This window comes from Triticum urartu, chromosome 3A (genome assembly GCF_056163025.1).
Source record: "Triticum urartu cultivar PI428250 chromosome 3A, HENAU_Tu73, whole genome shotgun sequence".
Taxonomy (NCBI): domain Eukaryota; kingdom Viridiplantae; phylum Streptophyta; class Magnoliopsida; order Poales; family Poaceae; genus Triticum; species Triticum urartu.
Genome location: NC_141875.1, coordinates 473,698,762 through 473,770,850, shown reverse-complemented (window position 1 = coordinate 473,770,850; position 72,089 = coordinate 473,698,762). Strand labels below are relative to the sequence as shown.

The 72,089-nt window shown below is 46.2% G+C and overlaps 2 protein-coding genes and 1 pseudogene across 2 annotated transcripts; 1 reads left to right on the top strand and 2 right to left on the bottom strand.

The window, feature by feature from the left end:
* Positions 1 to 36,030: 36,030 nt before the first annotated feature.
* LOC125546884 (mitogen-activated protein kinase kinase kinase 17-like) lies at positions 36,031 to 37,567 on the bottom strand. Its single transcript, XM_048710984.2, has one exon. The coding sequence runs from the start codon at positions 37,417 to 37,419 to the stop codon at positions 36,046 to 36,048; it is 1,374 nt and encodes a 457-aa protein (XP_048566941.2). The 5' UTR covers positions 37,420 to 37,567; the 3' UTR covers positions 36,031 to 36,045.
* Positions 37,568 to 39,846: 2,279 nt separating this feature from the next.
* LOC125546883 (mitogen-activated protein kinase kinase kinase 18 pseudogene) lies at positions 39,847 to 41,332 on the bottom strand (annotated as a pseudogene).
* A 9,946-nt stretch (positions 41,333 to 51,278) lies between these two features.
* LOC125548519 (membrane protein PM19L) lies at positions 51,279 to 52,547 on the top strand. The gene is made up of 4 exons (XM_048712102.2): positions 51,279 to 51,525; positions 51,661 to 51,880; positions 51,997 to 52,042; positions 52,178 to 52,547. The coding sequence occupies exons 1-4, from the start codon at positions 51,399 to 51,401 to the stop codon at positions 52,253 to 52,255; spliced, it is 471 nt and encodes a 156-aa protein (XP_048568059.1). The 5' UTR covers positions 51,279 to 51,398; the 3' UTR covers positions 52,256 to 52,547.
* Positions 52,548 to 72,089: the final 19,542 nt, after the last annotated feature.

The following is a 72,089-nucleotide window of genomic DNA, read 5'->3' as shown; positions in this document are numbered from 1 at the left end:
CATAGGGTGACACAGAACTAGCTCCAATTCATCAATGTAATGTAGGCATGTATTCTGAATATAGTCATGCATGCTTATGGAAAAGAACTTGCATGACATCTTTTGTCCTACCCTCCCGTGGCAGCGGGGTCCTATTGGAAACTAAGGGATATTAAGGCCTCCTTTTAATAGAGTACCGGACCAAAGCATTAACACTTAGTGAATACATGAACTCCTCAAACTACGGTCATCACCGGGAGTGGTCCTGATTATTGTCACTTCGGGGTTGCCGGATCATAACACATAGTAGGTGACTATAGACTTGCAAGATAGGATCAAGAACTCACATATATTCATGAAAACATAATAGGTTCAGACCTGAAATCATGGCACTCGGGCCCTAGTGACAAGCATTAAGCATAGCAAAGTCATAGCAACATCAATCCTAGAACATAGTGGATACAAGGGATCAAACCCTAACAAAACTAACTCGATTACATGGTAAATCTCATCCAATCCATCACCGTCCAGCAAGCCTATGATGGAATTACTCACGCACGACAATGAGCATCATGAAATTGGTGATGGAGGAAGGTTGATGATGATGATGGCGACGGATTCCCCTCTCCGGAGCCCCGAACGGACTCCAGATCAGCCCTCCCGAGAGAGATTAGGGCTTGGCGGCGGCTCCGTATCGTAAAACGCGATGAATCCTTATCTCTGATTTTTTTTTCTCCCTGAACGTGAATATATAGAGTTGGGGTTGAGGTCGGTGGAGCATCAGGGGGCCCATGAGGCAGGGGGCGCGCCCAGGGGGTAGGCGCGCCCCCCACCCTCGTGGACAGGGTGTGGGCCCCCTGGTGTTGATTCTTTCGCTAGTATTTTTTATTAATTCCAAAAATATTCTCCGTGGAGTTTCAGGTCATTCCGAGAACTTTTATTTCTGCACAAAAATAACACCATGGCAATTCTGCTGAAAACAGCGTCTGTCCGGGTTAGTTCCATTCAAATCATGCAAGTTAGGGTCAAAACAAGGGCAAAAGTGTTTGGAAAAGTAGATACTATGGAGACGTATCATCGACTTGCGTGTAGTCTCCTACTGGATTGATACCTTGGTTCTCAAAAATTGAGGGAAATACTTACGCTACTTTGCTGCATCACCCTTTCCTCTTCAAGGGAAAACCAACGCATGCTCAAGAGTTAGCAAGAAGGATCTCTGGCACCGTTGCCAGGGGGATTTACGCCAAGTCAAGACACACCAAGTACCTATCACAAACTCATATCTCTAGCATTACACTATTTACCATTTGCCTCTCGTTTTGCTCTCCCCCACTTCACCTTTACTGTTTTATTCGCCCTTTTTCATCCGCCTCTTTCCGCTTGCTTCTTGTGTGCCCTTTACCCTGATGGATCTGCCAAAAAACGTCGATCCTCACCTTAGAAGGTTGGAAGAAACTGAAAACAACGTTAGAAGCTTTATGTCTTTGCAATTTGAGCACAATTATTTCTCCAAAAACGAGCTTAAGAACAAAAAGGTTTTATGGAGTACATGAATAAAGAGCTCGATGACATTTCTAAGGAATTTTATGGTTTTAAATCTTAGTTTGCTCATCTTGAAAACTTAAAAGCTCAAATTTCAGATAAGTAGGCCACCTTAGTTAATAAGATGGCCGCCAAACCGGAAGATCTAGAAGGTAATAATGATGAAGATATAAAAGTAATCGATGTGTCCCCTATTAAATATTTGTTTTCCAATATGAATCTTGATGAAGATGGGACTGGAGATGAGTTAAATTTAGTTAAAAGGCGTCCCAATGATTCGGAGTTTTCAGATCTTCATGCAAAAATTGGTAAAAGTGGGATTGAAGAGGTCAAAACTTTAGATAGCAATGAACCCACTATTTTGGATTTCAAGGAATTTAATTATGATAATTGTTCTTTGATAGATTGTATTTCCTTGTTGCAATCCGTGTTAAATTCTCCTCATGCTTATAGTCAAAATAAAGCTTTTACCAAACATATCGTTGATGCTTTAATGCAATCCTATGAATAAATCTTGAATTATAAGTTTCTATCCCTAGAAAACTTTATGATGAGTGGGAACCTACTATTAAAATTAAGATTAAAAAATCATGAATGCTATGCTTTATGTGATTTGGGTGCTAGTGTTTCCACACTTCCAAAAACTTTGTGTGATGTGTTAGGTTTCCATGAATTTGATGATCGTTCTTTAAATTTGCATCTTGCGGATTCCACCATTAAGAAACCTACGGGAAGGATTAATGATGTTATTATTGTTGCAAATAGGAATTATGTGCCCGTAGATTTTATTGTTCTTGATATAGATTGCAATCCTACATGTCCTATTATTCTTGGTAGACCTTTCCTTAGAACGATTGGTGCAATTATTGATATGAAAGAAGGAAATATTAGATTCCAATTTAGATTAAGGAAAGGCATGGAACAATTTCCTAGGAATAAAATTAAATTACCTTATGAATCTATTATGAGAGCCACCTATGGATTGCATACCAAAGATGACAATACCTAGATCTTTTCTTGTTTTTATGCCTAGCTAGGGGCGTTAAACGATAGCGCTTGTTGGGAGGCAATCCAATTTTATTTTTTACCTTTATTTTTGGTTATATTTAGTAATAAATAATTCATCTAGATTCTGTTTAGATGTGGTTTTATGTTTTAATTAGTGTTTGTGCCAAGTAGAACCTTTGGGAAGACTTGAGTGAAGTTTTTGCGATCTTGCTGTAAAAAACAGAAACTATAGTGCTCACGAGATTGGCTGCCATTTTTTACTGGAGAGCGATTTTAGGTTGATTATTTTTGCAGATGATTAATATAGAAATTCCTCACGTCCACCAATTTATTTCAGAATTTTTGGAGTTAAAGAAGTATATGTTTGATATAGATTTCTACAGACTGTTGTGTTTTTGACAGATTCTGTTTTTCGTGTGTTGTTTGCTTATTTTGATGAATCTATGGCTAGTATCAGGGGGTATGAACCATAGAGAAGTTGGAATATAGTAGGTTTAACACCAATATAAATAATTAATGAGTTCATTACAGTACCTTATGGTGGTGATTTGTTTTCTTATACTAACGGAGCTCATGAGATTTTCTGTTGAGTTTTGTGTTGTGAAGTTTTCAAGTTTTGGGTAAAGATTTAATGGATTATGGAATAAGGAGTGGCAAGAGCCTAAGCTTGGGGATGCCCAAGGAACCCCAAGGTAAAATTCAAGGACAACCAAAAGCCTAAGCTCCGGGGGATCCCCTCTTTCGTCTTCGTCTATCGGTAAGTTTACTTGAGGCTATATTCTTATTCGCCACATGATATGTGTTTTGCTTGGAGAATCTTGTATGATTTGAGTCTTTGCTTTTTAGTTTACCACAATCATCCTTGCTGTACATACCTTTTGGGAGAGACACACATGAATTAGAATTTATTTGAATACTCTATGTGCTTCACTTATATCTTTTGAGCTAGATAATTTTGCTCTAGTGCTTCACTTATATCTTTTAGAGCACGGTGGTGGTTTTATTTTATAGAAATTATTGATCTCTCATGCTTCACTTATATTATTTTGATAGTATTTTAGAACAGCATGGTATTTTTCTTTGGCTATAAAATTAGTCCTAATATGATAGGCATCCAAGATAGGTATGATAAAAACTTTCATATAGAGTGCATTGAATACTATGGTACTTGATAGTTGTTTTGAGATATAAAGGTGGTAATGTTAGAGTCATGCTGGTTGGGCAATTGTGGAATTGATGAATACTTGTGTTGAGGATTGCAAGTCCCGTAGCATGCACGTATGGTAAACGTTGTGTGACAAATTTGAAGCATGAGGTGTTCTTTTATTGCTTTCCTTATGAGTGGTGGCCGGGGACGGCCGATGGTCTTTTCCTACCAATCTATCCCTTTAGGGGCATGCATAATAGTACTTTGCTTCGAGGGCTAATAGACTGTTGCAATAAGTATATGAGTTCTTTATGACTAACGTGAGTCCATGGATTATACGCACTCTTACCTTTCAAAAATTTGCTAGCCTCTACAGTACCGTGCATTGCCCTTTCTCACCTCGAGAGTTGGTGCAAACTTCACCGGTGCATCCAAACCACGTGATATGATATGCTCTATCACACATAAGCCTCCTTATATCTTCCTCAAAATAGCCACCATACCTACCTATTATGGCATTTCCATAGCCATTCCGAGATATATTGCCATGCAACTTTCCACCGTTCCATTTATTATGCCACGCTCCATCATTGTCATATTGCTTTGCATGATCATGTAGTTGACATCGTATTTGTGGCAAAGCCACTTTCATAATTCTTTCATACATGTCGCTCTTGATTCATCGCATATCCCGGTACACCGCCGGAGGCATTCACATAGAGTCATATTTTTGTTCTAGTATCGAGTTGTAATATTGAGTTATGAGTAAATAAAAGTGTGATGATCGTCATTATTAGAGCATTGTCCCATGTGAGGAAAGGATGATGGAGACTATGAAATAAAAAAATAAAAAAGAGAGGCCAAAGAAGCCCAAATAAAAAAGAAGAGGCCAAAGAAGCCCAAACAAAAAAATGAGAGAAAAAGAGAAAAGGGACAATGTTACTATCCTTTTTCCACACTTGTGCTTCAAAATAGCACCATGATCTTCATGATAGAGAGTGTCTTATTTTGTCACTTTCATATACTAGTGGGAATTTTTCATTATAGAACTTGGCTTGTATATTCCAATGATGGGCTTCCTCAAAATGCCCTAGGTCTTTGTGAGCAAGCAAGTTGGATGCACACCCACTTAGTTTCTTTTGATGAGCTTTCATACACTTATAGCTCTAGTGTATCCGTTGCATGGCAATCCCTACTCCTCTCATTGACATCAATTGATGCGCATCTCCATAGCCCATTGATTAGCCGCATCAATGTGAGACTTTCTCCTTTTTTGTCTTCTCGCATAACCCCCATCATCATATGCTATTCCACCTATAGTGCTATATCCATGGCTTGCGCTCATGTATTGCATGAGGGTTGAAAAGGCTGAAGTGCGTTAAAAAGTATGAACCAATTGCTTGGCTTGTCATCGGGGTTATGTATGATGGGAGCATTTTGTGTGACGAAAATGAAGCATGGCCAAACTATATGATTTTGTAGGGATGAGCTTTATTTAGCTATGTTATTTTGATAAGACATAATTGCTTGGTTAGCATGCTTGAAGTATTACTATTTTTATGTCAATATTAAAACTTTGTCTAGAATCTTTCGGATCTAAACATTCATGCCACAATAAAGAGAATTACATTGGAAAAAAAATTATGTTAGGTAGCATTCCACATCAAAAATTCTGTTTTTATCATTTACCTACTCGAGGACGACCAGGAATTAAGCTTGGGGATGCTTGATACGTCTCCAACGTATCTATAATTTTGATTGTTCCATGCTATTATATTATCTGTTTTGGATGTTTAATGGGCTTTAATATACATTTTTATATTATTTTTGGGACTAACCTATTAACCGAAGGCCCCGTGCAATTTGCTATTTTTTCCTATTTCAGTGTTTCGCAGAAAAGGAATATCAAACGGAATCCAAACGGAATGAAACCTTTGCGAGGATCTTTTTTTGGAACAAACGCAATCCAGGAGACTTGGAGTGGAGGTCAAGAAAGCCACGAGGCGGCCACGAGGCAGGAGGGCACGCCCCAGGGGGTGGGCGCGCCCCCCACCCTCATGGGCCCCTCATAGCTCCACTGACCTACTTCTTCGCCTATATAAACTCTTATACCCTGAAACCTTCGGGGAGAGAACCAAAACACTTTTTCCACTGCCGCAACCTTCTGTACCCGTGAGATCCCATCTTGGGGCCTTTTCCGGCGCTCCTCCAGAGGGGGAATCGATCACAGAGGGCTTCTACATCAACACCATAACCTCTCCGATGATGTGTGAGTAGTTTACCGTAGACCTTCGGGTCCATAGTTATTAGCTAGATGGCTTCTTCTCTCTCTTTGGATCTCCATACAAAGTTCTCCTCGATCTTCTTGGAGATCTATTCGATGTAACTCTTTTTGCGGTGTGTTTGTCGAGATCCGATGAATTGTGGGTTTATGACCAAGATTATCTATGAACAATATTTGATTCTTCTCTAAATTCTTTCATGCATGATTTAAATATCTTTGCAAGTCTCTTCAAATTATCAGTTTGATTTGGCCTACTAGATTGATCTTTCTTGCAACGGGAGAAGTGCTTAGCTTTGGGTTCAATCTTGCGGTGCTCGATCCCAGTGACAGAAAGGGAAACGACACCTATTGTATTGTTGCCATCAAGGATAAAAAGATGGGGTTTATATCATATTGCTTGAGTTTATCCCTCTACATCATGTCATCTTGCCTAATGCGTTACTCTATTCTTATGAACTTAATACTCTAGATGCATGCTGGATAGCGGTCGATGTGTGGAGTAATAGTAGTAGATGCAGAATCGTTTCAGTCTACTTGTCACGGACGTGATGCCTATGTTCATGATCATGACTAGATATTCTCATAACTATGCGCTTTTCTATCAATTGCTCGGCAGTAATTTGTTCACCCACCATAATACTTATGCTATCTTGAGAGATGCCACTAGTGAAACCTATGGCCCCCGGGTCTACTTTACATCATATAAGTTTCGAATCTACAATTCTACTTTACTATTTATTTTGCAATCTTTACTTTTCAATCTATACAACAAAAATACCAAAAATATTTATCTTATTATCTTTATCATATCTCACTTTTGCAAGTGGCCGTGAAGGGATTGACTACCCCTTTATCGCGTTGGTTGCAAGTTTCTTGATTGTTTGTGCAGGTACTAGGCGACTTGCGTGTAGTCTCCTACTAGATTGATACCTTGGTTCTCAAAAACTGAGGGAAATACTTACGCTACTTTGCTGCATCACCCATTCCTCTTCAAGGGAAAACCAACGCATGCTCAAGAGGTAGCACACCCGGTCTTTTTCTACCACGACTGAAGCACCTCGAGCTCGTCGTCGTCCGCATCCCAAAGGATGACATGGAGCGCCTGCTCTGTGGTTGTACTACACTCGAGTTCCTTCGTCTCCAGGCGATGAATTGGTCGAGTACCTTGCACATCACCTCCAGGACTCTCCGCACTATTTATGTGTGTTGCTGGTGCTGCAACGAGAGATCACAAAAGGTGGACCACAATATGGTCATCCAGGACACACCTTCACTTGAGAGATTACTTGTAGTTGATCAACAAGGTCCAACAAGAATCAATGTCATTTCTGCGCCGAAATTGAAAGTGGTGGGCCACTCGTCTGTCAAATACTACAACTTTCAGGTACAACGGTCGCCTTATATACCTCTCCTTCTTAATATCAACGTTATTTCTAGTTTTGAAGATGTATGTTCATCTGTCATCCAGCGAAGCTTCACCCAGACTCTGGGCACAGTGAAGGTCTTGGCACTAGAATCTGTCGTCCCCAACCTGGACCAAGTTTTCAGTTACCTGAGATGCTTTCCGTGCCTGAAGAAGCTGTATATCGAGGTGATGTTCCTTTCCTGTTAAATGTTAACCATAAGGGAGTTCAATTTTTTGCACCTTTTCCCAAGTTTACAATGACTATGTACTACGATTTCTAAAGGAATTTTGGAGGATTTTAGGACATACACCCCCACCCCATATTGGTTGCTTCATTCATATGGTTACAATCGTCCATAAGCATTTCTCCTTTGGATACATATGTACTAGTTTTCTTAGGGAATTTTTCATCCAATCCAACCTCTTGTGAAGAAGGCTACATGTTTCTAGATTGTAATCAAATTAATGCCCATGTTAATCATGGCAGATCGAAGATGGCACGTTGGTGCATTTTACAAATCCTGCAAACCAAATGGGCAATGTAGTGCTACCTCTTGAGCATGCGTTGGTTTTCCCTTGAAGAGGAAAGGGTGATCTAGCAAAGTAGCGTAAGTATTTCCCTCAGTTTTTGAGAACCAAGGTATCAATCTAGTAGGAGACTACAGGCAAATCCCTCGTACCTGCACAAACAATCAAGAACCTTGCAACCAACGCGATAAGGGGGTTGTCAATCCCTTCACAGCCACTTGCAAAAGTGAGATCTGATAAAGATAATAAGATAACCATTTTTGGTATTTTTGTTGTATAGATTGGAAAGTAAAGATTGCAAAATAAAGAGCAGCAGAAATAGCAAATTGATAGGAAAATAATATGCTGGAAGATAGACCCGGGGGCCATAGGTTTCACTAGTGGCTTCTCTCAAGATAGCATATTCTACGGTGGGTAAACAAATTACTGTCGAGCAATTGATAGGAAAGCGCATAGTTATGAGAATATCTAGGCATGATCATGTATATAGGCATCACGTCCGTGACAAGTAGACCGAAACGATTCTGCATCTACTACTATTACTCCACACATCGACCGCTATCCAGCATACATCTAGAGTATTAAGTTCATAAGAACAGAGTAACGCATTAAGCAAGATGACATGATGTAGAGGGATAAACTCAAGCAATATGATATAAATCCCATCTTTTTATCCTTGATGGCAACAATAAAAAACATGCCTCGCTGCCCCTGCTGTCACTGGGAAAGGACACCGCAAGATTGAACCCAAAGCTAAGCACTTCTCCCATTGCAAGAAAGATCAATCTAGTAGGCCAAACCAAACTCATAATTCGAAGAGACTTGCAAAGATATTTAAATCATGCATAAAAGAATGCAGAGAAGAATCAAATATTGTTCATAGATAATCTTGATCATAAACCCAGAATTCATCGGATCTCGACAAACACACCGCAAAAAGAATTACATCGAATAGATCTCCAAGAAGATCAAGGAGAACTTTGTATTGAGATCCAAAGAGAGAGAAGAATCCATCTAGCTAATAACTATGGACCCGAAGGTCTATGGTAAACTACTCACACATCATCAGAGGGGCTATGGTGTTGATGTAGAAGCCCTCTGAGAGAGTCCTGGATTAGGGGGTGTTCGGGTAGCCGGACTATGCCTTCAGCCGGACTCCAGGACTATGAAGATACAAGATTGGCGATGCGGATATTCAAGATCTCCTACCATTGTAACCGACTCTATGTAACCCTAACCCTCTCCGGTGTCTATATAAACCGGAGGGTTTTAGTCCGTAGGACAAGAATCTCATCATACAACAATCATACCATAGGCTAGCTTCTAGGGTTTAGCCTCCTTGATCTCGTGGTAGATCTACTCTTGTACTACCCATATCATCAATATTAATCAAGCAGGACGTAGGGTTTTACCTCCATCAAGAGGGCCCGAACCTGGGTAAAACTTCGTGTCCCTTGTCTCCTGTTACCATCCGGCCTAGACGCACAGTTTGGGACCCCCTACCCGAGATCTGCCGGTTTTGACACCGACATTGGTGCTTTCATTGAGAGTTCCACTGTGCCGTCGCAATCAGGAAGGATGCCTCCTCCCGTCTTTAAAGACAGCGCTGTTGCTAAGGGAGCCTTGGCTTTCGGCCAAACTCTCCGGCTAGGTGGTTTTCTCATGACCGCATGTTCGGTCGTTGCGCCGACGGTGACCTCTCGGGTCATCAAAAGCAACCTTCACGTCAGCTCGGAACTCGTCGAGTAGCTAGATCCAATGGAGCTCTCTTCCGTAAACGAGCTCTTGGATCGCATCGCCGCCCTGGGGGTCGCTACGGATTACGACCAGGTTGGGCTTAAACCCGATCTAAGAGAAATTAACTCTCCCCAAGTCACCCACCACGTCGCCGTGGTAGAGGCGCAGTGCGGCGACCCTTCATCTATTTTAAGGACTAGCTACATCCGAATTCCCGATCCCTCCAAGCCGGATACCCGCGGAGGGGAGGATGTAACTCAAGACCTGAGCTTAGAATCAGGCAACGGGCTAGATTCATTGGACAACATCCAAGAATCCGAACTTCAGAGTTCGGAAGCTCTTTGGCCTCTGAGTCTTAGATTGGGTGAGGTTTCAGATTCAACGCCACCCGCCCACCCGAACATAAGCGATCTTTCCCAAATCAAGCAAAAGCCCGAGGAAACAGTACATCATTACTGGGCCAGATTCCTCCTGGTTATGAACAGGATAAAGGATTGCCGCGAGGGAGACGCAATCTCAATCTTCTGCAGTAATTGCACGGACAAGGGAATCCTCAACGCCATAAGTCGTCATGATATTACAAGATTCGCTGACTTAGCATCCATAGTACAAAAGTACCATGCGATGGAAAGCGCCTGGAAATCCGAAATAAAATTTTGGGATAATCCGGCCTTGAATAGCAATCCCGTCCGAAATAAAAGGGTGCATCATCGTCAGACACCCGAGTTAAACACCAAAAAACCAAAACCCTCTACAGGGCATGGAACCGTACTGGAAAGATGGCTTAATGGACCCTGTAAAATTCATAGTACAGAGGACGCCACACCAACTCACAGCCTTAGAGCATGTTGGATACTCCGACAGGTGGCCAAAATTGGCGAGGACCTCTTAATTTTGGAGGCCGCAGAAAGCCACCCCGGGGACACCAGTACCGTTCTCACAGTCTTCGAGACTTTCGCATCAAACAATATGTGAAAAAGAACACTCCGCAGCCTCGCCGAAGTCTATCAAGTAGCAACAATAAACCCATGGAGCGACACTGCTATTACCTTCAATGCAAGTGATGAACCTAAATTCCGAACAGCCCGAGCACCAGCCGCATTGGTCCTCAGTCCAATAGTGGACGGCTTTCGCCTCACCAAGGTACTCATGGATGGAGGCAGCGGATTGAACCTCATTTATGAGGAAACCCTTCAAAAAATGGGAATAGACTGGAACCGCATCGAGCGAAGCAGCACAACCTTTAGAGGAATAATCCCCAGTCGGGAAGCGCGCTGCACAGGAAAAATCACACTAGATGTGGTGTTCGGCACGCCGGATAATTACAGGTCTGAAGAGGTCACGTTTCAGGTGGCCCCGTTCAGTAGCGGATATCACACTCTACTAGGGCGGGAAGCATTTATAATCTTCCAAGCAATACCCCATTACGGGTACATGAAGCTCAAGATGCCCAGGCCAAACGGAATTATCACTCTCGCTACTGATCCGGACATAGCGCTCTGCGCCGAAAACAAGACAGCCGCATTGGCCCTTGAGGCACTATCCGAAGCCTTAGCGGCTGAGGAACTGACTGCGCTGCGCTCCACGGTTAACAGGGATGATCTGATACTCGACAAGAGATCCAAGTCCACATCCTTCAAGCCAGCGGACAAAATAGTCAAATTCCAGGTCCATCCAATGGACCCTAACAAAACAGCTTCCATCGGGGCACAATTAAACCCTGGTGTAGATGCCGCACTGTGAGAATTTCTACGTGAAAATTGGGACATCTTCGCCTAGCACCCTTCAGACATGCCAGGAATCCCACGCAGGCTGGCCGAACACAGCTTAAATATCCTAAAAGGATTCAAGCCTGTCAAACAAGCCCTTCGGCGTTTTTCCGAACCCAAGAGACAGGCCATGGGAGAGGAACTAGCCAAGCTACTTGAGGCCGGATTCATCAGAGATATAAAACATCCGGACTGGCTAGCAAACCTGGTGATGGTACCAAAGAAGGACAAATCCTGGCGCCTGTGCGTCGATTTTAAAGACCTTAACAAGGCTTGCCCAAAGGATCCCTTCCCCCTCCCCCGCATCGATCAAATTATCGATGCCACCGCAGGACACGATTCGTTGTGTTTCCTCGACGCATACTCCGGTTACCATCAAATCAAGATGGCAGAATCAGACCAAGCTGCAACGGCACTCATCACACCATACGGCCCATTCTGCTTCAACACAATGCCCTTCGGGCTGAAAAACGCCGGCGCAACATATCAGCGCATGATTCAGACATGTCTGGCAAACCAGATCGGCAAAACAGTGGAGGCGTACGTGGATGATGTGGTCGTCAAAACAAGACATGTCGAATCTCTAGTAGACGACTTGAGGCTTACATTCGATAACCTCCGAAAATACGACATCAAGCTCAACCCGGAAAAATGCGTTTTCGGCGTTCCAGCCGGAAAGCTCTTGGGCTTCATTGTATCCGATAGAGGAATTGAAGCAAATCCAGCCAAGATTCGAGCCTTGTCACAATTGGATATCCCAAAGGACCTCAAACAAATACAAAAATTAACCGGATGCGTGGCGGCTCTAAGCCGCTTTATCTCCCGCTTGGGAGAAAAGGCACTGCCCCTCTATCGCCTCCTTCGGCACACCGAACACTTCGAGTGGACGGATGCTGCCACGGCCGGACTCGATGAAATAAAAGCCATATTGGCAACAAACCCAGTCCTGGCCGCGCCAAACACCGGCGAACCAATGCTATTGTACATTGCAGCAACCCATCAAGTTGTCAGCGCAGTGCTCGTCGTCGAGCAGGAAACGGACGGACACAAATTCCCCCTTCAAAGGCCGGTCTACTACGTGTCCACTGTCCTCACTCCATGCAAATCACGGTACCCGCATTACCAAAAGATTGCATACGCGGTATTCATGGCATCCCGGAAGCTACGACACTGCTTTCAAGAGTGTTCGATAACAGTAGCCTCGGAAGTACCACTCAACGATATTATCAACAACCGCGACGCAACGGGCCGGATCGCAAAATGGGCCATTGAGCTCCTCCTGTTCGATATAACCTATAAGCCACGGCGAGCTATTAAATCGCAAGTTTTGGCCGACTTCATCACAGAATGGACGGAGGCCGAGCTCCCTAAAGAGTACGGCACATATTCAAACTGGATCATGCATTTCGACGGCTCCAAAATGTTGGTCGGACTAGGGGCTGGCGTCGTCTTGACGTCCCCCACAAGAGACACGGTCCAATATGTGCTCCAGATCATGTACATGGACTCCAACAATGCAGTCGAATATGAGGCCCTCCTACATGGTCTCCGGGTGGCAGTATCCATGGGCATTCAACGCCTAGAGGTACGCGGGGATTCGAACCTTGCAATATCCCAAATAAATGGAGACTTCGACGCCAAGGATCCAAAAATGGCAGCTTACCGCAACGCCGTCCTAAAAATGTCAGCTCGGTTCGAAGGGCTGGAGTTTCACCATATAGCCCAAGAAAACAATCAGGCAGTGGATGTCCTGGCACGCATTGGAGCAAAACGCGATGCAGTCCCCCCCAACATCTTTTTGGAAGGGCTGTTCAAGCCATCCGTAGTATGGGAGGGGGAACCCGCAAATAACAGCCCGGACCTAACCGCACCACTCGACGCCGAACAATCTGACATAATTGGAGGCTCTGCCAATGAAATTACACCTTCAGCCCACGTAATAATGGCGGTCATCGCCCCGTGGACAGAACCATTCCTAGCCTACCTTACTAGGCAGAAACTCCCAGAGGACCAAAACGAGGCGCGCTGCATAGTGCGGCGATCTAAAGCCTATAAAGTCCATGAGGGAGAGCTTTATAAGAAAAGCACTACCGGAGTCCTTCAAAGGTGCATCTCCGAAGAGGAAGGGCGGAACCTTCTGGCTGAAATTCATGCCGGACTCGGTGGTCATCACGTCGTTGCTCGGTCCCTTGTTAGCAAGGCTTTCCGTACAGGCTTTTATTGGCCGACGACCCGGGCAGACGCTCAGGACCTAGTCCAACGATGCGTTGGTTGCCAACTTTTTGCCAACCAAAGCCATATGCCACCCACCGCACTCCAAACTATCCCCATCACCTGGCCTTTTGCGGTCTGGGGGCTTGACATGGTTGGACCCCTTAAAGGCGGAACCCATAAGAAAAAATACCTACTGGTCATGGTGGATAAGTTCACCAAGTGGATAGAAGCCAAGCCTGTTAAGACGGCCGAATCTGGACCGGTGATAGACTTCATATCCGGGGTCGTACACCGTTATGGCGTCCCCCACAGCATCATCACTGATAACGGCACGAACTTCATGGCCGACGAGGTAAAACTCTGGTGTAAAAACATGGGCATCAAGCTCAATTACGCTTCCGTCTATCACCCACAAACTAACGGTCAGGTCGAGCATGCAAATGGTCTTATCATGAGCGGCATCAAACCCAGGTTAGTGCGGTCCCTTAAGGAATCTAATACGCACTGGGTAGAGGATCTAGACTCCGTACTCTGGGGGCTGCGGGCCACGCCAAATCGCACCACCGGATACACACCATTTTTTATGGTGTACGGCGCAGAGGCAGTCCTGCCCTGCGACATAATTCATGACTCACCTCGAGTGCGCATGTACGAAGAAAGAGAAGCCGAACTCGATTGGCAGGATAGTTTGGACGCCTTGGAGGAGGAGGGTGACGTGGCAAAAGCCCGTTCCGCATTCTATCAACAGCAGGCTCGCAGATATCAAAGCGAAGAAGCGCGGGCCAAAAATTACAACGTTGGCGAATTAGTTCTACGCCTGCCGGACAAGAAAAAGGACAAACTCAAGCCCAAGTGGGAAGGTCCCTTCATAATTGACCAAGTCCTGACTGGTGGAGCGTATCGCCTGCGAGATGCCTTGGATAACCGACTCGAGCCGAACCCATGGAACGCAGCCCGTCTCCGAAGATTCTACGCCTAGCGCCGGACTCTGTGTTCGTCTCCTTCCTCTGTCCATTTTTTACATTTTCTGTCTTATATTTCTCTCCTTCCCCTCTTTTCGATTATAGCCCTTAAACGGCTCATCAAGTGACGCGCTACCCGCGCTCATCACACTTGGGGGCTTCTTTATACAGAAGCTTATTTAAACGGGCTTCACGCCCCACACATGTGTCACACTTCCACATGTACCGTTTATTCACCATTATATGCATCGATATGACTTAAGTTTTGGCCAAGCTGGGTTGCCTGGCTCCTGTGCTTACCCCTACGTTCCCGATTGTTCGGCTAGGCGGTAAAGGGAGCACCTCTGCGATTGTTACTGTTGGGTCAGCCGGATGTGTACCTCAGACTGGGTGAAGCCGAAAGCTAGCGTTCTTAAGGGAATATTCGGTCGGTGAATTAAAGATGATCTTTGTACTTATTTTATGCGCCCCCATATGCTTTTTTCTGCATCTTTTCACGCAGTCCGGACATGCACTTTAGGGCATGCCTCCCAGCGAAAGGAACCCCTAACGGAACTATTCTCTCTGGAAGATGTTTCTTACTAACCATGTAATATAACATAACTAGTTGGGCACTTTTCTGATAAAGCACTAATGACCCCTACGCCTGGTCTCCATGCATACCCGGTTCTTATATAACCGCCACGGTATTCGGACACACTCCGGACCGTCAGGTCCCGAGGTCAAAGCGAAAAGGTCGGCAACGACAAACGATCTACAATCCGGCTAGAAGGCATTACACATGTCAATTGAAATTACATAGTCATTATGACTGATTGTATTCCTCTTTAATACCATCTAACAGGCTGTCTAATTTACAGTCCTGCTGGGAATACTTCGCGGCCAATTCTACTTGGCCGTACACTAAGCTTACAGGGATCTCCTTCCCATCGGGGCCCACAGGTCCGACCTCGGCCATGTGGTTTGAGTCAGACTTCGTGTACCGCGTCTTCACCATGGCCCAGGCCTCCCTAGCACCTTGACGGCAGGATGATATCTTCCACAACTGGAAGCGCCGCCGAGCCCCTTTAGCTTCTCTGCAATCTCTCCAAGACCCTCGGGCATGGAATGGGAGGGCCATAAGGCTTGGGCAACGCCTCGCATCGCCTGTCGAACTCGCTCGTGCAGTTGCGAAAGCTCGGGAAGAAGGTCACCCGTAGAACCGGGCATCTCCTCTGTAGGACGACCTGTTAGCATACCTACAGACATAACTCTGTTAGCCGGCTCCCACGCCGAACTCCTTTTTCAAGAGTTTGTTTAAAGCACTTACTAAATATGCCGCGTCGCAGCCGTTGATTCTCCTTAGTGGAGTCCGAAAACTAGGCACGGACATCCTTTAGTTTGACGTCCAGCTTGGTGTTGGCATCCTGAAGATCATTCTTCTCCCGCCTCACTTTTGTAAGCACGTTCTCGCCAGCTTCTAACTGGCGTAGGAGTTGTTGCTTCTCCGGATCTAATCCGGCACCATCTGCAATTTTATTTGTCAGATTTGCATGTACACCGCATAATACTTATCTTTTTGAAGTATGTATTACCAGAGGGGGTCTTCTTGGGCTCCCCTGTTGCGGCTAGTGCGGCCTCAAGTTTGGCTTTGCACTCTTCCAGCCCCTGGGACAGTAGGGTATTTCTTTCTGTAAGAACCTGCATAACAAATGATCCTTAAATCAGTTACTCTAACTGTTTCAAGTCTCGGGGGCTACTGATATATATAACCATTAAATTTTTACCCGTATGTCTTTTACATATTGCTCCGTGGCTCTGGCTAGACCATTTTGAGCGGCACGGAGATATGCATCTCCCGAATTAAAGGCATCTAACGCCTCTTAGGAGAAACAAGCGTCGCGGAGAACTGTCCGGCGGCGCCGGTGATTCATGGCGCTCTCCACCTCGGAATGGGTGGCGGACAGCCTGTCCGCATCCTCTGTCGGAGGAGCATCCGTCGCGTGCCTCATGCTTGCCTCTGCTTCCGGATCAGGCGGTGGAGCCTGGCTGGTGGATGCACGATTGGCAACCTCTCCGGATATAGTCCAGTGAGGTCTCTTTGTCCTGCACAAGAACACGAGTATTAACACGCCTTACGTGAACAGCACCTGGGAATAGGAAGGCGCTCTATACCTTTGCGCCGGTGCCTTAGTCCGGACTACGTTTCTTTTTACCCCACGGGTCCCTACAGCCCCTCGTTGGCTAGTCGCTGCAGGCGTGGCCTCCCGCCTTTGGAACCTCCCCTGCAGAACACGGTCGTCAGGAAACTGAACACACGTGAGGACGGATCCCTTTTCGAGGTCCTGGGACTTCGGTCTCGATCACCTGGGAGGCCGGGATTAACCCTGGGTAATCAGCCATAATGGCCACCAAGGTATTGTCCTTGCTTAGCTGATGAAACACCCCGTCAATCAGCTCCACCGTTATGTCCGGGTCCTCTTCGGAGTCCGGATCGAGGGAACGTTCTGGATCCTCGGGCTGTGGAGGACGGCTGTTTATATCCTTTACTTCCTGACGCAGTTCCTGCGTTGAAGTCGTTAAGACTACGTATTTTATCATGGGAATATAAAACGGATGGGCGAGCAAAATTGTCCGCTTACCCAACTCGGAGGGTTGTACATGGTAAATCCGCCCTGCGGGTTGACGCGGAGGAATTCCTCCTCTTCTCCCTTGTACAAAGAGGATAAGATCTTTATTAGAGCGGCAGCTGAGGCTGTCCCCTTACGACCGTAACGGGTGGCGTCATCCTCCCCGTTAAAATCCCACATGGGGTGGCCTCTGTACTGAAGCGACTGCACCCCCCGCATGATGCATGCGGCCATGACTCCGATCATGGTTAATCCGAAATGAGCCAATAGTCTTATCCGGCCCATCAGGTAAAGGACGTCCCTGTCGCTTTATCTCTGAGAGCTCCGTGGACGCCAGCTTAAGCGTTTCTTTACGGGAGCGCTGTTGAATTCGGGGAGACCGACTCGGATAGGATCCGGCAGCGGGACATCATCTATATAAAACCATTCCGAAGGCCAGTCCTCGGACGCCTTCTTTGGGGTTCCGGATAGATATCCGGTCCCGGCGATGTGCCATACTTCGGCTCCGACCACTTGATATATGGACCCCTCTTGAGAACGGGGCACCAGGCAGAATATCCTCTTCCACAGCGCAAAATGAGCCTCAACACCCAAGAATAGCTCACAAAGGGCAACGAAGCCCGCGATATGCAGTATGGAGGCGGGCGTGAGATTGTGCAGCTGGAGGCCGTATAACTCCAGGAGCCCTCGGAAAAACAGATGAATTGGAAATCCAAGTCCTCTTATTAGATAAGGGACGAGGCATACCCGCTCTCCTTTGGAGGGATTGGGGGTGCTCTCCGTTTGCTCTCCGCCATTATAGGTGGCGAGTCCGGCTCGGACCGGGACCATATAGGCCTGAGGGAGAAATCCCTTGGCCTGGAGCGATACTAGCTCGCTGTGAGGGATGGAGCACCTCTCCCAGTCTCCAGGCTTAGGACTGGAAGGGCGAGAGGAGGAGCTGCGACGGCTGGCCATGGTGGAATGGACCTTTGCGGGAGGCGCTCTGATGATTACTCGCGGAGAGGGGAAGGTGCGGTTTGGATCTGAATCCCCGTCCCTTTAAATAGGCGGCTCGTTTATACGGCTAGGGGTGTGAATGTAAAAACACTCAGACTTTTCATATTCGTTGGACACGTGGAAGACGGCCATTATTAGGCGCAGAAGCCGAAAAGCGCCATATTACAAAAAACGGACATTATTCAACAGGTGCACAGGATTTGGAGGAGAACCCGCCTTGCAATGCCGAAGACAATCAGCGCGCCGGACTCGTCGTCATTGAAGCCCGGTTCGGGGGCTACTGAGGGAGTCCTGGATTAGGGGGTGTTCAGGTAGCCGGACTATGCCTTCAGCCGGACTCCAGGACTATGAAGATACAAGATTGAAGACTTCGTCCCGTGTCCGGATGAGACTTTCCTTGGCGTGGAAGGCAAGCTTGGCGATGCGGATATTCAAGATCTCCTACCATTGTAACCAACTCTATGTAACCCTAACCCTCTCCGGTGTCTATATAAACCGGAGGGTTTTAGTCCGTAGGACAAGAATCTCATCATACAACAATCATACCATAGGCTAGCTTCTAGGGTTTAGCCTCCTTGATCTCGTGGTGGATCTACTCTTGTACTACCCATATCATCAATATTAATCAAGCAGGACGTAGGGTTTTACCTCCATCAAGAGGGCCCGAACCTGGGTAAAACTTCGTGTCCCTTGTCTCCTGTTACCATCCGGCCTAGACGCATAGTTCGGGACCCCCTACCCGAGATCCGCCGGTTTTGACACCGACACCCTCCATGATCGATTCCCCCTCCGGCGGAGCACCGGAAAAGGCCCCAAGATGGGATCTCACGGGTACAGAAGGTTGCGGCGGTGGAAATAGGGTTTCGTGGTGCTCTCGGATGTTTTCAGGGTATATGAGTATATATAGGCGAAAGAAGTAGGTCGGTGGAGCCACGAGGGGCCCATGAGGGTGGGGGCGCACCTACCCCTCTGGGCGCACCCTCCTACCTCGTGGCCTCCTCGTTGCTTCCTTGACGTCCACTCCAAGTCTCCTGGATTGCGTTTCTTCCAAAAACGATCCTCGCGAAGGTTTCATTCCGTTTGGATTCCGTTTGATATTCCTTTTCTATGAAACACTGAAATAGGCAAAAACAACAATTTGCCATGGGCCTTCAGTTAATAGGTTAGTCCCAAAAATAATATAAAGTGTATAATAAAGCCTATTAAACATCCAAAACGGATAATATAATAGCGTGGAACAATAAAAAATTATAGATACGTTGGAGACGTATCATATAGCAGTGTTCAAAACTGCATGTAGGCACTAACACGTTCTCTTCTTTTGCAGTGCATATTAGGCCCAGTGGAAGATGTTGATAACGACAATCACATCAAATGCCTGGATCTGCATCTCTCAAATATTACTTTGAACTCCTATCGAGGGACCCCGCCGGAGATTACACTCGCCATGTTCTTTCTTGCCAGAGCAAAGGTGTTGAGGGTACTGAGGTTGAACACGCATTTAATTAGGAAAGATCAATGGTATGATTATCAGAGGCGGCTGGTGCTGCGGAATGGAAGTGCCTCCAAAAATGCCAAACTTCGTATTGGAAGAGCATATGACAAAGCAATTGGAAGTTATTGTGTCAAACCCATACATGACTTGTCAGCGGCTGATCCCTTTTCAGAAATTATGCAGTTTGCAATGTTTGAATTTGGGCGTTGTTATCTTTGAATTTGAACCTTGCAATATTTATGGTATTTTGTTATATTGAATCGTTTCTGTTCTCTTGTCTCAACGCAAACAGTTCATCCGAGTGAACCGCATGTCGTACATCGCACACACCTTGATCTGGCTGACCGTTTCTTTCATGTTGCCTAATCACAAACAGTTCATCCGAGTGAACTGTATGTTGTACATCGCACAAACCTTGATATGGCTGACCGTTTTTTTGTGTTGGCTAATCACAAACAGTTCATCCGAGTGAACCGTATGTTGTACATCGCACATGCCTTGATCAGGCTGCCCATTTCTTTTGTTCCGCCTCATCGCAAACGGTTCATTGGACTGAACGGTATGCCCTGGATCACACATGCAACTAAAGTCTGAACCGTGTTTGATGCATCTTCCATTGCAAACGTTTTGCACCTTTTTGACGGTTTTTTACATCCTCGTTTGTGATTAATGCATCGCACACAGTTTCGTGAAAGGGTCTCTGATCGTAGTGTCGCGTTAGCAGCATCCTGCAGTAGTGCCCTCTGGTTTAAATAGACACTAGGGATACTAGGGTTACACATGGTCAGCTACAACAAGGGAAATAAACATGTCGAATCTTCTATCTTGACTTGGAGGACACACCAAGACTTCGAGGGTCTCCCGTCCGGACACAGAGTCACCTTATAGCTCGGCCTTGTGGTAGACGTATATCAGCCCACTTGTCCGACCTGTAAGAGATAGGCCAGTAGCCCGAGGACCCCCTAGTCCAGAACTCCCTCAATGGGTAACAGGGAACGCAGAGACACAATTTACACAGGTTCGGGCCCTCTTGAGGAGGTAAAACCCTATGTCCTGCTTGATTGTATTGGTGTATGAGTGTGACAATTACAGAGTTGATCTACCACGAGATCAGATGAACTAAACCCTAGGTGGGTATGGTCTAAGGGTTCTCCCTCTGTATGGTCTAGCCCTCTAGTTTATATAGACACCAGGAGTACCTAGGGTTACACATGGTCGGTTACCATCCAGGGGTAAACATGATGATTATGCTAACTAGACTTGGAGGATATGCCAAGTCTTCGGGAGTTTCCTTCCATAGCACGGGATCGCATGCAGCCCGGCCTTACATTAATGATTCAAGCATCAGTCCGGCCCACGAGAGACAGGTCGGCAGTCCGAGGACCCCTTAGTCCGAGACACCCTCGGGTGGCACTAGATGCACTTACACCAAGTTACATGAGACAATGCTTTATACTTTGTGATAGTGGGATGCTGAAGTATTTGGTCTATCAGAAATGATAATTTTTTAGATCAGCGGTATCACACATACAAGGAATAGAACGCTGCCTGAAAGAACGACTTTGGGCAGCACAAATCAGGGCCAAGCCAAAAAGGCAGAAAAGATAAGACAATGAATAGGACAATACTTATAATCTAAAACCATAATTATGATACCCCGAACTAGCATTGGTTGATTATACCCCCCCCCTCCTTATATTATTGTTATCAATATTATTTTATTAATGAAAATTCATAGAATAATTGTTCTACGGTCTCTGCAGATAGCATACCCCTGTGGCTTTCCCACCATTGAGCAGTTGGACCCTTCAAGTGGAATGTCGCAAAGGTGACGTAACTGGCAGGGGAAACACTAGCTGACTCCATCTCAAACAGGATGTCACGAAGCCAGTCATCAGCATCCATAGGATTGGTGGAGTTGCGGAAAATGTACGGGTTGAGGCGCACAAATTCTGGTAGTGTTATTGAGGCAAGCTGTTGATGAGCATTCTGGTTTGGGAACTGGGCCATTACCCCAGTCATAAATTGACGATTCAGCTCAAACTGCTGCATCATTGCGGAAATATAGGGTGGAGGTGGAGGATCTTTAGCCATCCTGCTAAAAACAGCAGGGAGCAATTTAACAAGGGGTGGAGCATGTGTACGGAGTCATTCATGATGTAACTTGAACAATGAGAAAAGGCGCAGTATGTACAAAGCAGTAGTCATTAAAGACATACTGATACATGTACAGAGCCAATTACACGTTGTTAGTATGAGTTCAGAAAAGAGAATCATCCTAGACATACTAGGCGGCACGCTTGCACGCGATGGAGGGATACAACAACAGGACATAGCAAAGGCTACATCAGCGTCGGAGAAAACCACTAGAACAAGGAATCTACAGGGGACGACGCAGGATGCCCTTGATAAAAGGATCCTGCGGCCCGTGAACAATGTGAAGCACATCCTGGCTAGCAATTCAAGAAAGGCGTAATACAAATCTCTGGATGGATGTGATCACGAGAACCTAGGATAGAGTTAGCAAAATCATTTAACCCGAATAGAAGAGAGATGAGAGTCCTAGAGTATAGACGAGGAGTAAAAGATCCTAATACCACCCAGTTGGCGATGTGGGCTCGTAAGCCACACAACCATGTTTGTAAGTCAGTTTTTCAAAGCCTAGACTCAACTTCGGCCAAGGAGTTGGAAAGGGGGATTCCTACAGGCAGTCGGCTCTGATACCAACTTATGACGCCCCTGATTTGACCGTACACTAATCATACACGCAAATGTGTACGATCAAGATCAGGGACTCATGAGAAGATATCACAACACAACTCTAGACACAAATTAAAATAATACAAGCTTCATATTACAAGCCAGGGGCCTCGAGGGCTCGAATACATAGCTCGATACACAAGCGTTAGCGGAAGCAACAATATCTGAGTACAGACATAAGTTAAACAAGGATGCCTTAAGAAGGCAAACACAAAAGCAACAACGATCAAAGAGGCAAGGCCTCCTGCCTGGGACCTCCTAACTACTCCTGGTCTTCGGCGGCCTCCATGTCGTAGTATCCGTCGGCGGTGGCATCTGGCTCCAGCTGGGGTCCACCATCTGGTTGCAAGAACCGGAAAGAAGAAAGAAGGGGGGAAAGGGGTAGCAAAGCAACCATGAGTACTCACCCAAAGTACTCGCAAGCATCAGATCTATACTAAGTATGCATTGGTATCAAATGGAAGGGTTATATCTGTGGACTGAACTGCAGAATGCCAAAATAGAGGGGAAGTCCTAGCCTATAGAAGACTAGCATCTTCAAGAAGCTCCAAGCATCTTGCAGCATGTAGAAGAGTAAAGAATAGTAGTTTATATTTAACAAACATGTTGTAGAATTAATGCCCAGAGATCCTTCCTCGACTCCCTGCGAAAAAGCAATCCCGGAGCCACATATCTCAAGTATCCATTTCTAGTTGCAAAAGATCAGGATATAAGTCTGAACATCCGTTACCGTTCACACGGCTATTAATAGATAAACTTCCCTGCAGGGGTGCACCACGTTTTCCAACACGCTTGATTACTCTGGCTGGACAAACTTTTCTGGGTCAATGTCCGGCCTTGGAAGATCAACACGTCGTAGCCCTACCTAGGCTCAGCAGAGAGGTCCCCGCCGGTCTACATCCTAAGAACTTCGGGGTCTAGACCCACCGCCCGTTGCACTCCGGGTTGTTGCGTGCAGGGCGGACCTAGGCACCACCTCTAGGGTGCCGGCCCAGCCGTGCCGCAATGCTGAAATGGATGTCTGACAAAGCTTCAGCTGATACTACATCGTGGAGGCCCATAACTATTCTTGCATGGTGGTTAGTGCGTAAAGGCCAAAGGCCAACTCAGAACAGATACCCATACCATAGTGTATTATTAGCTTGCGGAGACAAGCAGATACTCACGATAATGTGACCCTGTCACCCCATCTCGTGGACTTACGGCAAGCGCCCAGAATGCCCGGCCGTGCCACGTAATTATCTTGCGGGTGCTTGATAACCCACAAGTATAGGGGATCGCAACAGTTTTTGAGGGTAGAGTATTCAACCCAAATTTATTGATTCGACACAAGGGGATCCAAAGAATATTGTTAAGTATTAGCAGTTGAGTTGTCAATTCCACCACACCTGGATAACTTAGTATCTGCAGCAAAGTAGTATGGAAGTAACGGTAACGGTAGCAAAAGTAATATTTTTGGGTTTTGTAGTGATTGTAACAGTAGCAACGGAAAAGTAAATAAGTGGAGAACAATATATGAAAAGCTCGTAGGCATTGGATCGGTGATGGAGAATTATGCCGGATGCGGTTCATCATGTAACAGTCATAACATAGGGTGACACAGAACTAGCTCCAATTCATCAATGTAATGTAGGCATGTATTCCGAATATAGTCATACGTGCTTATGGAAAAGAACTTGCATGACATCTTTTGTCCTACCCTCCCGTGGCAGCAGGGTCCTAATGGAAACTAAGGGATATTAAGGCCTCATTTTAATAGAGTACCGGATCAAAGCATTAACACATAGTGAATACATGAACTCCTCAAACTATGGTCATCACCGGGAGTGGTCCCGATTATTGCCACTTCGGGGTTGCGGATCATAACACATAGTAGGTGACTATAGACTTGCAAGATAGGATCAAGAACTCACATATATTCATGAAAACATAATAAGTTCAGATCTGAAATCATGGCACTCGGGCCTTAGTGACAAGCATTAAGCATAGCAAAGTCATAGCAACATCAATCTCAGAACATAGTGGATACTAGGGATCCAACCCTAACAAAACTAACTCGATTACATGATAAATCTCATCCAACCCATCACCGTCCAGCAAGCCTACGATGGAATTACTCACGCACGGCGGTGAGCATCATGAAATTGGTGATGGAGGATGGTTGATGATGACGACGGTGACGGATTCCCCTCTCCGGAGCCCCGAACGGACTCCAGATCAGCCCTCCCGAGAGAGTTTAGGGCTTGGCGGCGGTTCCGTATCGTAAAACGCGATGAATCTTTCTCTCTGATTTTTTTCTCCCCGAACACGAATATATGGAGTTGGAGTTGAGGTCGGTGGAGCATCAGGGGGCCCATGAGGCAGGGGGCGCGCCCCCACCCTCGTGGACAGGTGGAGGCCCCCCTGACGTGGATTCTTCTTCAAGTATTTTTTATATTTTCCAAAAATAAGTTCCTTGAAGTTTCAGGTCATTCCGAGAAATTTTGTTTCTGCACATAAATAACACAATGGAAAGCCTGCTGAAAACAGCGTCAGTCCGGGTTAGTTCCATTCAAATCATGCAAGTTAGAGTCCAAAACAAGGGCAAAAGTGTTTGGAAAAGTAGATACAATGGAGACGTATCAACTCCCCCAAGCTTAAACCTTTGCTTGTCCTCAAGCAATTAAGTTGATAAACTGAAAGTGATAAAGAAAAACTTTTACAAACTCTGTTTGCTCTTGTTGTTGTAAATATGTAAAGCTAGCATTCAAGTTTTCAGCAAAGATTATAACTAACCATATTCACAATAACATTTAGGTCTCATGTTTACTAATGTCAATGGCATAATCAACTAGCGAGCAATAATAATAAATCTCGGATGACAACACTCTCTCAAAACAATCATGAAATGATATAACAAGATGGTATCTCTCTAGCCCTTTCTGAGACCACAAAACATAAATGCAGATCACCTTTAAAGATCAAGGACTGACTAAACATTGTAATTCATGGTAGAACAGATCCAGTCATAGTCATACCCAATATAAATTAACAGTAATGAATGCAAATGACAGCGGTGCTCTCCAGTTGGTGCTTTTAATAAGAGGGTGATGACTCAACATAAAAGTAAATAGACAGTCCCTTCGCAGAGGGAAGCAGGGATTTGTAGAGGTGCCAGAGATCAGTTTTGAAACAGAGATAAATAATATTTTGAGCGGCATACTTTCATTGTCAACATAACAACCAAGAGATGGTGATATCTTCCATGCTACACACATTATAGGCGGTTCCCAAATAGAATGGTAAAGTTTATACTCCCCCTCCACCAACAAGCATCAATCCATGGCTTGCTCGAAACAATGAGTGCCTCCAACTAGCAACAGCCCAGGGGGAGTTTTGTTTGCAATTAATTTGATTTGATTTGAATAAAGCATGGGACTGGGCATCCCGGTGACCAGCCATTTTCTCTTGAGTAAGGAGCGGAGTCCACTCCTCTTGAGAATAACCCGCCTAACATGGAAGATATGGACAGCCCTAGTTGATACATGAGCTAATCGAGCATACAAAACAAAATTTCATTTGAAGGTTTAGAGTTTGGCACATACAAATTTACTTGGAACGGCAGGTAGATACCACATAGAGGAAGGTATGATGGACTCATATGGAATAACTTTGGGGTTTAAGGGATTGGATGCACAAGCAGTATTCCCGCTTAGTACAAGTGAAGGCTAGCAAAAGACTGGGAAGCGACCAACTAGAGAGCGACAATAGTCATGAACATGCATTAAAATTAATATACACTGAGTGCAAGCATGAGTAGGATATAATCCACCATGAACATAAATATCGTGAAGGCTATGTTGATTTGTTTCAACTACATGTGTGAACATGTGCCAAGTCGAGTCACTTAAATCATTCAAAGGAGGATACCACCCCACTATACCACATCACAACCATTTTAATAGCATGTTGGCACGCAAGGTAAACCATTATAACTCATAGCTAATCAAGCATGGCATAAGCAACTATAATCTCTAATTGTCATTGCAAACATGTTTATTCATAATAGGCTGAATCAGGGACGATGAACTAATCATATTTACAAAAAACAAGAGAGGTCGAGTTCATACCAGCTTTCCTTATATCAATCAGTCCATCATATATCGTCATAATTGCCTTTCACTTGCACGACCGAACGATGTGAATAATAATAATAGTGCACGTGCATTGGACTAAGCTGGAATCTGTGAGCATTCAATATACAGGAGAAGACAAGGCAATATGGGCTCTTGGTTGAATCAACAATAATGCATATAAGAGCCACTTCAACAATTTAATCATGGTCTTCTCTATCGACCCCCAAAGAAAAGAAAAGAAATAAAACTATTTACACGGGAAAGCTCCCAACAAGCAAAAGAAGAATAGGAAATCTTTTTGGGTTTTCTTTTAATTATTACTACTACAGCAAGAAAATAAACTAGCTAAAAGCTGCAACTAATTTTTTAGGTTTTTCTTAAGGTTTATCAAACACACAAGAAGAAAGCATAAAAAGGAAAATAAATTAGCATGGATATTACAGCAAAAAGGTATGAGCACCGACATCTAGCAATGAGTGTGTGAACATGAATGTAATGTCAGTGAGAAATATGTACTCCCCCAAGCTCAGGCTTTTGGCCTAAGTTGGTTTAGTGCCACGGATGGCCTGGCGGATATCCAAAGTTGTAGTTGGGGTTGTACTGAGATGAGGAAGACTCTGATTGCCATTGGTTGGCAATCATCTCCGGGTCCCACTGGTAATTAGACTGTCGTGGAGGATCAAATTGTGGTTCCGGCTCTAGCTCTGTAGCTGATGTAGGGTTTCGGTAGGCGTGGATGGCCGCCAACGGAACGAGATACTGGCCTGCAAATAAATCAAATAAGGAAGGAGCAGGCAAGGTAATAGTCTCGGGGTGATGTTTATCAAAGAACAATTTGTATTTAAGCGCCTCTTCCCTATTTTTAACAATAAAATCATGTGCTACCATACTCTTATAATCTAAATAAACAATAGGCAGCAATTTTTCTTCTTTCTCATAGTGCCTAACAGGTATGTTATAATATGCAGCGAGGCGTGAAGCATAGACACCTCCAAAGATGGGGCCCTTTGTACGGTTCAGACTTAACCGTTTGGCAATAATACCGCCCATACTAACAGAGTCATCACGGAATAAACCATGGAACAAAATAATAATATCAGGAACACTAAGGTTTCTACATTTTCCGCGACCAATTAAGCAACGACTGGCAAATATTGCAAAGTAGCATAAAACAGGAAAATGTATGCTAGTGATTCTTGCATCGAAAACATTCCTAGTTTCCCCTACAGTAATAGTGTCAATAAATCCGTCCACATCATTACGATGTGGTTCCTCTAAACTACCCTCGAAAGGTATTTTGCAAACCCTGCAAAATTCATCTAGTGACATCTTCTTAACCACATCATATAAATGAAACTCTACTGAAGGAGGTGATTCCTTAGGATAATAGTAGAAGTTTTACACAAAAGTATTGGTGAGTAAGAGATACTATTCGCGTTGGTTGTGGAGGAAGTCGGTGAGGCCTGCATTCTCAGCCAATTCATAAAAATCATCATAAATCCCGGCTGCTCTTAAGAAATCATTGGAAGGCCATTCGCACGGTCGAACCTCCGCGGTGCGAGACAGATTATATTTGGGCCTCTCTGCTTCCTCACTTTGCTTTCCTTCGAGCTTCGGCTCGATGAGCCCCTCAAAAATCTCTTCATTATTTTCTGAAAAAATCTGAAATTTTTAGTAACTTCAAATAAAAGTGAACCAAGCTCAACAAAATTGATAGCAACTACTCCTACAAGTGCCTAGAGACTATATCATGCATTAGAACTACTTGGAACCATATAAATTTGACATGCAAGCTCAAGAACATGGTCACCTAGGCAGCACAAATTTGCAATGAATAAAGCACTAGAACAAAAACTAATTGGACCAATGGAGGAGTCACATACCAAGGAACAATCCCCCTCCAAGCAGTTTTGTGAGAGGTGCTTTGAGCAAGGAGATCGAAAATCACAGCAAAAAGAGCTAAAACTCGTGCTTGAGTTGGATAGTGATTTTTTGGGAGGAAGAAGAAGTGTGTGGGTGCAGGAATAAGTGGAGGGGAGCCACCATGGGCCCACGAGGCAGGGGCGTGCCCAGGGGGTGGGCGCGCCCTCCACCCTCGTGGCCAGGTGCTTGCTCCCCCTGTTGTGCTCTCAGTGCCAGATATTCTAGAAAAAAACATATTTCATTTTCGGGGCATTTGGAGAACTTTTATTTTCGGGGTATTTTTATATTGCATGGATAATTCAGAAAACAGACAGGAAAATACTATTTTTACTTTATTTCAACTAAATAACAGAAAATAAAAGGAGGGTACAGAAGGTTGTGCCTTCTAGTTTCATCCATCTAATGCTCATCAAAAGGAATCCACTAACAAGGTTGATCAAGTCTTGTTAACAAACTCATTCTGAATAACATGGAACCGGAGAAATTTCGAATAACACTAAGTTACCTCAACGGGGATATGCACATCCCCAATAATAAGAATATCATATCTCTTTTTGACAGTAGGAAGAGGAAATTCAAAACCTCCAAAAATAATCGATGGAATTTTTCCAATAGAATTGATACTATGAACTTGAGGTAGTTTCCTCGGAAAGTGTACCATATGCTCATTACCATTAACATGAAAAGTGACATTTCCTTTGTTGCAATCAATAACAGCCCTTGCAGTATTCAAAAAGGGTCTTCCAAGAATAATAGACATACTATCGTCCTCGGAAATATCAAGAATAACAAAGTCCGTTAAAATAGTAACGTTTGCAACCACAACAGGCACATCCTCACAAATACCGACAGGTATAGCAGTTGATTTATCAGCCATTTGCAAAGATATTTCAGTAGGTGTCAACTTATTCAAATCAAGTCTACGATATAAAGAGAGAGGCATAGCACTAACACCGGTTCCAAGATCACATAAAGTAGTTTTAACATAGTTTTTTTTAATGGAGCATGGTATAGTTTGTACTCCTGGATCTCCTAGTTTCTTAGGTATTCCACCCTTAAAAGTATAATTAGCAAGCATGGTGGAAATTTCAGCTTCCGGTATCTTTCTTTTATTAGTAACAATTTCTTTCATATACTTAGCATAAGGATTAATTTTGAGCATACCAGTTAATCGCATACGCAAGAAGATAGGTCTAATCATTTCAGCAAAGCGCTCAAAATCCTCATCATCCCTTTTCTTGGATGGTTTGGGAGGAAAAGTCATGGGTTTCTGAACCCATGTCTCTCTTTCTTTACCGTGTTTCCTAGCAACAAAGTCTCTCTTATCATAACGTTGATTCTTTGATTGTGGGTTATCAAGATCAACAGCAGGTTCAATTTCTACATCATTATCATTGCTAGGTTGAGCATCATCATGAACATTATCATTAACATTATCACTAGGTTCATGTTCATTACCCGATTGTGTTTCAGCATCAGAAATAGAAATATCATTTGGATTCTCAGGTGGTTCAGCAATAGGTTCATTAGAAGCATGCAAAGTCCTATCATTTTTATTTTTCTTCTTTTTAGAAGGATTATGTGCATCAATATTATTTCTCTGAGAATCTTGTTCAATTCTCTTAGAGTGGCCTTCAGGATACAAAGGTTCCTGAGTCATTTTACCAGTTCTAGTAGCCACTCTAACAGCATAGTCATTTTTCTTACTATTCAATTCATTGAGCAAATCATTCTGAGCTTTAAGTACTTGTTCTACTTGAGTGGTAACCATAGAAGCATGTTTACTAATGAGTTTAAGTTCACCTTTAACATTAGCCTTGTAATTACTCAAGTGTTTAATCATATAAGCATTTTGTTTTAATTGTCTACCAAAATAAGCATTGAAATCTTCTTGTTTAACCATAAAGTTATCAAACTCATCCAAACATTGGCTAGCAAACTTAGTAGGAGGGGTTTCAGCTTTATCATATCTATAGAGAGAATTTACCTTTAATACCTGTGTCGGGTTATCAAGACCATGTGTTTCTTCAATAGGTGATGGATTAAAATCATGTATTTCTTCAATAGGCGGTAAATTAAGACCATGTATTTCTTCAATAGGAGGTAAATTCTTAACGTCTTCAGCTTTTGTACCTTTTTCTTTCATAGATTTCTTTGCATCTTGCATATCTTTAGGACTGAGAAATAGAACACCTCTCTTCTTCGGAGTTGGTTTAGGAATAGGCTCAGGAATGGGCTCAGGAAGTGTCCAATTATTTTCATTTGTCAACATATTATTCAATAGAATTTCAGCTTCATCAGGTGTTCTTTCCCTGAAAACAGAACAAGCACAACTATCCAGGTAATCTCTGGAAGCATCGGTTAGTCCATTATAAAAGATATCAAGTATTTCATTTTTCTTAAGAGGATGATCAGGCAAAGCATTAAGTAATTGGAGAAGCCTCCCCCAAGCTTGTGGGAGACTCTCTTCTTCAATTTGCACAAAATTATATATATCCCTTAAGGCATGTTGTTTCTTATGAGAGGGGAAATATTTAGCAGAGAAGTAATAAATCATATCCCGGGGACTACGCACACAACCAGGATCAAGAGAATTAAACCATATCTTAGCATCACCCTTCAATGAGAACGGAAATATTTTAAGGATATAAAAGTAGCGAGTTCTCTCATCATTAGTGAATAGGTTGGCTATATCATTTAATTTAGTAAGATGTGCCACAACAGTTTCAGATTCATAACCATAGAAAGGATCAGATTCAACCAAAGTAATTATATCAGGATCAATGGAGAATTCATAATCCTTATCAGTAACAAAGATAAATGAAGTAGCATAAGCAGGATCATATTTCATCCTAGCATTCAGAGTTTTTTGTTTAAGCTTAGCTAATAATTTCTTAAGATCACTTCTATCATTGCAAGCAAGAAAGTCTCTTTTAGTTTCTTCATCCATAACGTAGCCCTCAAGCACAACATGCAATTCATATTTATTGGGAGAGCCTTCATCATCACTATCATCAAAATTATCAGTTTCAATAATTTCATTCTCTCTAGCCTTAGCAAGTTGTTCATCAAGAAATTCACCAAGTGGCACAGTAGTATCAAGCATAGAAGTAGTTTCATCACAAGTATCATGCATAGCAGAAGTGGCATCATCAATAACATGCGACATATCAGAATTAATAGCAGAAGCAGGTTTAGGTGTCGCAAGCTTACTCAAAACAGAAGGTGAATCAAGTGCAGAGCTAGATGGCAGTTCCTTACCTTCCCTCATAATTGAGGATAAATTTTTGTTTTCTCGTCTTTCAAGTTCCTCATAGTGACCAGCAGATATAAATCCCCAGTGACTCAAAGAATAGAGCTATGCTCCCTGGCAACGGCGCCAGAAAATAGTCTTGATAACCCACAAGTATAGGGGATCGCAACAGTTTTTGAGGGTAGAGTATTCAACCCAAATTTATTGATTCGACACAAGGGGATCCAAAGAATATTCTTAAGTATTAGCAGTTGAGTTGTCAATTCCACCACACCTTGATAACTTAGTATCTGCAGCAAAGTATTTAGTAGCAAAGTAGTATGGAAGTAACGGTAACAGTAGCAAAAGTAATGTTTTTGGGTTTTGTAGTGATTGTAACAGTAGCAACGGAAAAGTAAATAAGCGGAGAACAATATATGAAAAGCTCGTAGGCATTGGATCGGTGATGGAGAATTATGCCGGATGCGGTTCATCGTGTAACAGTCATAACATAGGGTGACACAGAACTAGCTCCAATTCATCAATGTAATGTAGGCATGTATTCCGAATATAGTCATACGTGCTTATGGGAAAGAACTTGCATGACATCTTTTGTCCTACCCTCCCGTGGCAGCTGGGTCCTAATGGAAACTAAGGGATATTAAGGCCTCCTTTTAATAGAGTACCGGATCAAAGCATAACACATAGTGAATACATGAACTCCTCAAATGATGGTCATCACCGGGAGTGGTCCCGATTATTGTCACTTCGGGGTTGCCGGATCATAACACATAGTAGGTGACTATAGACTTGCAAGATAGAATCAAGAACTCACATATATTCATGAAAACATAATAGGTTCAGATCTGAAGTCATGGCACTCAGGCCCTAGTGACAAGCATTAAGCATAGCAAAGTCATAGCAACATCAATCTCAGAACATAGTGGATACTAGGGATCAAACCCTAACAAAACTAACTCGATTACATGATAAATCTCATCCAACCCATCACCGTCCAGCAAGCCTACGATGGAATTACTCATGCACGGCGGTGAGCATCATGAAATTGGTGATGGAGGATGGTTGATGATGATGACGGCGACGGATTCCCCTCTCCGGAGCCCCGAACAGACTCCAAATCAGCCCTCCCGAGAGAGTTTAGGGCTTGACGGCAGCTCCATATCATAAAACGCAGTGAGTCTTTCTCTCTGATTTTTTTCTCCCCGAACACGAATATATGAAGTTGGAGTTGAGGTCGGTGGAGCGTCAGGGGCCCACGAGGCAGGGGGGCGCGCCCCCCACCCTCGTGGACAGGTGGAGGCCCCCCTGACGTGGATTCTTCTTCAAGTATTTTTTATATTTTCCAAAAATAAGTTTAGTGAAGTTTCAGGTCATTCCGAGAACTTTTGTTTCTGCACATAAATAACACCATGGAAAGTCTGCTGAAAACAACGTCAGTCCGGGTTAGTTCCATTCAAATCATGCAATTTAGAGTCTAAAACAAGGGCAAAAGTGTTTGGAAAAGTAGATACGATGGAGACGTATCAGTGCTCTCCTGGCCTGCCCGACTTCCACAAAGGTATCAAGTAAAGCCAAGGTAATAGTGTGTCCAAACATCAAGGGGAAAACCGGAGGAATCACCCTTGGTGAATTCCACTCGATGTAATCATCAAGGTGAACGTAAGAGGAACCACCCTCGAGTTTCACACTTGAGGGGTTGCATGACAAAGTCGTATCGGGAGTGGTCAAGGAGGAATCACCCTCGATGACCACGACCGAATAGCTACACTATAGAGATCTCATCAGGAGTGATGTGCGAGGTATCACCCTCGGCACTCGATGGTAACTCTGCAGAGTCGAGCAACAAAGGGGCGTGGTGTGATGTGAGGTGTCGGGCTCTGGTCGTCAATCACGTTGCTCGAGTCATCGATGATGAAGCAGGGGCAACAAGGACAAGGTGGGGGTCACTGATGGATCACTAACCAACCTATACTAAGCAGTTTAGGATAAGCAGGTAGGTAACAACAGCAGGTACAAAAGCAGGCTATGCATCAGAATAGGAGCAATCAATTATAGTAGAAAAATCTAATGCAAGCATGAGAGAATGGAATGGGCGATATCGGGATGATCAAAAGGGAGGCTTGCTCGGAAGCTCCGCTGAAAGGGAAGAAGGGGTCGTTGTCGACGTAGTCGATCACAGCGGCATCAACAGCGGTCTCAGGGTCTATCGGAGAAGAAGAGGGGGAAGAAACAGTAAATACAAGGCACACAGAGCACCACAAGGCATAACATGGCAATACACAGCGCTAGGAGTGCTCTAACACGGGGATACACGATACCGGCAAAGGAGGAACATCCGGGAATGTTTTCCCAAAGTTTGCAGTTTTCGGGCAGACGAACCAGAGGGCAACGGTTGCATGTTCGCTATGCTAGGGACGTGTGGCACACGAACGGACTGCGTATTCGGATTCATCTTGCTTTTCTGAGCAACTTTCATGTACAAAGTATTTTAATCCGAGCTACGGTTTATTTTCTATTAATTTTCAAAGTTTTAAATCATTTTTCAAATTAACATATTCAATTTAAAAGGAAAACATGGTTATGACATCAGTCGGACATCATCATGACGTCAGCAGTCAACAGATCAGTTGACCTGGTCAAACTGATAACCGAGCCCACTATCATTGTCACACTTTACTTAAAGAGACTTTAGTTAACTAACCATGTAATTAGGGTTAACTAAACAGTATTAATTAAGTTAATATTAATTAACTAATTGCTACATTAATTATTATTTTTAATACTTCTCTTTTTTTATCTTAACCAGGGGTTGGGCCCCGCGTGTCATACTCACAGGGCCTAACGGGGCCGGCTAACGGGTGCGCGGGGTGGGCGTGCGGCCATGGGCGCGAGCACGCCCGGCCGGGCGAGCAGAGGGCATTGGTGGCCGCGGCGGCCCGGGCCCTGGCGAGGGCGGTCACCCGCCGAGCAGCAGCGGCGAGAGGCCAGGCGGGGCACATCAACGAGGAGGCGGACGCGCGTCCAGGGGGTCGCGGGCGCGGTGACGGACAACAGGGGCAGGGGCGACGCGAGCGGCCGGAGTAGCCAGGGCACGGCCGCCGGTGAGTGGAGGCCAGGGATGGGGCCATGGCAGACGGTGCGGCGGGGAGGCGGCGAACGAGGGCTGGCGACGGGGAGCGGGAGGGCGCGGCAATGGAAGGGTTGCAGGTGCGGGCGCGCACGATCAGCGAGCAGGGGAACGCGACGGACGACGTCCTACAACAGGACAGAGAGGAGAGGGGGGAAGGCGCTCACGAGGCCCTGTAGAGGTGCTAAAGCGAGCTCGGGGAGGCGCCAGAGCTCGGGGCGGCGGTGGTCGACGACGGGGACGGCGACGGCGCGGTGAGGTGGCGGTGTTCGGGGAGGAGGTCGAGGCGTCCGGCGTGGCGACGGGGACGGGGCGGCGGTACGGTGGTCCGGCGAGGTGGCTCCGGGCGGCGGCGACGGGCAGCGCCGGGCGGGCGACGGATAACACAGAATCACGCCACGAAAAGCCCACCAAATAACCTCGTTATAAATAAACATACAACACACTTCATCATCTCCAACACCGGTCAAACTAAATATTCCATCAATGTCCAAATATAGTGGGTATTAATTTTTTGGAAAGTCAAGTTTCTTTAACTTTGACCAATTTTAGAACAAAAATATCTACATCCACAATATTAAACAAAAATATATGAAAATTCACTTCATGATGAACCTAATAACGCCGATTTGATATTATAAGTTTTGGTATATTTCTCTACAAATTTGATGAAACGTAAACAAGTTTAACTTTTTAAAAAATAATAAAACACCATGTATTTTGAAATAGAGTGAGTAAAGAAATCTAAGAATCACAACAATATCGATGGCACAGCAAAGCACGTCCAACCCTTCTAGTACTAATTAAATTGCATCCGCTCGGCTTCAAAATGGCGCCATGACGATGCACCGCATAGCGAAGCCGTGTGCTCCAATAATGAAGAAACTGACACTTGAAACGAGAAATATTCCACTATTCTGTCCTCAAGGCTGGCCGGAGAGAAACAAATCCGACTACTTTACCGAAGGGAGACGGATTTCGCTGGATCGCTAGCTACTACTCCCTCCGTTCCATGATACATGTTTTTCCTTTTCAAAATATAAATGTATCTAGACATATTTTAGTATATAGGTATATCCATTTTTGGATAAATGGAGTATTTTGGAACGGAGGAAGTATCAGTGAGCAAATACGATCCAAGTTGGCTGGAACACAGGAGCTGTAATCTCGACGTCACTCCCATGTCGCTTCAAGTAACTGAATCTCGAACCGTCACGTTACATGCTCGGATCTGTAACGAAAAGCATACGCACACGAGGAATGTAGTACCAGAGAGATGGTTGGTCGCAGACTTTGAGATTTTGAGCAAAAAAATGAATTCCATTACTCTGTCTTTGTTACAATGACGGTCAAAACTCAATTTTTCATCCCCGTCGGATTGAAACGGGTGAGATTTTTTTCTACAGCTGCCTAAATGCACAGGGCGCACGTAACTGTACTGCCAAATGGAAGAGTCGGTCACCACTGCATTGCGCGGTATGCCGTTGCTGTCGTCAGCAGCAACCGCAGACGGCTCGCGCTCTGCGTCTGATTCTTCGGGCCAAACGAGGTCGTAACCCACATCGGCCGGCGGCGAGTCAGCGCCTCTGTGGACCTGGTGGCACACATCGATCCAGCCATCTTCCGAGTCCCAGTCCGGCAAGGCCGAGTTGCCGCAGGCCAATGCCCCGATCCTCTCGGCCGGCGTTTCGTCCGCCTCCTCGTCGTCGGTGTCCGAGTCCCAGAGTGCGTCCTGCAGCGTGCTCTTGGGAGACGTGTATTGTTGCTTCGCCGGCGCGGCCTTGTAGTCGCCGGCGGCAGCGGCGGAAGCAACGAACGGGTGATCCAAGAGCTGCGCTCCGGTGGACCTGTCGCTGGGCTGCCTCCTGAAGCATCCGTCCAAGAAGTCCTTGGCCTCCGCGGAGAGCCACCCCGGCACCTCCGGCACGGCGGCGGTGTACCCGATCCGGTGCACGGCCGCGAGCAGATCGTTCATGTCGCTCCATGGCGCGCGGCCAGTGGCCATCTCGACGACGGTGCAGCCGAGCGCCCACACGTCGGACGCCGGCCCCTGCTCCTCGCCGCGCGCGACCTCCGGCGCCATGAACGCCGGCGTGCCGCCCATCGGGAGCAGGGAGTCCACGGCCCTCGCGCAGCCGAAGTCGGTGAGCCTGGCGCGGCCGTCGCCGCCGATCACCACGTTCCGTGCCTTCACGTCCCCGTGGACCAGCGACCTCGCATGGAGGTACTCCAGCCCCCTGGCCACGTCCCCGGCGTACGCCCGGATGGCGGGCTCCGGGAGGCAGCCCCCGCTCCTGGCGGCCTCATCCGCGAGCGAGCCGCCGGGCGCGAACTCGAGGAAGAGCTGGTACTCGCCGCACTCCGCGGCGCGGGAGCCGAGGCAGGGGATGATGTGCGGCGAGCAGAGCCCGGTGAGCACGCTGCCCTCGCGCTCCAGCTGCGCCGCGCCACCGGCGGCGGCGGACTTGACGGCCAGGAGCTTCCCCGAGGCCTCGTCGGACGCGAGCCACACGACGGCGCCAGACGCGCCGCGGCCCAGCGTGCGGATCCGCCTGAGTTGCATCGTTGGTCGTCGGTGTTCCGGTTGGATTGATTCTGAGCTGACTTTGTATGCGATGTGAGGATGGACAGGAGGGATGGTGCGCGAGGTGTATTTATTATATGTGCGGAGTGGCGTGCGACGAGGAAGAGACCAGCATTGGTTGGGTGCGCGGAAGGAACACGTGCGAGAATGGAGCTCGCAGCGTTTCTGTGCGCGGCTGCTGCTAGAAATGAAAAGGCCTTCTCCTCTGTTCTCCGGCTGCAAAGGAAGGTGTAACGAACGTGGGGGTCTTATTTTGGTCATGGTATTTTTGGCGTGTCCTTTCCCGTCGTTTTTCTGCTGCCTTTGCGTTTGTTTGGCGGATCTGGATCAGCTCCAGGGGTAGGTGCGTCGGCGCCTGAATTGAATTGTGATGCAACATGATCATTGTCGACGTATACGATGATCATTCTACTCCGACTTTTAAAAATAAAAATAGTGGATATATACTAGCGTTGCTTACTTGCTTCTCAGTAAGTGCCTGGGTGAAGTGTCATTTTGGCTCTCCACGTGACGTGCTCCGGAGCCGAGCCTAACCGATAAGGCCTCCTCGACGCGTCGTGTTAGTTATGTGCCTCGCGGTTACGTCCCAGTCTCGCCTTGGACATTTCTCTCGTTAGGCTTTGTCGTACAACGTCGACACGTCCATCATCATCCAGTCCATCGCCGTTTGCTAGAGGCACGTTTCGTTCGGCGGCCAGAACATCCCACCATTTTCGGGGGGTTTAAGCCCTGACCGATCTTTGGACAGCACAGCCATGTGAGGGAGTTGGGCTGAAGCTGATGGAGGATTAGTTACTTGTCCATCGTCCCTGGCGTCACGCCGTTTAGGCAAGCACATGCAGGGGACGCTAGTCTCAAACCTGTGCGTACACGTGTCCCATTTTTTGAGCTGTTTGAGCTCCAAGCTATATCCAACTAATGTCGTGTCGGCGCCACTTTTTATATGGATCGGGGTGATCAAAGCGTGCAATTTTCTTCATGCATAGGCATAGTTTGTTGATGATAACCCATTTTGGATAAAGTATAATTTCTGTTGGTTAGGCTTCTCAGCCAGCGGTACGGTTGAGTAACCCAAAAAAGTGTTCTCTCTTTGCTCATTTTTCATTTGGTTCACCAACACGTCATCGCTTACAGACGCATGTCTTTTTTTCATATCTTCTTGCATGATCATAAAAAGAGTTTAGCTGACATCAATGATTTATTTTTGAACCAGCCATACTTTTTTGTGAACCAGCAGATATTATCCATAAGTTTGTGGCCCCATGTCATCTTCATAAGCACCCCTGCCAATCATTTTTGGAAGCACTCCCCAGTTGATTTTAATATCAGTAACCCAAAGAACATTTTGACCTTTCCAGCACCAAACATCCCTAGTCCTCAAAAAAAGAAAAAAGGAGAAGCACCAAACATCCCTTGCACATGAGATTGACCGAGTAATAATCTTTCGCTTTCACAGTCCGCATTTTATTTATCAGTTAACGCATGTGCCTGTGAAGTATTCCTACTCCGAAGAGTCAAATTACACAGCCTTTGACTCCCCCGTTTCCACATCCGTTGGCTTCCTCTCAAGGACATCCGTTGAGAACACAACACACACTGTAACAAGAAGTTACCAGCTGGTATCAAAACTCAAAAGATGACACAGTGCTCTAGGAGCAAACCTGGAGTACAATTTTTTTCACCCGCAAAAAAAGACTACTATTTTTTCTTATTGGATTGCAGATCAAGATCTTCACGGCTTGGGTTCCCTAACATTTTCTCCCAGAAGACTCGGAGTAGTAATTTGTTTAATCCTAGAACATTGTGAAGCAGAAAATGCAATTCTATTGCCGACTTAGTAAGGGCCACTTTGATTCATTAGAAAAGTAAATGAGAATCGCGAACCAACCTGTGGTTGGATGGTTAGGGAACCCAAGCCGTGAAGATCTTGATGATATGCCGGCTCAGTCTCTTGAAAATGTTCATGGAAGTATGATGTGGGTGTGTGCGTTCATAGGGGTGAGTGTATGCGCGTGTGTTGCGTTTGTGCTGTGTTAAAAAATTAAAGGAAAATCATGGGATTATAATTTTTTTATATGATAACACCATCATTTGTTTGATTCAAAATATGAAAAATGGAGAAAATTTTCTTTTTGGACTGACTAGAAAAAACAAAGGAAATTTACAATCCAGTCAAACCTCTCTTTTGGCTAACCTTAAATTTGCATATGGTCTAACCTTAATTTGACCATGTATCCTATGTTTCTCATATTCCTACCTATCAAACATGTAATTCTGCACCCCTTAGAAAAAAAAATGTGATTCTGCAAATTCCTTTATTTTGCCAATCCTCTGTATTGCACCTGCGATCCTATCCTATTTTTGTGTTTTGTCTAATTCTACGTTTTCTGAAATTCTGCATATTAAAGAGGCCATAAGCAGCTAGTTATAAAAAGAAAAGGCCAAAAAACGATAATACCCCCATTCAGTGGAAGATAAAATGCACACAGCATGCGACGGAAGCTTAAGAGAACGAAATATTTGTGCAAAATCAAAATGCATTGTTCTTTCTCTGTCGCAATGACAACCGAATTTTACAATTTTGCGTCCGTGACTAACAATGAGGCACAACGGTCTATCAGTAACGACACTGACACCCAAATCTCTCTCGTACCAACCGAAATAATGCGCTCCATCCACATTCCGCACAAGGTCGTACCACCTGCCGGCATCAGCATCAGCGAAATGGACATCAACCTCGGCTTCCAATCCTTCTTCACTCCAAGGACCGAAGTCTGTGCCGGCGATCGCCGTGGGCGTCGTTGTTTCTGAAGCTTCAGGGCGTCCGCCGTGCACGACGATCCAGCCATCGTCGGACTCCCAGTCTGGCAAGGCCGAGCAAGGGCTCGCCAGCGAGCCGATCCTCTCGGCCGCGCTCGTCAGCATGTCCTCTGTTTCGCTTTCCTCGTCCGACTCCCAGAATTCCGCGTTGAGTGTGCTCTCGGGGGACATGATCCAATCCTGCTTCGCCGGCTCCGCGTCGACGTCGTGGAAGGCGGACGCGAGGAACGGGTGCTCTAGGAGCTGCGCGGCGGTGGACCGGTGGCGGGGGTTTCTTGCGAAGCACTTGCGCAGGAAGTCCTTGGCCTGCGGCGACAGCGACGCGGGCAGCTCAGGCACGGCGTCCGTGTATCCGATCCGGTGGACCGCCGCGAAGACGTCGTCCATGTCGCTCCAGGGGGCGCGGCCGGTGGCCATCTCGATGACGGTGCAGCCGAGCGCCCACACGTCGGCCGCCAGGCCCTGCTCCTCCCCGCGCGCCACCTCCGGCGCCATGAAGGCCGGAGTGCCGCCGATCGTCCGGTCGGAATCCGCGGCCCTCGCGCACCCGAAGTCCGCGAGCTTGGCTCGGCCGTCGGCGCCGACCATGACGTTCCTCGCCTTGACGTCCCCGTGCACCAGCGAGTTCCCGTGGAGGTAGGCCAGCCCCCTGGCCACGTCCGCCGCGTACCCCTGGATGGCGCGCTCCGCGAGGCTGCCGCCGCTCCTGGCGGCCTCGTCGGCGAGCGAGCCGCGCGGCGCGAACTCGAGGAAGAGCTGGTACTCGCCGCCGGGCGCGGCGCGGGAGCCGAGGCACGGGACGATGTGCGGGGAGCAGAGCCCCGCCATGACACTACCCTCGCGCCGCAGCGTGTCGGCCGCGCCGGCGCCGGCAGACTTGACCGCGAGCAGCTGGCCGGAGGCGTCGTCAGAGGCGAGCCAGACGACAGCGCCGGACGCGCCGCGGCCGAGCGTGCGGAGCCGCCTGAGCTGCTTCGCCGTGGTGGCATCCATTCCGAGAGAGGGATCGTAGGGTTGGGTGCTGTGGTGCGTGGAGTTGGACGTGTGATCGATGAGCCTCTGGGAAGGATGGGAGCGGGAGCGTATTTGTATGGCCACCACCCCGTTTGGCTGCGATGATTGCGTGGGAAACGTGCGGGAGAGAGACGGGGGCACGGGGCGTGTGCTTCGTGCGGAGCCCCCGTCAACGCCCAGGTGAGGGGACGGCGCAACGAGCTTTCAGCCGCTGCCCATGGTCAAATTCTAGTGCCTGCCGCGCGTGCGCGGTGGATGGGATTTCCGACCTCTCTTTTCTTGGTGGGGCGCTCGTTCAAGTGATCCTGCATGCATGACTAGCAAGGTCAGGTGCATCTGCATCGGTGTAGTATATCTGCTTGATGCGCGAATATTCTTTGCATGTTTTGGATCACTCCCAAATCCAGTGCGGGTTCTGAACTAATTGTCCTTTTTTTTTTCTTTTTTGGAACGGAGGTGTTCTGAACTAAGGCCAGTGGTGGGCGGCTACTGGGATCGCTCTACTTTCCTATACCACGAGTCGGTCTACGTTCAGATGAATGTTCACAACCAGTCAACCGTACTATGTATCTCGGAGGGAGTGACGTAAGGCTCAGGCTGCGAGTTGCCAAAACAAGCTGAGGAACCAGCAAGGTTGCTTCGCCCTCCGCAGCCGGGAGCTGACCACCCACCTACAGCGGCCTTCTGCTCGCGACTCGGCTCACCGGTCTCACTTGGCTGGAGCTGTTGGTGTTTCCAGCGGCCTGGTCCTCCCAACAAGTCAATCAGTACACACATCGTGAAGGTTTCTCTACGCCAAATCTTCGCCTTCTCTTTCCTCCTCCCGGAAGGGCAAAAGAAGGGAGGAAAGTTCAACTTCCAACTTCCAAGTTCCAAATAGATGTCATTTGGAAGGGGGACTTTCACACTTCCAAACAATTGATGTTGACGTTCCAGTGTGTTTAGCATTAGAATACTGAGCAAGCTTGGAAACAAAAATATCTTACAGGTTTATGTAATTATATCATTGTTCACCGACCATGTTGCACACTTCTATTCAAGGTTCGCAGATTAGGGTGGACATTCGGGTATTTTGATCCTTTCGGTCTGCGTAATTCAAAATTTTCGAATTCCGAGTATCTTTGAATCAAAGTAAACAATAAACCTTTCATTCAGCTGGCCTGCTCAACATGTGCTCAACGGAGCAACTTTACAAATCCAAACACAAGAAACTAACAAAAAATAACAGCAAGCAAGCAACTTACCGAAAATAACCTCAAGTACATAGCAGTAGAATGTGAATGTTAGGGATGAACAGTAAATTTAAAACAAATATCAAACCTTTTTCATTTTTTATGTGTTCACGTTAATGTCTAAAGCGCGCTCGGCAATTTCCATGCAAAACAGAACGTGTTTTTTCAGCCAAAAAAAAGAATTCAATGGTCTAGAAATGCCAAACTTTTGACTTTTTTTGCACAAGTCAAAATATTACGTTTCTCCTGGAACTTTTACATATAATGGCATTTTTAAAGTGGACCCTCAAAACACCCGCATACGTCCGGACCGAGCTGTCCGGACGTAGTTTGTCATCCAATGTGGTACCCCATCTGTCCGCGGCCATGGGGCCGCAAGCCAGGGCCGAGTAGGCCGCGAGCAGGGGACGCATGGGCCCCACAGGCACTACCTCCACCATGAAAGTGTCATTGCTATCTTTGCTGAATCTACAATTACCACCATGACATGCTATATTACGTTCTACTAGAAATATTGTAATCAAACAAATCCTGGAAAAAAATTCGTCCAATGCTTCCTTCTTTTCAAGTTCTCGTCGAGGAACTTTATCACTTGTTTAGTTTTTTCAGATGCAAGTGATAGCATGTAGTCATATTTGTGACATGTTCGCTACTGGTTTCGTGCTCAATTTAGTGCTAAGATGAGTCTAGTCACTCTCTCATTTGTTAAGTGGCCTCTCACAAACCACTTTCTTAATGATATGTATAAAAAAACTATCCCAAGATCTTTACCGTATGAAAGCCAATTTTGTCACACTTTTATCCATTTGAGAGAATTGTAGTCTATGATAATGTAGAGAACTTGTTTCCAGGGCCATGCTCAACACAAAAGTCCCTTTTAGAAATATCAATCATTCTAGTATCAAGTGCATCCTAGGTTCTTGGACATAATATACCAGGCTAAATGAATAAATGATGTCACTAGAAATATAAACATCATGACCTTCATCAGCAATATTACCATCATCAGCTTTATCGACAATATTACCATCACCGCCTTCATCCATTTCTATAGTGTGAGCCTCAACCTCTATTTCAACATCACCATGACCATCATTAACTTAGCAGTTTTCATTTCAAAATTTGTTTGAGATTCTTTCACAAAAAATCTACCACGAACACCCTTTTGGGTTTAAATGGTTGACTCTAGTCTTTATCTCTTCTTACACTTTTCAACACTAGAATCATACTTCCTATTTCTAGAATACATGATTCTTCCCGTTTTATAAACCAAAAAGGTCTAATGTGGATGAATTTCAAACACTACATGAATTATAGGCTTATCAAGACAGTAAAATTGAGGACATCGGAGTCTTGAATTCTGATTGAACAACTATCTTGAAACTCTTCGATACACGCCTTCTTGAGCAACTAGCCAACTATCTTCCCAAGACAATTTGACTGCAAATCAATAAGTATAGAGCAACTAATTAATTAATAACTATCACCACAAATTTAGCTACCGCAATCTGCACAACACCGACAACACCTAGATAAGTTAAAGTGGCAGTTACAAAAACAATAAATTTATCTACTGACAGAATGATAAACCAGTCGATCGGTATCGACTTAGAATTACAAGTTAACTTTCATCTTTCTGCCCTTCTAACTTGTGATAGTGAATTGTAGAATTTGTGATGGCACGCTTCGGGAATTGTGATGGTCAGGCATCGGGGTAGCACTGCATTGGAGCTAACAACATAATGGAGAAATGGCGGAACAAATAGAAGATGAGAGAGAGGGGGAGGGGGCAGAGAGACGCTAGGAGCAAGGAGCCTGAGATGCGTATCATAATTTGGCAACACATGAGGCCTTCATGAATGCACGGCGAACACTCAAGCAGATCAAGGAGTCACGAACATGCTATGACTTTAGCACGATCAATCAGGATCCCCAACGGCGCGCATGTAAGGATAGTCACTTTGGAGCATGGGAACATTGAGATCATTATGTTTGTAGTTCAAAAATATTTATTTTATGGCTACAGAAACCCAATTTTTTTTCTACAGGCATATAGATGTGTAGTATATTTGCACAAAGCCAAAGTGAATTTCCCTCAAAGTCTCGTCAACATAAGTGTTTGTATGTGAGATAAAAAAAGACAAAGACATGCACAAAAATGGATTGTTTTTCTTGGCCAGAATTTTGTCTTTCTTAGTGTTATGTATAATACATCATATTATTCAACAAAATTAACAGGCATGCAGAGAACATCTATATGTAGTTGTGTAAAAATTAAACATTTTTTAAAACTTTCAAATATCATTTTTGGGTCTTCCAAAATAAAAGGATCCGATACACTTAGGGTTGAAAATGGAGTGGAACTTTTAGCTTTTTCGTAGGAAAAATAGAAATGGAAATTTGCAAAACGGAAATTCTTAATCCGAAAACAGAAAGAAAAACGAAACGGTGTTTCCTGACGGAACAAACGTGGAAAGAAACTTTTTGTTTTCGTGAATATGGAATTCCCGTTTTACTATAGGCCTATGGCTAATTTGTAGCCCAATCACCAAACAACACACAATGACACAATGAGCCGAATGGTCCATTTGAGGCCCTCTACTACCACAGATGTACTCAACTAGACTTATATGTAATTATTCACTACTACTACAATACTATGCTAAGTTGATAACCTAATCATATTATTTTGTAGCCATGTTAACAATTCATTAGGTTTGTTGGTTTTTGTGTGTATTTTTTTTGTAATTCAAGGAGTTTTTAAGTTTCGGTCAACACCCGTTCCTGTTGTCGTGTCCCCTCCATATTTGCTTCGTGCCCGTTTCCAGCAGTATATGTTTCCATATTTATTTTGGGGGTTTCTGTATTTATTTCCGCTTCTACAAAAAATGTAAAAACAAACATGGTAGCACCCAATTCTTTTCGTTCCTGCGATGTTTTCATCCCTAATTGCACCCATGCTTAAAAAATCCACACTCGTGTATGTGCCTCCCTTTTCATGTATTTTTGAAGAATTGCCTCTTTTTTCATGTGAGATACAAGATCGCACCCAATCACTATTAACCAGGTCTGATGTACATGCGTCTCTGCTTAAGCCCACTTTCTGATGTCATTGTCCAACCCACGTACGATGTAGCAATTTGTGCCCCCTCAAACTTTTGGGGGCCCTATTCTAAAATAAACTTTTGGGAGCCCTTGTGTTGGAGCTCACATGCTCCTATCAATGGGTTTTCAATTAGAACTCTACATTATGCTCTTTGCATCATATTTCATCCATGTTTACTGTTTTTTTAGAATTCATCCATGTGTGCTTTTAAGATTATATTTTTTTGCTTATTTGATGAGGATCAATTCTGTTTGCCTGCATCACAATGATGCAGAAGCGAGGTTTAACCTCCTTTTCAAAAAAAGAGGTAGTAGTTTGCCTATCCATGTTGCAATAGGCTTGTAGCAGTGGTTGTTTATTTAACAATAAAACCTCCTCTCATTCATTTGTAATAAGTGTTACATCATTTACAGTCAAAGGAGAAATAGAAGTAGAAGGTTCATCCATCCAGACATTATGGGAGAAAATGTCGCTAAGCTAGCTAACTCATGAGCTACTGAGTTTGCCTCTCCTGGGAAAAGTTCAAAAATTATATGAGGAAATCACATGACATATGATAGCAATGATCGAAGATAGGTGCTGGGGCTCCTGCAAGATTTGCTCCCTACTTCATTGTGTTAATGACATCCATGTTGTCTAAATTCACCACTAGTTTGTTACAACCAGTAGATTGTGCAAGGGATAAAGCATATTCCCCCGGCAAAAAAAAGGATAAACCATATTTCAGTGCCATGGTCTCCGCAGATAATACATCTGAACACCACTCAATCATGCTATTACCTACAACAATAAACTTCCACCAACTGTTACAGATAACAGCTCCAGTGGTTCTTCTTAGCATCTCATCATCAAAACATGCATCCACATTCAGCTTGACATAGTGCGGAAGAGGAAGCAATTCCTTTTCTTGATCGTTACGTTGATTTGCCGTAAAAATTAGATACAATAATCTCTCTCATCCAAAAAACTACTAGTAGAATGCCTGTGCGTTGCTACGGGCTATAATACATATAAATAAATAAAACAAATTAAGGTCGTCTCCAAGGTCGAAGCTCATTTCTCTCTCAAATGTCCGGGCGTGTTCGGGCATTAAACGGGCACCATGCAGGCTCTCAATAACCAACTGGATAGTCCGGGCTCCCCCAAATCCAGCCCATATGGGGATAAATGTGATTGCCCGGACTATATGTCATGTTATCTTGAACACGTAGTCCCAACACAAAAACCCCACCCCATGACGCACTTTTCCTTTTTCCTGCCGGACCCTCCCCTTCTCACTCATTTCCTGATGCAGCGGGGCATTTTTCGTTGGAGCCCTCTCCTCTAAAACCTGATGTGACCCAGCTCATCTTCACCATGGCGCCTTCTCTCCTTCAAACCATACTTACCCGCGGAACGCCAAGGATGAGTCCCCCGCCAACCGCCCTGCTTTCCACCATGATCACCTCTCCATGTGTTTGTGTCTATTCACCACCGCCATCAGGGGGGGGAGTGTGCTGCTCATGACGCCCCCAAGCTAAGAAGAAGGATCTGATGTCTCTTGAATCATTGTCACATTGTACCATAACGTACAATGTCATGCATTGCAACGAAAAAAAATGGTGTCTGTTGTTGGGCATGTAATTGATACATACCCTGCCCGTTATTAACTCTTGAAGCAACCAAACCAATGCATTTACCCTTCTATCCTAACCAATCAATTGTACGTGTTGATGAAAAAAAATATGAACCGCCCGCTCATGCAGTTTGCTACAGATGGCATCTCTAATGAAATGCAATTTGCCACATTTTCTAAAGTAGGGATATTATTCCACTTAGACAGTTGTAATTGATTCGACCAATCCCAATCCACATTCGGCTCACTCTCAACCCTCACTCTTATCACAAAGTACATTAACTCATGTTCTAAGTGAGCCAATGACCGACAACATTGTGGCATGCTTGCAACATGGGACAAGGGCCACAATCATCCTCTTGTCTTAGTGCTACTACCTCCTGTTTCTATATTGGACTTACCCTTCATCCGGGCTCTACCATGATGGCACGACACTCATGTATGGCCATGGAAAAAGAAAACTATGAATAGAAATGTTCTTCCAAAGCATGAAAAATGTCAATGTTTCTCTCCTCTTCCCTCCCTCGCGCGCACATGCCTGATTTGTGATACAAATTTATGTACCCGTGAGAAGAGCAAGAAAAAATCCCCTCACTTTCTATCTCCTACACCAAAAACTGCCTTGATGTCACAAAATTTACCAATTCTACGCTCCAATAAACCCAATGAAAGAGAGGGCATATCATGTTGGAACCTTGAGTTTCCCTTCAACACAAGTTGGACCCGTCAGCTAAATACAACATTCAAAATGTTCGGAGTTATCAGGGAAAACCAGCTAAAACGTAATAAACAAAAATCTATACAAAGAGAAAATCTAAAGCGCACACCCAATGAACGAATCAAGCTCACATGACAACTTAATATAAGCTTATTGTAGCTATTCTAATATCTGAGAAGTGCAAACTGTAAACGCCATTGTCTACTGTACGAATTCTTAAGAATAAGAGTGATGTTACTATGCAAGATACAAACTTGACAGCGACAATGTACTATGGATGCAGGATGTTGTTTATGATTGATTGGTTAGGCTAACTTGTTAGAGGCCAAAAACAAAATAAAAAACTTGTTGGCTGGTTGTGATCCTCTATCGAACGGAACTATAAATGAAGCCGCCAACGCATCATCAAGAATTAAAGCCATGGCTCTTCTAGAAAAAAAAATAGTGATGTATTGAAATATGTATTTGACGGATTGAAGGGAATCATAACTGGTCAACTCATTGTATCCTTCAATACCTAAGATGAAAAAGAAACACCCCAATATAATTACATATTCTCTGACCACCCTCTATACAAGTTCACAATGAGGAAAAATGATACATTCAATTCTGGACAATAGATTAAAAACATGTTTGCTCTATGTATCAAGAAAAACCGCTGCTAGAGTTCAACAAGTAAAACATTGCTCAAGAACGGATGTGTGATTTATAATATTCTGAAGATTACGTGAAACAGAACCTTGCTGGAGCGACACTGTTCCACATACAAATGGAAATACCCACCTTGGATAATCTTTCTGTGAAACCATCCCATATCTTCTTATTAAATTCATATGTGATGTCACCGAATTGGAATCCATGAACTCTCTCTAGTGTTGTAAGCCCGCAAAAGAAGCATATATTTGAGTTTCAGAAAAAAAATAAGTTTGTACCCATAACGACATAAGTTGCAAGGACTCTATTGAACATAGAAGCTTCCAAAAAAATTAATTAAAAAAAGGTATCCTCTGAATCTAGCGTAGATGCATAACAACTGAAAGTAACAAACATACATGCGCCATAATTTTACTAATAACTACTTGCCTAGACATAATGGGAGTCGTTGACAAAGGAGGTGGATCCACATCCTGCTATGTATGAGAGGAACATCAGCTATGAAATTTATCTTCGAGATACTTCCATCTTATACAAGCTAAAATTAACTTGTCAACACACCTTTGACTTGAATTAGCATGGCTCTTACAATACAGAGTGTTCACTATTTTTCTGAAACCTACCTTTCTGAATCAGAATCAACAATACAAAATGATCACTATTGAGTACTGAACTACACATAGTTTGCAATTGACGAAAAGCTTCATCAAGTATATCTGTGTATGTAGAAGAGCCCAAGGAGAGTACTCTGGCGAGAGCGTACGTCATGGAGCGAGGCTCCAGTCCAACACTCCCAGCCCTCCCATGAGGATGCCCACCATACGTTGCAGTCCTGTAGCTTGTTAATTAAGTACAAAAACGAGAATCAATACCTAAGAGAAAAGTTGTTTTAGAGCTCGCATGCTCCTCAACTAAGTAGATGGCTGGAATAATACCAATGGTACACAATCTGGGTGAAGCACAAGCCTTGCGCGTCCTCCACCATGCTCCTCCTCCTCCTCTAAGTCCAGAGCACCGGCCGGCCCCGTTTTCGTTCTGCCTAGGTATAGTCTGCCGAGGTGGCAGGCTGGCAGCAGCTTCGCGACAGCCTCCTCCGAGCTCCAGTGAACTGGCAACGTTGGTGCCAGCGCGCGGCGCAGTGGAGCTTGCCCCCGACAGAGCTGATCTCCGAGTCCCACATGGCGCCTTGGCAGATTACGATCTCGTGTCGCGTCGAAGAGGACGACCATGGTAGTGCGCGGCCGGGTAGGGCATGGTGGGGATGAGACGTCCGCCCAGGATGCGATTTTGTCGGCTGGCGAGTAGCTGGTCGGAGGTGGCCGGCATCGACGAGAATGGCACGGTGCCGTCACGATCGGACTCGGCCGTCGAATGGAAGGAACGCGCTGGCAAGGCGATCCGGCGCGTCCACGATGGCTGCACGAGGCAGCGCTACGCGCCCGTGGCCGGTAGTAGGTGCACCAACGAGTTCTGCTCTGCTCGCCCTACCATGTGCACGTTCAAAACTCACCCGACCATGCGCACATTCTCCGCCGCCGCCGCGTCTGCCTCGTCCAAAACAGCTTGGGGGAGAAACGAGGAGGATTTGAGGAGGCTGCGGAGGAAGGAAGCAAGATTTACGGGATAGGCGGACGAAGGGGTGGGGTTTCATTCGATCGATGGGAGGCGGGGATCCAAAGCGTGGGGTTTTTAGGAAGGTGATCCCATATGAAACTTGTGATTGTCAAGCATGGCACGCGTGATTAGTGATTTGTTATGAAGAAATATATTATTTTATTATGGAAGATTATCGAGAAAATCTCGTGTCTGTATTTTAGGAAGGTGATCCCACATATATGGTGTAATTTCTGAATTCTGAATTACTTATTGTTTACATAATTGAATTGAATCAACACCTACCAAAGAAACCATGAAACAAGATCTCTCCTTAATGGGGTTTGGTTTTTTAACGGGAGGAAGAAAAACCAATGAGAGAAGGTGGGACGAAGTAAAACCGAACGAAAAAAAGTCAGACGAAAAAAAACCAGACGAAAGTGGTGGGACTATTCAACCAACTCATCCATTAGGAGTAGAGATTTGGGGATTAGAGGGATGGGGTGAGATTTGAGGGGATTGGGCGGAGTGAAGGGCTTCACCAAATTCCTTCACGTCCGCAATCGATTTTAGGCTTGCAATCGTGCTCTTAACCGGACATCCTAGCCGTCCATCTTGTGATCCAGTGGCCCAAGACGCAACCATATGTTTCCTTTTCTTTATTACTACGTAGTATTTGGCATCTACCAGACTTGTGTTGCACGCAGCATCATACCAAGAGACGACGGCCAAAGCTGCGTTCCACGGCTGTAAAGCAATAAAGCGCGGGAACTAAACTAAACTGAACCAAAAAAGGGTCGATGCATATAGTATGCATGTCCGGCAAGGAAAGGTATCCACTGTCCAGGCAGCCGTCATTTTATCCTCGAGGCCAACGGATCGAATCTCTGACAGGTCGAGAGGCCGAATGCCCCAGACCGCGGGGACGGCTGCCTTAAGCATCAAGTTTGTCACAAACTTGACGTAACCCAGCCTCCACAAGCAAGCAATCGGCTGTCCATGCAGCCGAGGGAAGCAAGGAACAAATCTAGCCTGGATTTTCCCGTCGATCGTTCGTGCGCACGCCCTGTATCTATATATAAGGTGCAGCTGCCGATACAATCCTTAAGCCGCCTGAAATACTGATACTGACCAGTAGAAGAAGTAGAGCGCAGCCTCTGAATCTGATCGGTGGAAGCGTTCACAGCTAGGAGCACGCACGCACACATGGCGAACGCGGGGCTGAAGCCGGTGGCCGGCCTCCTCCTGATGCTCAACTTCTGCATGTACCTCATCGTCGCCGCGGTCGGCGGATGGGCCATCAACTTCGCCATCAACAACGGCTTCTTCATAGGTACGTACTGCTCACTGCTAGTGCATAATCCGGGTGCATTATCTTGTAGGGAACAAGCGTTAATTCGCGGTGTCCTCCGTGCCTATGTATCTTGTGTAAATTCCCTGGGCTGAGCAGATGTTTGTTGTTATACAGGTTCCGGGCTGGAGCTGCCGTCACACTTCTCTCCGATCTACTTCCCGATAGGGAACGCGGCGACCGGGTTCTTCGTCATCTTCGCCGTGATCGCCAGCGTGGTCGGTATGGGGGCGGCGCTTGCAGGGTTCCACCATGTCCGCGCGTGGAGCCACGAGAGCCTGCCGGCGGCAGCCTCCTCCGCGTTCATCGCCTGGATGCTCACGCTGCTTGCCATGGGGTATGTAGTATATGACCACTTCTGCGTACCACACTCCCAACTCTCTTTGCATGCGTGCATATGTAACGTTTTGCCTGACTTATTTGTATCCTCTTTGGCACCTTCTGATTCTCCAGATTGGCAGTCAAGGAGATTGACCTGAACGGCAGGAATGCTAGACTGGTAAGACCGACAGACGCACTGTTTAATTTGATCAGCATTCGTAGTCGTAGGGAATCAAGTTGTGAGTTTGTGATTACTGATGTGGCACGATATAATTATTAATAACTGTTTGTGTTGGTCTGGATTGGCTTGTAGATAACCATGGAGGCTTTCACCATCATACTCTCGGGGACGCAGCTCTTCTACATACTCGCTATACACGGAGGGAGGTGAAGGGCCAGCTCAAGTGGGCAACATCGATTGCCGATGGAATATTTGCTTCCAAGCGTGATGATTCAAGGCCGATATATCAACTACAGCTAGGCGAGCATTGGTTCACGGCCGGGTTGCATGTATACATCTTTGATGTGGTGTTAAAAATTTGTGTATCGTGTGTTTATTGCTGAGACGGAAATGCACTGTGCATGTGTGAGTGTGTGTGTGTGTGTAAGCGTTAGATGTGTGTTCAGATTTCCGCGCGATTTGTTGATTGGAAACCAAATACGAAGCTATCATATTCATTTGATTTGAGTATATCGTCTTTTTTTACGAAAATTGTTAATGTTAATTACTTCCTTTGTTCATAATGTAGTGCATGCAGATTTTTTTTTAAGTCAAACCTCACACCCGTTGATCAAGTTTGTGAAGAAAAACATTTACATCTTGAAAGCTAAACATATATCATTAGACTCATCATAAGATGTACTAGTTTCATATTTGATATATTTGGTGTTGTGTGTCATAGTTTTCTCAGGGAGCAAAAGCACACCCCCCCCCCCCCCCCCCTGCGGCATTCACATGTATGCGCTTTGGGATGACCCATGTGCGTGATGGGGCGCCCCTGTTATTTTTTCTGTTAATTGTTTTTTCTTTGTTAGCTTCGAAAAATGTTCACGACTTCTGAATTCTAAAAGGCCGTTCTGGATATCATACAATGTTAATAAACGAATTTCTAAAAATTGATTGTTAATTTAAAAATGTGCCCAAGTTCGATTGTTAATTGTTTCTGTTTTTCGATATGATTATTCTTTATTTATCTTATATTTTTCTTCTTTCAATTCGAAAATTTGTATGTTCAATTTTTCAAAAAATGTTCGCATTTATGTGTGTGTGTGTGTGTGTGTGTGAGCGTTAGATGCGTGTTCAGATTTCCGCGTGATTTGTTGATTGGAAACCAAATACGAAGCTATTATATTCATTTGATTTGAGTATATCGTCTTTTTTACGGAAAATTGTTAACAGTAATTACCCCCTCCATTCATAATGTAGTGCATGCGGATTTTTCTTAAAAAGCCAAACCTCACAAACATTGATCAAGTTTGTCGAGAAAAATATTTACATCTAGAAATCCAAACATATATCATTAGATTTATCATAAGATGTAGCTTCATATTTGATATATTTAGTGTTGTGCATGTCATAATTTTCTCTGTAAACTTGTTCAAAGTTTGCAAAGGTTGACTTTAAAAAAAAATCTATGCACACTACATTATGAAAAAGCGAAGTATTAGTATCAAGCACTGTTTTGGGGTTTAGGGTGTTCATCTGGCGCATGTATCATCGGCTATTGGGACAGATCCAAGCAACCAACTTCTCGCTCATTGCCAACACAATTGTTGTGTATCACTCGTAGCAACTGTTAAGGGAGCACCTATAGGCCGCTCGCTGCGGCGAAATGCCGGCGCTTCGCACAGGAGCAGCTAGCGTGGGCCGGCCCATTTACAGTGGCACGCGGCGGAACGTTTCCGAGATGAAAAATCGCAAAAAAGAAATTAGCGATAGCGCTTTAACTCGAACACGCGACTTCGCACTAAGTGGCCTGCCGTGCAAACCACTGCGATGTAGACATTATCACGTTCAACTAGCAGCGCGATAGTTAAAGACTACAGATAATTTATTGGGTCGAAACGACGACCTCCTACAACTCAATTTTTCAAAAGTATGAATATTTTCTTCAAACTAAAAACATTTTCCGAATTTTCGTACAAATTTTGTAAAACAGGAACATTTTGATGATGTGAACAAATTTGAGAAAGGGGAACATTTCTTGAATTTGTGAACAAAAAACAAAAATGTTTATATTTTTAAACTTCCAGAACATTTTTGAATTTGTGATTTTTTTAAAAAACATGAACTATTATTGAATTTGTGAACAAATTTGGAAAGCTGGAATATTTTTTTTGAATTCCCAAACATTTTTTGAATCTTGAGAACAAATTTTGAAATGGTGAACAATTTTAAAAAATCCTGAACAAATTTGGAAGCGCGAACAATTTTTTAAAGCATGAACATTTTTTGAATCTTGAGAACATATTTCGAAATGGAGAGAAAATTTAAAAAATTCCGAACAAATTTGGAAGTCCGAAGAATTTTTTAAAGCACAAACATTTTCTGAATCTTGAAAACATATTTTGAAACGGAGATAATTTTGAAAAATCCTGAAAAAATTTGGAAGAGCTAACATTTTTTGAATATGTGAACAAAAAATTGAAAATTCAGTACATTTTCTGAATTTCAGAACTTTTGTACTTTTTTGTGTAACGAGAACAAATTTTGAATTTTGAGAACATTTTTTGGAAACACGAACAATATTTAGTTTTTTTTTAAGTACAAGAAGAAAAGAAAAGGAAATAAAAAAGAAAATCATAAACATTTGTAAAACTACGAACATATTCTGAAAAAGAAAAATAAACTTGAAAAAGAAAATGAAACAAGAAACAAAAAACGAGAAAATGAAAAAGAAACAGAAACGAAAAAAAGAGAAATAAAAAAAATAGAAAGCCGAAAAAGAACCAGAAAAAATGATACAGGAAAAAAACCGGTTCAGGGAACCTTCTGGACGGTTCCCAAAACCGGTTTGGACGCATTATGTGTGGGCCGGCCCATTTCTGTCGCTCGCTGTGCTGCCCCTGTGCGATCGCTCGACAGTTTGCCGCAGCGAGCGGTGAATAGAATTTTCCAACTGTTAAGGCTCGGATCGCCCACGTCCGTAGGTACATGGGTTGGCCCATTAAACATTAAGCGAATTGAGAGTGTCACCGGTTTTTGGAACCATCTACAAGGGACCTCCTATCCGTATGCAGTATGCGGTGCTCAGCAAGCAAACGCACCGGCATTTGCATGTACGCTCTTTGGGACGACCCATGTGCGCGACGGGGCGCCCCTGTTATTTTTTCTTTGTTAGCTTCAAAAAAAAGTTCGAAACTCCTGAATTCTAAAAGGCCGTTCTGGATATCATACAATGTTAAAAAGGAGAATTTCCAAAAATGATTGTTAATATAAAAATGTTGCCAAGTTTCAAAACTCGTTCTGAATTAAAAAAAATGTCCTGAATTTCATCACAAATTTGGACAATGTTCCTATATGTCGAAAAAATCACGAATTTTAAATTGTTCCAAATTTAATAAATACTCACGAATTTGAAAATTCTTCCCGTTTTGGAAATTATATATGAATTTTAAAACATCTACCTAATTTCCAAAACTTTGACCAATTTTCAAAAAATTTAAGGATTAGAAATAAAAATTAAATTTTAAAAAATCTATGTCAATAAATGTTCCGAATTCTAAAAATATTTACAAATTCAAAAAATGTCACCTTAACAAAATGTTCATAAATTCAGAAAATGCTCCATATTTCGAAAGTTACTAAAATTATAAAAAATGTTTGAATTTGTTTTATAAATTAATTAATATGAAAATTGTTCGCGGATATGAAAAAAGGGAAGAAAACCTTCTGAAAATCAGTTGGGGGGGGGGGGGGGGCAGAAGTAGGCCAGCCCAATTACAACAAATCTCGCAGGTCTTGGTTACGCGTCAGGTAGCTAACCCCTGACGTATGCGCAAAATAGAATCCGCCCATCCAAAAAGGTTCCTACCTTTCCGAGTTTTCAGTTTCCTTTTTCCTTTTGTTTTTTCAGTGTTCTTTTTTTATTTGGTTCTTCTTTACTTATCTTATACCCCCTATGTTCCTAAATATTTGTCTTTCTAGAGATTTTAACAACTGACTACATATGAAGCAAAATGAGTGAATCTATACTCTAAAATATGTCTATATACATCTGTATGTGGCATTTCATTTGAAATCTCTAAAAAACAAATATTTAGGAATGGAGGGAGTATTTTTATTCTTTCAATTCGAAAACTTGAATGTTCATTTTTCTCAAAAAATGTTCTTGATTTTCAAAAAAAAAGAATGAGAAAATTTTCTAATTTTATAAAGACCACAGACCTTTCAGAGATTGTTTGCAAATTTTTTATCAATCCACGAACTTTTTTAGAATTTCGTGGGGATCTTTTAAAATACACAAACAATTTTTAAATTCATGAACATTCTTTTTCAATTCGCGGACATTTTTTTAAGTCACAAACATTTATTGAGCTAATGAAACTTGGTATTGAATATTTTGACGATTTTTAATGGGGTGAAAGAAAACAAGAAAACGTAAGAAAAAAGAATAAAATGAAAAGAGAGGTATATATCGCCTCAATTGGAAAGATATATCGCCATGATTATCTCTCGCATATGCGAGACAGACGATCTCGCGAACGGGCCTGCCGCAACTATCTTTTTTTCGTGCGCGAAGGAAATATCGTTCTTCCTTTTGTGCACCGATTTTTTTCGGTCTGGTGTGCTTTGCTGTGGTTTTCTTTTTAACGTTCGATTTTGTTATTTTCTTTGTGGTTCTTTTTTTGTGCACGATTTATTTTGGGTTTATTCCTCCTTTTTCATTTTTTTTGTCTCTATGGTCCTTTACCCTTTTTATTCAGTTTTTTTATATTTTCTTACACTTTGAATATTTTTCATAATACATGACTAAACTTTTCTAGATATATGTTTGGAATATATTTTTTAAAATATTAAATATATTTATATATATATATATATATATATATATATTTCTTTTGAATCATAGGAAACATTTTCTTAAACTACATGAGCATTTCTTAATACCATGACTATTTTTCCGAAGCATGGGAATATTATTTTAATGTCATGACTATTATTCTGAGTGGTGTGTAACTTGTTTCTAAATAACAAAAAACATTTGTTTTCAATGTATAAACATTTTTTGAAAATGTCACGAACATTTTTTCATTAGTACAAAACCTATAAAACCAGACGAACATCTTTTTTGCATTGTATAAACATTTTATTTTACGTTGCATAAATACTTTTCTCGAATGGTACAGCATATTATTTTTAAATATGTGAAAATTTTGTTTACAATATATTAAAAATTATAATGTTAAGAATATATTTTAAAAAGCGGACATCATTGTTTTACATTGAATGCATATTTTTTGTACATTGCATGAGTATTTTTTAAATGAGTGATTAGCCTTTTTTCCTAATTTAATGAATTATGTTCCCATTTCAGATATATATAAATGAAGGTAATAAAATTTGCATTTGCAACATTCCAAAGGCTTAACTTGGGGCACAAAGCAAAAGAAAAGATACAAACATCATTATTACAATAGAATTCATTATGTTGACCCACTATACTGAATAAGAAATAAAAAGATACATATTGGGTTGTCTCCCAACAAGCGCTACTGTTTAATACTCTTAGCTAGGCATAATGCAAATGTATCAAGTTTTATCATCATTTAATTCTTCAATAAAGCAACTTGATTTCTGAGGAGGATTACCAAACATTTTATTAGCCATAACACTCGTAGGCACAAAGTCGAAAAATTTATTGTCAAAGGCATGTTCATTTTTATCTTCTAAAAGTTGGGTGCACACTTATCATTTTTAAATCTCCCTTTTCTTTACTAGAAGAAGCACCCAAGTTTGGCCTAGGAACCTTAGACACATAAGTGAATTTCAAATCCTTATTTGTAGAAGCTTCCTCACTAGTTTTTGTGGAAGAAAGCTGAACCCAAGACATTTATAACTTCTTTCAATTTATCAATTTTAGTGGAACTTTGTTCTACTCTATCAGTAATTACTTCTTTTTCCTTTAATAATTCCAAAGCATTTCCTACTGTAGAGCCTAACTTAGTAACTTGATTATGCACCTTTTTATCCAGTTCTTCTAATTGTTGATGAGTTGGCATTTTATTTTCGATAAATATCCAAAAAAATTATAAAGTATTCCAAAGTTATTTCAGTTTCATTAACCTTAATCGGTGGAAATCCAACTAAACTTCCCATGGCATTGAAAGCATCCAAAGTATGACTATTTTTTAAATTTCCTCTAGTGATAGCATCAAGAACAAACCTATACCAAGTAGTAACACCAATATAGAAATTTCTAAGGAGTATTGTGGTAGATTGTTTATTAGTAGATCTATTTTGAGCATCGCGAATTCTATACCACGCTTCTATTAAACTTTCTTTGCCCCTTGGTTTGAAATTAAAAACTTCTAGCTTGGGCTTAGAGACGGCAAGTGAAGAACTAGCCATGATAGCAACACAAACTAAAATAGTAATAAGGTACTTTGGTATTTTTTTTAAAAAAATGGCAAACAAAGCAAAAAAAGCAAAGGTAACTAGGCAAGAAATAAAAAAGTAAAGAAAAAGTTTGTGTGTAGGTACCTGACTTGATAAAAGATGATTCCCCGACAACAGCGCCAGGAATTCCTTTGCTGCTCCCGTAGGAGTTGTTGGATTTTGCCCTAAAGAGGACAAGTGATATACCATAGAAGAAAACTATTTCCCACAGTTGAGAACCAAGATTTAACTGAACTAGTAGGAATCACCAAGCTAGCAAGGTAAATAGTGCGTGCACACAAACGAAAACAATACTTGCACCCAACTTCAGGGGTTTGTCAAGCCCCTGTATTGCTAGTTGCAAGATTGAAAGTAAATAGATGGTAATGTTTTTTGCCCCCCTCCCTCCCGTGATTGAAAGCGTCGAAGACAGAAGCCCCCACCCTCCCGAGGCACTCCCGCGGGCGCCCTCGGGAGCAACCCTAGCGACGCCGCTCCCGTTCCCTCGCCCCCTCCCTCACCGTCCCCTATGGCGCAGCCGGCCAAAGGTCGTGTCGCGTAGGCGGCGAGGGGCGGCTTTCTCCCTCGTGGGGGTGGCGGTCCTCGTGGAGCGCCATCCCCTACTCGATGGCGTCGGGCGCCAGCCGACCTCTGCTTTGGCTTCTCTCCTCCTCCTAGCGTCCTGGTGGCCTGCCGACGCCGCCTCATCCGCTCCTCCCCTCTCCACCTCGGCTAGTGGGGTTCTAGAGGCCCAGGGGCGTGCTGGCGGCGGATCTGGTAGCCCCTGCCAAGATTCGGCTGGTAGTGGCGGCTGGCGGTGGAAGGGGTGACCGGCAACCCTTCTAAGATGGTGGTGATTCAGCCGGTGTTCGTCCTACTCTGGTGGGGTGGTTGGGCATCGGCTGGAGTGGCCTGGGTGTGGAGACGCAGGTGGTGTGGTGGTGGTTGACGCTCTAGAGGCCTTCTTCAACGGTAGGGTGAGGTCGATCCGACGGACGGGTGGATGCCTCCTCCTTGCGTGGTTCTCGCCGGAGGCCGTGGTAGGGCATCAGGGGTGGCGTAGGGGAGGATGCTGGAGGGACGGGCAAACCGACTACCTATCACGAGTGTAGGGGTGCGCTGGTCCAGACAAGCTTCTCTCCGACCTTCCCTTTTCCTGGCCTAGCGCCTCCTTGTTGTCGGCGTCCTGGGAACAGGGATACCCAGACTTGTCTGCCTGCGGCCCAGGGCGTGGCTCCATCAACGGCCTGGTACGGCCCATCTTCATCAGCAACCACTCAAGACCCTTGTGAGGGGCCAAGCCTCGCGAGGCGGACAACACCAAGACCTCCCCAGGGGCGGCCTCGCTAGGCTGGCTTTTAAGGAGCGGGGATATCTATCCAAGGGGCACCTCGCGAGGTCCGCGTGACATGAGCCATGATGACCAAGCCCAGGCGGGCGCCAGCGGGCGTAGGGTGCCAGTTTCCTCTTTGGTGCTAAGGAAGCAGGCGCAGGCGAGGAGTCCAGAGCATCAGGAAAAGGTTTCCATATCGGTGCAACAAGATCAAGACCAGCAGGACGGAGGTCACCGCGGAGCCCACGGCGGCGTCACCACCAGAGCCTTTGGCAGGCGAAGACCACCTTTTGTGAGGATAACTTGTACTAGTTGTCTCCCTTCGAAATTGGTCATTGTGGGATCCCTTCCCGCCTAAACATTTGGGAAGAGGACCGGGGCCTCTATAAATAGGGCTAGCCACCACCGTAGTCAAGGATCGGCTCATCTGGACGGATCATTCGGACCATCCTCAAGCACACCAGCTCATCGAGCTCAAGAACACCTCTCCTCAAGAGGTTGTTCGTCCATTGTACTATTTCATCCTCAGCCCACGAGGCAATCTCACCACACCACACTGGAGAAGGGTATTACACCACAATGGTGGCCCGAACAAGTATAAACTCTCGTGTCACTTGTTCCTTGGGTTCGGCGAGCTAGGCCTAGAGATCGTTGCGAGAGTGAGCTAGGGAGAGAGAGATCTTCGTGCGCACCCCAGTGTTCAAACCTCAAGGGTTTGCCGGAACCCGCAATCCAACATTTGGCACGCCAGGTAGGGGTGCACTGAAGCTTTTTCTTCCGTTGATTCGCGCTCCACTGATCCACCGCATCCATGTCTGACGCTGGCCGGGCCCGTGCTGAGCGTCGGGCTGCCCTCGCCACCCGCGTCGCTCATACAGCGCCCGTTGGCGGACCTTCCCGTCGTTCTCCGTCACCCGCTGCCAATGCCTCCACTGGCTCGGCAGCGAACGAGCATCAGGCTTCATCGTTGCACCCCTTCGTGCGGCGGGACGGACGTACTGCCACCCCATCGCTGACTCCGGTCAGCTCGTCGTCCCACGCTCGTCGCGTGCCCACGGACACGCAGGTCGCGTTGCTCATGGCACGTGAGCTCCTGCGTTACCGCCTGGTCGACGATACGACTAGCTAGACCGTGTCACCGAGCTCGTCAGCGCTGCCGAGGGCTCTCCTGCACCATCCCTCTCGCTACCTCGCCCACCTCTAGCCGCGGGCAACGTAGCTCACGGAGCGCCTCTATCGCCTCTGCATCAAGACGACGCCCTCGCACCAAGACACGTGGCTCATGGAGCGTCTCCACCGCCTCTGCATCAAGATGGCACCCTTGCACCAAAACGCATGGTCCCGCGGCGTGGCCCGCCACGCGGGGCGCCCGCGCACGAAGAAGGAAGCTGCCAAGAAGTCCTGAGGCCGCAAGAAAATGCTCCTGTACTCCTATCGCCATTGCATCAAGACCGCGTGCCGCTTGCGGTGGCGGTGCGTGAATATCAGGATCAGGCTCTGCCACCGCGACAGGGCTCCGGTGACCACAGCAGGATGCCGAGCCTTTACTCCTGAGTTGCGCACCGTCGTCTGGCCAGGCATGTTCAAACCAGACCTTCCTCCATGCTACGACGGCGCCCACGACCCGCGGAGTTCTTGCGGCCCTACGAGCTGAGCATCGAGGCGGCCAACGAAGACTGGAAGGTCATGGCGAACTGTTTTCCCATGGCCCTCAAGGATGGCGCGCGCTCGTGGCTCCTGAACTTGCCCGCGGGATCGATCTCCTCCTGGGGCGAGATGCGCGAGCGTTTCGTCGCCAACTTCCAGGGCACTCGCGACCGCCCGCCAGCCACAGGCGACCTGCGGCGCATCAAGCAACAACCAGGGGAAACCCTACAGAAGTACATCTAGCGCTTCGACAATGTCCGCCTCAAGATCCCCAAGGTGACGGATGAGGCCATCATCTCTGCGTTCTCCGATGGCGTCCGCGATGTCAAGATGAAGGATGAGCTCGCCATCCACAAGGAGCTATGCTCAGCCCTGGAGATGTTCAACATGATAACCAAGTGCGCAAGGGCTGAGGAACGGCGCCTTTCCCTCCTCGAGATCACAGCTGCTGACCAGGAGGACAAGAATGCAAAGATCAAGGACGTGAAGCGCAAGGGGGATGCCGTGCTCGCGGCGGAGCCAGAGATGAAGCGGGGTTGCGACCACCCCGAATCATCTAGGGCCAACCGCCCGTTCTGCACCTTCCACAATGTTCACAGCCACAACACCAGCGACTGTCAGGAGCTCAGGGCCATCCGAGATGGGCACTTCGGTCGACGCCCCAAGCGCAACGACCGAGGCTACGACCGAGGAGGAGGACGAAGTGGAGGATGCCAAGACGACCGCGGCCCCCGCCAGGAGTGGCGTGACCGGCCTCGCGAGGACCAGCCTCGCGAGGGCCCCTGGAGGGAGGAGCCTCATGAGGACCGTGCTCAGGGCAACGCTGGCCTCCCTCCGCTGCCGCCACCACCAAGGAGAAACGACGACCACCATCAGGACAAGGGAGCTGGGGGCTTCCAAGATCCACGTTCCATCGCCTGTATCTTGGGTGGTGCTCAAGCCCCAGCCTCTCAGCGTGTCTTCAAGTAGTTTGCTCGCGAGGTGAACGCGGCCCTTCCCAGGCTCGAGGCCACGCGCCCGCTCAGGTGGTCCAAGTGCGCCATCACCTTCAGCTCGGCGGACTAGCTCAAGTGCGCAGCGACTGCTGCCGCCCTCCCAATGCTCTGCTCACCCGTCATCAGCAACGTTCAAGTCACCAAGACCCTCATCGATGGCGGCACATGGCTCAATGTCCTGTCCGTCGAGACATTCGACAGTCTTCAGGTGCCATACGATCAGCTACAGCCTACCAAGCCTTTCTCAGGAGTGACTGACGGCTCCACCACCCCGATAGGGCAGGTCCGCCTCCCTGTCACCTTCGGCCGGCATGACAACTACCGCACCGAGCTCATTGACTTGACGTCGCCCACATCCGCCTGCCGTACAACGCCATCCTTGGGTATCCAGCCTTGGCCAAGTTTATGGCAGTGACCCACCATGGCTACAACGTCCTCAAGATGCCAGGGAGTGGCGGCGTCATCTCGGTCAGCTGTGAGGAAAGAGATGCAGTGTGCTCCCTCGAGCGCGCTTACCAGGCTGCAGCAGCCGAAGACCCCGACAACGAAGGCACCCGGCACCCTCCTGAGGCCAACCTCAAGAAGAAGAAGCAGCTACTCCGCCAAGGACCTCAAGAGGGAAGCTTCCAGCAGCACCACCTCAGGACCTACGCCCGCAGATGGGGCACCTCCTTCTCTTGCATAGGAAGGCGCGCCCAGGACCCTCCTCGGGCTGGGCTCGGGGGCTCTCTTCTGGAGGGCCTCAGACCTAGCCGTCGTCATGAGGGAGGCGCTCGGGCACCATGTGGACGCGTGCTTCGCCGCACATTTCCCTCAAGAGGGCACGGGGCATGGAACGCCTTGTGCTCAGGAGTTCATCACGAAGGCGATCCAGGAGCTTAAAGAGGCAAGGACCATGCGTGATGGCCGTCACCCACCATCCAACGCAGCTCTCCACCTTGGTGAGGGCGGCGGGCTGCACGTCTGCATCGACATTCCAGGGCACAACAGGGCCGCATCTCAGCGAAGATTCTGGCCTTCGCGCGTTGGGCGGTGCGAGGGTCCCCCTAAGCTATGTCTGCATGCCTCTCGGCCTGCTGAACGCGGCTGTCACCTTCCAGCGCCACCCGCGGAGCATTCTAGCGGCTCAGGAGGCTAGGCATCACGCTATCCTGACGGAGATCGCGACAGTTCTTCAGGAGCCACCTAGGCCTGCGGAGCCTCCTGAGGCTCAGGACCCTGGCGGCTCGTGAAGGGCAACCTCTCCAGCGCGCGTCTTCAACTGCCCCGACATTAGTCCAGCTACGGCATCAGGTGACTCTTTCCAGTTTATTCAGCTAGGGGCGCCCTTCAGGCAACATTATCCCCAAGTCACATGGCCCTGTCCTTGCGGCGTGTATCCTTTTGCATCTTCAGTTTACTCTGTTGGGAGCGCCTCACGGGCTGCATCATCCCCAGGACTCTCGGGTCCGTCCCAGTGGCATGTATCGTCCTTGCATCTATCGGAACTAGTTTGCCTCTTGCATGAATTGTCGTATGACTATCACCTACCTGTCTGATACTTCGATACCATGAACGTTGCACGCCCTTGCAAGCCCGCCCACGACCGCCCCATGATTAAGGACTGGCACGGTGTCTGTGCTCGGGTCCGTCCTTGCAGCGTCGCCAAACCCAAGAGGCTGAGCTCTGGCTCGCGGGCCCACTCCCGTGTACGTCACCTCCCATGGCCCTTGGTGCCTTGTTCTCGCATGGGCTAATCACGGACGGACAAGCCAGGGCGCGCGACCCGGTGCCCCACCACCACGGGAGCCGCGCGCCGCCCATCTTTCTTTAGGATTTTCACATGAGAAGACTAGGCACACATCTGTGCTCGGGTCCGTCCTTGCAGCGTCGATAAACCCAATGACTGAGCTCTGTCTGGCGGGCCGGCCCCGTTCACGTCACCTCCTAGGGTCGTTGGTGTTTGTCCTTCTCATCTGATTGCCTCAGGAGATTCGTCCGGCGCAGGTCGCCTAACCATCTTGTAGGGCCACCACAGCCATCAAGAATCAAGATCAGGCACAACCCGCCTTGAGGTAGGGCCTCGTGAGTCCCGCGCTGGCTCATGAGTGCCCAAACACACCTCGTCTAGCCCTGTCATGCAAGCCACGCGTCAGGGCGGGGTTGTACACGCCCCGAGGGCTCCACTCAGAGGGAGCCCTCACCCACGCACCAATGGAAGCACCATGCTCTGCGCTGGCAGTTGACACGGTTGAGGAGCGGCTATGCCCGTGCAAGTGCGGAGGCACTATGCTCCGCGCTGGTGATAAACAACTGAGGGCGGCCCCTTGGCCGCATTCACCTCAGGGAGCCATCCGGCTTAGTGTCCGGCCTCACCGTAGTGCTTTCCCCTCAGGAGAGTCGCGCGAGGGGGCTGGGCATGGGGGCTACGCTCAGGTCACACCTAGCGTACACTGCCCTGCCAGGTCCCTCGGACCGGGTCGTCGCACACCCCTCCCAAGCGGGCCTCGGCGAGGATAGGTATGAAGGTTTGTTTGCGCGTCAAGGGGGACTCCTGAGCATCGTGACTCAGGAGCCTAACTGGCCACGTAGCCCCTCACCCCTTGGTCCCGTCCTGGTGATCCGGACGGTCCAACGGCGGTTGAGGTATGCGCGGGGTCGGGCTCTGCCGACGTAGAACACTAAGGCCTACTTTCGCATCTCCTCTTCGCGGGTTGTTTGGCGTCAAGGGGGACTCCTGAGCATCGCGACTCAGGAGCCTAACTGGCCACGTACCCCCTCACCCCTTGGTCCCGTCCTGGTGATCCGGACGGTCCAACGGCGGGTGAGGTATGCGCGCGGTCGGGCCCTGCCGACGTAGAAATTCAAGCAAACGAGAAGGAGGTCGCGGAATCTTAGCGAGATACTACTAAAACTATGTAAATGGTACCTGCACACAAAAGACAAATACTTGCAACCCGACGCGTATGAGGGGATGGCAATCCCTCTTCGGGTAACGACGCCAGAAATTGTCAAGTTGACGGTATAAAATTTGTGGTAGATTGGATAAATAGATCTTGATAAAACGTGAAATAAAACAAGTAATAAAAAGTGCAAGAAGTTATTTTGGGGTTTCTGGAATAATAGATCTGAAAACAAATGCGAATAAAAATAGATCTCAAAGCAAATATGATAAAGAATAGACCCGAGGGCCGTAGATTTCACTAGTGGCTTCTCTCAAGAAATAGCACACGGTCGATAAACAAATTACTGCTGGCCAATTGATAGAAGATAGAATAGTTATGACCATATCCAAGGCAATGATCAATATATAGGCATCACGTCCAAGATTAGTAGACCGACTCCTGCCTGCAGCTACTACTATTACTCCATACATCGACCGCTATCCAGCATGCATCTAGTGTATTAAGTTCATGGAGAAACGGAGTGATGCAATAAGAACGGTGACATGATGTAGACGAGATCTATTCATGTAGGAATAGCCCCCATCTTGTTGTCCTTAATAGCAACAATACATGCGTGTCTTGCTGCCCTTCTGTCACTGGGAAAGAACACCGCAAGATCGAACCAATCACAAAGCAACTCTTCCCATGGCAAGAAAAATCGATCTAGTTGGCGTAACTAAACCAAAGATTCGAAGAAGAAATACGAGGCTATAAATAATCATGCATATAAGAGATCAAAGAAGACTCAAATAATATTCATGGATATAGATCTGATCATAAACTCAAAGTTCATCAGATCCCAACAAACACACCGCAAAAAAGCGTTACATCAAATAGATCTCCAAGAGACCATTGTATTGAGAATCAAAAGAGAGAGAGGAAGCCATCTAGCTACCGCCTATGGACCCGTAGGTCTATGGTGGACAACACAGGCATCATCGGAGAGGCACCAATTAGGATGATGAACCCCTCCGTGATGGTGTTCGATTGAATCTCACTGTTCTGGAACTTGCGGCGGCTGTAATTGTGTTTCGTCGACACCCATAGGGTTTCTGGAATATTTAGGGATTTATAGGGCGAAGAGCTGGTGCAGGGGGCTCCGTGGGGGGCACAACCCCCTGGGCACACCCTGGTGGGTTGTGCTCCCCACGGGCCTCCCCTCTGGTACTTCTTTGGCCCACTGGGTATCTTCTGGTCTAGAAAAAATCTCTAAAAAGTTTCACTCTATTTGGTCTCCGTTTGGTACTGATATTCTGTGAAGTAAAAAACAAGCAAAAAACAGCAACTGGCACTCGGCACTATTTCAATAGGTTAGTCCCAAAAAATGATATAAAGTTGCTATAAAATGATTGTAAAACATCCAAGAATGATAATATAACATCATGGAACAATCAAAAATTATAGATACACTGGAGACATATCAGCCGCGCCGAGGTAGGCGTCCACCGAACTGAGAGTGTTGAATTCTTCACTGGGGAAGGCAGGATTCCTTAGAGAAGCCCTCCTCTGCCGATGGTTCAAGACACTTTCTAACTCGGGGGGTGGTGGCCGAACAGGTCTCCGAAGTCTTTGTTTGAGGCACTTCGGGAGCATCCCCTAAGGTGGGTACGACCTCGCCACTGGTCCTAGGGGCAGGAGTGCCTCGGGTGACCGCTTCCTCGATCTCTGACGCCTGAGCGGGCCGCCTGCACTTGAGATTAAAATGAGCACTTGATGCCGAGATAAACTCCCTATGTATCGTTATCAATGAAATCACTTATCTAAGGATGGGGCGTCACGCTCCATCTCCACGGCGGATGTCCGTTGAGGGGCACCCTGAGCGGCTGGCAGGGAGCCCTCTTGAAAGTTCGGACCAGGGCGCAGGTGCTTCGAGCGTTCACCTTAGGAAGAGGCATCATGGTGTTCGGGGCCTCACGGGCAGAAGTTCTCTTTCGAGCAGAAGCAAGAAAGGGTTTTACCTATGAAGATGGTCGGATCCCCAGCAGGTCGGGAGTTATAGCCACTACTGGAATCTGGTAATTTGCCGTCCGCTTCCACATAGCGGACGACAAAGAATGGGAAGATGGCAAAAGGTCTATTTGCAGTCAGCTTTTTCTTTACCGCCAGCTGGCTGACGGCAAAGAGCTAGAAGGCAGATGGCAAAGGGCCAGGTGGGCCCCACGGTGCATGGCGTGGCTAGGTCAGCTTCTTTGTCGTCTGCCTGGACTTTGTCGTCTGCCTTCTGGACCTTTGCCGTCCGCTGGTGGACGGCAAAGAAATGGCCCAGCTAACGACCGTCTCCCCCTCCTATGCTCTCTCTCTGTCTCTCCGCCCCCACCCCCTCTCTCTCCCCTCTCTCCCAACTCAACCACGCCCGCGCCCGCAACGCCGCCGTCGAACACCGCCGCCGCCCGGACGCTGCCGCCACCCCACCCCGCTGCAGCACCACCCCGCCGCCCCGGAGCCCTGCGGCCCCGTCGCCACCACTGCCCGGCGCCCCCTCCGCCCGGCCAGCGCCGCCCCGCTGCCGCTGCCCCACCCCGCCGCAGCACCACCCCGCCGCCCCGGAGCCCTGTGCCCTCGTCGCCACCACCGCCCGGCGCCCCCTCCGCCCGGCCAGCGCCGCCCCGAAGCCCTGCGGCCCCGTCTCCACCACCGCCCGACGCCCCCTACGCTCGTCCAGCACCCCTCCGCCTCCGAGCAACCCCGCCGCCCAGCGCCCCTGGGCCTGCCGCACAGGTGAGCCCCGGCCGCAGCCCTCTTCTCCTTTTTTTGTTTTTTTGTTTTTTTGTTTAGATTACTTTTAGTTTTGTTTTAGATTTAGTTTAGTTTAGATTATTGTTAGTTTGGTTCTTAATTTAGTTTAATTTAGATTACTTTTAGTTTGTTCTTAGGTTTAGTTTAGTTTTAGGTTTATGTTTAGTCATGAAAAAAACTAAGAATAATTAGAAGAAGAGGAGGAGAAGAAGAATAGCTAGGTTTAGGTGTAGTTTTTTCCTGTTTTGTTTTAGATTAGGTTAATTAGTGCTAGGTTTAAGAAGAGGAAAAAGGAGAAGAAGAAGAAGAAGAAGAAGAAGAGAAGGAGGAGGAGGTGGAGGAGGAGAAGAAAGAAGAAGAAAAAGAAGAAGAAGAAAGAGAAGAGGAGAAGAAGAAGAATGAGGAGAGGAGGAGAAGAAGAAGAAGAAGAAGAGAAGAAGAAAAGGAAAAAAGAGACCCCGACCCGACCCCCGACACCCTGATACCACACCCTGACCCCGACCCTCGACCAACCGACACCCTGACACCACACCCCGACCCCGACCCCGACACCCTGACACCCCGACCCCGACACGACACCTCAGCACGACACCCTGACCCCGACACCCGACACCCTGACACCACACCCCGACCCCGACCCCGACCACCGACACCCTGACACCCCGACCACCGACACCCTGACACCACACCCACCCTTACCCCGACCCCCGACACCCTGACACCACACCCCGACCCCGACCCTGACACCTTGACCCTGACACGAGACCCCGACACCCTAACACCACACCCCGACCCCATATATATTTGTGTTGATCGGGTGTATTTTTATTATGATACACTTAAATTATATACATATTATTATGTTCATGTCAGGTATCCAAATTTTTTATGTTGTACTAATTTCGTTTACTTTTTGTCATTGCAAGTGTTAACAGGATGGTGGGCAAGGGTCCAGAGCGCCCCGATCCTCCTGCGAGCGCTACTCGGAGGGGTGGTTCCATTATTCCAGCCCAGCCCCTCCGGAGAGCGCTGCTAGACAGTATGCAGACAACTGTGGCAGGTGCTTCTTCTTCGACTGGGAGAGGTCGGGGGAGGACGAAGAAGCCTGCTAGAGGTGGACATGGCAACAGGAGAGGTAGGAAGGCTATTACGCCTTCCTTGCAGCCACCCTCAGCCGATTCACCTGACCATAGGAGTGCTCCGTCTGACGTGGACCCATCTCGGACTCCGGTCCATGAGCCTCCGGTCACTGATCCTTCCCCCGACTAGACTCGGGTCATCGATCCTTCGCCCCACGTGAGTCCGATCCCAGAGTCTTTGTCTCAGAAGACTTTGGTCATAGGGTCTTCATCCCAGAAGACCCCGGTCACGAGGTCTTCGTCCCAGAAGACTCCGGTCACGGGGTATTCGACTCACGAGACTCTGGAGGCTAGTGGCTCGAAGGATGGTAGCGAGGACACCTTTTCAGATGATAGCTACAGCGACGACGAGCTGGTTGAGAAGGGCAAGAAGGTCTACAAGCGTGGCGCTACAAAGCTCCCGCTCGTGCCGATGACCCCCGACCAGAGGGTGGTTGATTGTGCCTAAAGGGTTGAAGTAAGTGCATTTACTATTTTTTAACCTTTTGCCTTCATGTTCCTTCAAATTAATATCTAATGCGTTGGCCTTGTTATACTGCAGGGGTTGGGTACACCCCCTTGGTTCCCGTAGGCCCAACCAGGTCCTTGGTGTGCTTTGCCGGCAGCACTTCCCTGGGTGGGTTACGTTGCCCGATGAGGGTCAGGTTCCACAGCTAGCACTGACCTGGGAGCTATACTCGGTTGCCCCGGCCCCGCCGGAGGAGAGGGTCGACGGTGTCTTGTGCGAGACGGTGGCCGACATTGTGTTCCGTCGGTTTTGGGTAATTTCTCCTTTACGGAATTAAAAATCAACACTACCTAGTGATTGTACTAGTCAGTGTTGTCTTGTTTGATTGCAGACCTTCTACAGGGTTTCAGAGGGAGAGCAGGAGGCCGTGTGTATGGTTGTCGAAAACGAGTGCAAGCGCCTACTTCAGAACTTAAGGCACGAGGCTCGGGTGCAGGCCGTTTGAGACTACTACGCCTCGAAGTATATTAAGAGGGGCAAGCAGAAGTGTCGCGGCAAGTTTCTGAGTAAGGAGAAGTACATGCAGGTAATTACCTATTCTTAAGGCCTTGAACTTAGTTTTCTTGATTTGATTCGTAGGCGTAGCGTTGAAATTTCTCTTGACTCACTTAGGTGCCCCCGAGATGGTGTGTGGATAAGATGGACTGTTGGGAGGCATTGGTGGATGCGTGGTGCTCTGCCCAATGGAAAGTCGAACACCAAAGGGCCAAGGATAAGCGCGACCAAATGGAAGGTGTGCCACACCATCAAGGGAGCTCCAACCTGTTTGAGTACGGGGATAACTGGGTATGTGGTTTGCTACATGATTCATGCAATTCATTCTTCATGCTAGATAGTTCATTTATGACATATTTAGCTCTAAAATGACATAATAACCTTAGATAGCTCTATAAAATGACTTAATATGCTTTAGTCAGTTAAAAAATGGCATAACTACCTTCGATAGCTCAATAACGACCTAAACTAATCTTAGCTAGTTAGCTCCAAAATGACCTATTTACATAGCAATATCATTCTTCATGCTAGCTTGAGCCCTTAACTAATACTTTGTTCCTCTCTCTCAGGCGCACCACCACAAGAAGCCTGTGCCAGGTCTGTTCGACCTCTATGGCATGGCCCATATGGCCCCGTACAAGAAGGCCAAGCCATTCATGGAGTCTGACCTAGATGATCCAGAGAGCTTCACCAACAAGACCTCCCACCACAAGCTTGTGAAGTATAGACACGAGGGGAAGGCGAGGAAAGGAGAGGACTTTAACCCGAGCCAGGATCCTTTTGATACAGAGCTGGTGATGATATCTGGTGGCGGGAGGTCCCATGGCTCTCTAGCCATTGGTGATGGACTGATACGTTGTCCTAAGACTCTCCCGTAGATCAAGAAGCGCCTGAGTAGCTCTGATCCTGAGATAACGCCTCGTGCACGGCCCGGGGAGATCGCCATGGCGGTTAGTTATACGGACTCTCTCACCTTTCCTCTATTACATTGTGTGTGCGTCCGTCGATGATTACAATGCTAACGAGGAGTGGTGTGTTGCAGGCTATTGTTGAGAAAGAGAGATTGAAGACAAAGGAGCTTGTGGATGATACGTCCATCTTGCATCATGCTTTTATATCGATATTATTGCATTATGGGCTATTATTACACATTATGTCACAATACTTATGCCTATTCTCTCTTATTTTACAAGGTTTACATAAAGATGGAGAATGCCAGCAGCTGGGATTCTGGGCTGGAAAAGGAGCAAATATTAGAGACCTATTCTGCACAGCTCCAAAAGTCCTAAAACTTCACGGAAGTCATTTTCAGAATATATAAAAAATATTGAGTGCAAGAAGTTCTAGAGGGGGGCCACACCCTGCCCACGAGGCTGGGGGCGCGCCCTACCCCTCTGGGCGCGCCCCCTGCCTCGTGGGCCCCCTGGTGGCCCTCCGATGCCCATCTTCTACTATATGGAGTCTTTCGATGAGGAAAAAAATCATAAGCCAGCTTTCGGGACGGGACTCCGCCACCACGAGGCGGAACCTTGGCGGAACCAATCCAGGGCTCCGGCGGAGCTGTTCTGCTGAGGAAACTTCCCTCCGGGAGGGGGAAACCATCGTCATCACCAACGATCCTCTCATCGGGAGGGGGTCAATCTCCATCAACATCTTCACTAGCACCATCTCCTCTCAAACCCTAGTTCATCTCTTGTATCCAATTCTTGTCTCCAAGTCTGGGATTGGTACCTGTGGGTTGCTAGTAGTGTTGATTACTCCTTGTAGTTGATTCTAGTTGGTTTATTTGGTGGAAGATCATATGTTCAGATCCTATATGCACATTAATACCCCTCTGATTATGAACATCA

Coding starts and splice junctions, on each gene's coding strand:
- LOC125548519 (XM_048712102.2), top strand. CDS start 51,399: ATGGCGAACGCGGGGCTGAAGCCGGTGGCCGGCCTCCTCCTGATGCTC. Junction 51,526..51,660: donor CAACAACGGCTTCTTCATAG/GTACGTACTGCT, acceptor GTTGTTATACAG/GTTCCGGGCTGGAGCTGCCG. Junction 51,881..51,996: donor CTCACGCTGCTTGCCATGGG/GTATGTAGTATA, acceptor CTGATTCTCCAG/ATTGGCAGTCAAGGAGATTG.
- LOC125546884 (XM_048710984.2), bottom strand. CDS start 37,419: ATGCAACTCAGGCGGATCCGCACGCTGGGCCGCGGCGCGTCTGGCGCC.